At 44.2% G+C, this 72,089-nt stretch overlaps 1 long non-coding RNA gene across 1 annotated transcript; it reads right to left on the reverse strand.

Moving 5' to 3' along the window:
- Nucleotides 1–1,618: 1,618 nt before the first annotated feature.
- On the reverse strand, nucleotides 1,619–41,037 carry LOC144773237 (uncharacterized). The gene is made up of 4 exons (XR_013599933.1): nucleotides 40,971–41,037; nucleotides 40,059–40,124; nucleotides 30,618–30,709; nucleotides 1,619–2,247 (listed from the first exon to the last, which is right to left on the reverse strand). It is a non-coding gene; the product is annotated as an uncharacterized LOC144773237 (long non-coding RNA).
- Nucleotides 41,038–72,089: the final 31,052 nt, after the last annotated feature.

Here is a 72,089-nt window from a genome sequence, read left to right on the forward strand (position 1 = left end):
CCGCCGTGCCACTCTTTTCCCCGGTGCGGGTGTTGCCAGATGTCGGCAGGGGCCCCCTTGCCACAGGTCAGGGGCCATCCAGGGGGCGTCTCTGCTGTCTCCCGCGTCCCCGCTTCTGGCCCCCACGTGATGCTCTCGCAGGACGCGGGTCAGGGCCGGATCCTTTCGCCCTCTCTGTCGCGACCTACCTCAGCAGGGCTCCTGGGCCAGGCTCCGGTGCTCCCCGCTCTCCCATCCACGCAGTGCCTCCGGGGCGCACCGCCAGGGCCCGCTCCTCTATCCCACTCTCTCGGCAGGGGCACTGCCAAGCGCTCGAGTCCTCCTGTGTCGTCTGGGCTTCCGTTGGCCGCAAAGCGCGGATACCGTCTCCTCTCCGGGTCCTCCAATCTCACTCAGGCCCGGCCACTATCTTGGGCCTGTCTGCTGGTCCGGCGCTGGCTTTGGATCGGCAGAACTCCCGGAGTTTTCTTCGGGGAGCTTCGGTTCTGGGCCCCAGGCAGTGTCCAGACCTTCAGCGACCTGTCGCTCGCAAAAACGTTTTGGGTGGGTAATCAATGTCGGATTTGGATCAGCTCACCGGACTGCGGAGGTGTGCTACTTATCCATCCATGTTGTTGGCCATGCCCCCCCCTCGTTCATGGATTTTTAAGCTCTATATATTTTTTTATTTACAATGGAAAAATTGTGGTGGACGTACAATCACGAGTTGCATTTTGATTGGCTGTCAATGTTTCAAAGTAGGACGTGTTAGCAGGCATGTTTTATTTTGAAGTGTGGCTGAGGGGGCGTACATGCCCCGGGTCTGCCACCTTCCTGGGGCAGTACTCTTTGAAATAGGCTGGGCGTGAGGGCACGGACCTCCTAGCTCCGGGGGTTACCACTTTTCGAGGCTTTTTAATGTTGGGAGGGGGTAGCACTGATTCCGTCCTGAAGACCTTGATTGTTCTGGGGACCACCATGTCTCAGTGCTGACTCCTGCAGTGTCCCGGGGTGTGTACCCCCGGGACACTGCTGTCTGGTATGGTAGGGCGGCAGTGTCGCGGCTTCCACTTTAGCACAGCAAACTGTTTCCTATTTGAAAGGGAGACCAAGTTAGGCTGCTGTGTCTTTCAAGTAGGAATTAGATTGCTTTTCATTAGAGAGTAGCATATAAACTGATATCTCTGAGAAAGCAATGCCGGCTCTCGAAGGATGCGGGGATACGGCTAGGACCGTGTGGGCATTGGTGTTCCCCACACGGTTCCTAATGATATTTTTTGAATCCCGGGAAATGGGTTCATTTGCAGATCCTTAAACATTTGTATATATAGTTTTTGCAAAATTCTTTTTTGTGTTGGGGAACAGAGTATTACTCAAGTGACTTTGTTATGCATGTATGTTTTTTTCTTTTTCTTTACTTTTATTCCGTTTTATTTACAGTATGTTTCTACCTCTCTTCAGAATGAGTTCCACAGCGTAGCGTCTGTGGAAGTGTTGTTTTTTGTATGCCTCCCTCCACCCTAATTGACAACGTAATGGGGGCACTGCTGTTGTGTCTGTTTTAAGTTTGTAACACAGTAGGTAGGATAAATAAAGCACTTGACAAAATGTAGAGTGACACTTTTTATTGTATTTAATTTTCCAATGTTTTTAAAATAGAATATTCTCATGTACAAAATATTGTTTTATTTGAAAAATAAATATTTAATATAATTTTTTGGAATCACTACAGGAGCTGATATTATAGTAAAGATGAAAAGAAGTGTTTATGTACAAGGAGCTACAACAGAAGAAATTCAGTATGGAAAATCAACAACAGGATTTGAACACATTTTCGAAATTAGTAATATTGTCATAGAAGAGCTGAACATACTTTTTACAAGTAGCGAGAATGAAGAGGAAGATATAAATGCTGGAGATATTAGCTGGGATTTCCTAGATTAAAGGGTAGATGTTGATTTTGGGGAAGAATTGATAATACTAGTCAAGAAAGGCAGAAATTGTGCAATTTAAGCACTGCTTTCGACTGAGGTAGTTCATACTAATTAGAAGATAATGTCAAAAAAGTAATGTTGAGCATAGTGATGCTCCTGGTCCATGCATTTCATTAGGTCGATAGACTGTTCCCCGTAAGACAAAAGTTCATCACAATAAATGCATAGTATGTTAATTTCACCGAAATGAGGATTACTTTGTGGGTGTGGATTGCTTGCTGAATATGCTGCTGCAGTAATTGCTGTGCTTTGTGCAGCAGTAGGTGGGTTCTCTCTGTAAATGAAAAGGAAGATATTTTTCTGCGTTAGGCTCTATACGAATAATAGCCTGAAATGGATGGACACATTTAATAAGAATAGACTCATAGGTATTTAAATTCATCAGTTCAGAAGGAATCATTACATTAATATGCACAGCACTAGGAGGTATTTTGTTCTTATCTAATTTGCATTAAAAAAAGTTAGAAATATGCTGATTAGAATGCAATTCAAAACAATTCTGTGACAAATAAGTTGTTTCATCATTATTATTTACCTTTTTGAATACCGATGAACAGTACTGGTTTGATTTTTATAACGAGTTTGTTGAAAACAAATGGAAGAATAATTTGATGTTTGGATGTTAGTGCAATCACCTACAACTTTGTAATATGTTGTTCACAATAATCTACAGTACAACATTGTACATTCTCTTACACATTTTCTTCTATTAATATCTCAGTTTCTGCACGTTTTTTTCTGAGGACCAAAGTAACTAAGCTGATTTTTTTCAGAGACATTTGTTATATCTGATACAGATGCACGGAAAAGAGTACTGTTCAAATTTTTTTTAACATTAGTGTTGGAATTTTTGTGTAATACAATGTTCTGATTAATTTTCTGATTTGAATATGATGAACTGGTAACATTCTGAATTGGTGAAAAACACTTTGGCATACTTTTTTAGAAAGACAAAGCAGGGAATGACTTTGCATACCAGTATTTTCTCTCACGCTGCAAGAGTCTAGTGCGTGCCACATCTTAATCTTTGGTTTAACACTTTTGTTATTATACTTAGGTAAAAAGTTGCATTCATATTAGATTCTTAACTTGCAGTATAAATACTACTACAATTGGAAGTGTTCAGTGGAGTTTTAGAATGTGTTCCTAAAAGTTCCTCAGGTAACACTTCTTTTGCATTTCTAGGAACAATTTTGAGTTTCACAATAGCATAACAATTTCTAACCTTATAGGTACGAATACTAGTGTCATCTGTATGCAAATCATTACTCTGAAGATAACTTGTCATTAAAAAAGGCTTAGAACTTGATCTATTGTTCCATTCTCCTAAGAAAAATGTCTGAAAAATGATGTGTTAGTTTCTCTTTTCAATTTACTTTTGGCCTTCATTAAAGGGATCGATGAATGCAATTTTGTCACAGTTAACAGAATGTGTGGACACAGTACAATTGTCTGTCTTTAATAAAGCAAAGCTACATTCAATGCTGTCCTTAGTGTAGATGGAAAGGTGAATTGAAGTTGTTAATCCTCTTGTCCGTAGTGTAGGTCGAAGGCAGTAGTTGACACAGAAATGGAGGAATGCTTTTTGTCTCTTTTTTAATACAAAATCTGAAGACATACAGTAGAAACATCTATAATTTTTAGAAATGAAGGCTGAATTTCCTAATGTAAAAATTGTAAAGAAATGTGATGACATTGTGAAATTGTCTGTTTTAAATAAATCAAGATTGTATTGAATGTTTTCTGTACTGCTGGCGGTATTTGTATCTAGTTGTGAACTCTAGTGAGCGGAGACTTTATTGAATGCTCTTCTTTGTAGACATTAGAGAAATTTACATGAAAAAATGAATTGTAATGTACATTGGAGGTACTAATCGATACAAGTATTGATGAATACTATTTTGTACAGTTAACAGAATGTGAGGAAATTGGATAATCGTCTCTGCCTTAAGGTAAGTAAGGCTGAATACAATGCTGTCCTTAATGTAGAAGGAAAGCTGAATGCAAGTTGTGTACCCCGTTGTCTGCAGGTTAGTTTGAAGGCAGTTGTTGCAAAGATTGAAGAATGCTATTTAGTTGCAGATAACAGAATATGAGGTCACAGCAGAATTGTGTTTGGGCCAAAGAAAGCAAGGTTGAATACAATGCTGTCCTTAATGTAGAAGGAAAGCTCAATTGAAGTTCTGAACTGAGCTGTCCGTAGTTTAGATTGAAGGCAGTTGTTGACACAAAGGTCGATGAATGGCATTTGGTCACAGATAATAGAATCTCAGGATAAAGTATAATTGTGTGTGCCTTGTGGAAACCAAGGCTAAATGCGTTGCTGTCCTTAATGTAGAAGGAAAGTTGAATTCAATCTACACTGTGGACAGCCGAATTCATCGGCTGTCCACAGTGTAGATTGAATGTAGTTGTTGACATAAAGATCGGTCAATGCAAGTTGTGAACTCTGCTGTCTACAGTGTAGATTGAAGGCAGTTGTTGAGACAAAGATTGAAGATTGCTATTTAGTTACAGATAACAGAATCTGAGGACAGAGTAGAATTGTATTTGTGATAAGGAAAACAGTGTTGAATGTAATGCGGTCCTTAATGTAAAAGGAAAGCTCAATTGAAGTTGTGAACTCTGCTGTCTGCAGTGTAGATCGAAGGTAGTTGTTGACAGAGAGATTGGCCAATGCAAGTTGTCTACTCAGTTGTCCGCAGTGTAGATTAAAGGTAGTTGTTGACAGAAAAATTGAAGAATGCTATTGAGTTATAGATAATAGAATCTGAGGACATAGAATTGTATTTGTGATAAGGAAAACAGTGTTGAATGTAATGCGGTTCTTAATGTAGAAGGAAAGCTCAATTGAAGTTGTGAACTCTGCTGTCTGCAGTGTAGATTGAAGGCAGTTGTTGAGACAAAGATTGAAGAATGCTATTTAGTTACAGATAACAGAATCTGAGGACATAGAATTGTATTTGTGATAAGGAAAACAGTGTTGAATGTAATGCGGTTCTTAATGTAGAAGGAAAGCTCAATTGAAGTTGTGAACTCTGCTGTCTGCAGTGTAGATTGAAGGCAGTTGTTGAGACAAAGATTGAAGAATGCTATTTAGTTACAGATAACAGAATCTGAGGACATAGAATTGTATTTGTGATAAGGAAAACAGTGTTGAATGTAATGTGGTCCCGAATGTAGAAGGAACGCTCATTTGAAGTTGTGAACTCTGCTGTCTGCAGTGTAGATTGAAGGCAGCTGTTAAGACAAAGATTAAAGAATGCTATTTAGTTACAGATAACAGAATCTGAGAACATAGAATTGTATTTGTGAAAAGGAAAACAGTGTTGAATGTAATGCGGTCCTTAATGTAGAAGGAAAGCTCAATTGAAGTTGTGAACTCTGCTGTCTGCAGTGTAGATTGAAGGCAGTTGTTGAGTCAAAGATTGAAGAATGCTATTTAGTTACAGATAACAGAATCTGAGAACATAGAATTGTATTTGTGAAAAGGAAAACAGTGTTGAATGTAATGCGGGACTTAATGTAGAAGGAAAGATCAATTGAAGTTGTGAACTCTGCTGTCGGCAGTGTAGATTGAAGACAGTTGTTGAGACAAAGATTGAAGAATGCTATTTAGTTCCAGATAATAGAATCTGAGGACATAGAATAGTATTTGTAATAAGGAAAACAATGTTAAATGTAATGCTGTCCTTAAAGTAGAAGGAAAGTTGAATTCAAGTTGTGAACTCTGCTGTCTGCAGTGTAGATTGAAGGCAGTTGTTGAGTCAAAGATTGAAGAATGCTATTTAGTTACATATAACAGAATCTGAGGACAGAGAATTGTGTTTGTAATAAGGAAAACAGTGTTGAATGTAATGCGGGCCTTAATGTAGAAGGAAAGCTCAATTGAAGTTGTGAACTATGCTGTCTGCAGTGTAGATTGAAGACAGTTGTTGAGATAATGATTGAAGAATGCTATTTAGTTACAGATAATAGAATCTGAGGACATAGAATTGTATTTGTGATAAGGAAAACAGTGTTGAATGTAATGCTGTCCTGAATGTAGAAGGAAAGCTCAATTGAAGTTGTGAACTCTGCTGTCTGCAGTGTAGATTGAAGGTAGTTGTTGAGACAAAGATTAAAGAATGCTATTTAGTTACAGATAACAGAATCTGAGAACATAGAATTGTATTTGTGAAAAGGAAAACAGTGTTGAATGTAATGCGGTCCTTAATGTAGAAGGAAAGCTCAATTGAAGTTGTGAACTCTGCTGTCTGCAGTGTAGATTGAAGGCAGTTGTTGAGTCAAAGATTGAAGAATGCTATTTAGTTACAGATAACAGAATCTGAGGACAGAGAATTGTATTTGTAATAAGGAAAACAGTGTTGAATGTAATGCGGGCCTTAATGTAGAAGGAAAGCTCAATTGAAGTTGTGAACTCTGCTGTCTGCAGTGTAGATTGAAGACAGTTGTTGAGACAAAGATTGAAGAATGCTATTTAGTTCCAGATAATAGAATCTGAGGACATAGAATAGTATTTGTGATAAGGAAAACAATGTTAAATGTAATGCTGTCCTTAAAGTAGAAGGAAAGTTGAATTCAAGTTGTGAACTTGGCTGTCTACAGTGTAGATCCAAGGTAGTTGTTGACAGAAAGATCGGTCAATGCAAGTTGTGAACCCTGCTGTCTGCAGTGAAGATTGAATAATTGATAATGCCAGGCAAGAAAGGTAGGAAGTGTGCATCTAAAGCAACAAAGTTCTGTGGAGTTTGTGATGAGGAGTGGTCTAAGCAGGATGCATTGGTAACAAAGTCTTTATAATCAGGTTTTCTAATAAATATAGGTTGTTTATTTACAGAAGTAAGTTGAAGTATATCTCTGAAAAGTTTGATATATTTTTCTTCTAATTAAGTCATCTCAATCAATATGGTGATGTGGTGATTTTTGGTGCACTGAGTTAGTAATGTTTGGCGCCGAGGTTGAATGTACCCAGTGATGATGTGTGATTGGGCAGGGTACAGTGATTGAAGTAATGTGTTATGTCGATTGAATTCTGCATGAATTTCATTTAAAAGGTACAGTATGTCTCACTGTGACATAAAACTGTTCACTCTTTTTTGTGATGATTTATGGTGCAGTGAGTAAGTAGCATGTTTGGCGCTGAGCTTGTATGTTCTCTGTTCAGTGTATATTGAATGTAGTTGTTAATAGAGATAGACAAATGGTATTTGTCATTTATTTAAAGAAAATCTAAAGACATACAGTAGAAGCATCTCTAAAATAAATAAATGAAGTCTGAATTTCCTATTCTTTAAACTGTAAGGAAATGTGAGGACATTGTGAAATTGTCTATGTTTTAAATACATTAAGATTGTATTGAATTTTTCTGTAGTGCTGGTGGTGTTGGTATCTAGTTGTGAACTCTTCTGAGTACAGAATTAATTGAAGGCACTTCTGAGGACACATAGGGGCCCATTAGGATGAGGGGCGGACTTTACACCGCCGTCATCCTGTCGTGTGGAGGGACCGCCCACCATAAGGGCGGGGGTCCCATTGGGGGCATTAGGATGCGCCCGGAACAGTGGCGGGCGCATCCTGTATCTTTAGCATTGCGGCGGGTGGTGCTGAATCCACCACCCGCCGCAATGCTAAAGATACGTGTAGTGCATTACAAAGCACAACGTGACAGGCACCGCGTGGTGCCTGCCACGTTGTACTTTGCAATGCTGGGGGGTACCATAGGTACCTCCCATGTGCACCCCCCACCCCCTGGAGTCCCTGGGGGCCTGCAATTGGCCCCCGCAGGGTGTCTCCGCATGCCTTTCCATGGCGGCATTGCCGCCATGGAAAGGCATTTGAAAAAGCCCATGCTAATATGGCTGGCGGTGTCTGATAGACACCGCCACCATATTTAACCTTTTCTGACCCGGCCGCAAGGAGACCGGGGTGGAAAAGCGGCGGACGGTCTCTCCGTCCGCCACGGTCACCCCCACCATACTAATATGGCGCGGGGTGATTCCGGGTAGGATGGCGGGCGGATCGCCCCCGTCAGGCCGGCAGTGGCTACCCCCAGCCTGGCAGGGGCGATCAGCCCGCCATCCTAATGGGCCCCATAGTGAGAAGAAATGTATATGGAAAACTGAATTGAAGTTGTGAATCCTGCTGTCTGTAATGTAGATCGAAGGTACTAATCCATACAAACATTAATGTATGCTATTTTGTACAGTTAACAGAATTTGAGGTCAGAGTACAATTGTGTCTGCCTTAAGTAAAGCAAATCTGAAAAGAATGCTGTTTTTGATGTAGAAGGTAAACTGAATTAAAGTTGTGAACTGAGTTGTCTGTAGTGTAGATTGAAGGCAGTTGTTCACACAAAGATCGATGAATGCTATTTAGTCAGAGATAAAAGGAACTGAGGATGCAGTATAATTGTCTCTGCCTTAAGGAAAGGAAGGCTGAATACAATGTTGTCCTTAATGTAGAAGGAAGGTGAATTCAAGTTGTGAACCCAGCTGTTCGTAGTGTAGATTGAAGGCAGTTGTTGAGACAAAGATTGAAGAATGCTATTAAGACACAGATAAGAGAATCGGAGGACACAGCATAATTGTCTGTCTTAAATAAATTGAGAGTAATATGCCGTACTATGTTTTACGATTTTATTTGCATTTTTAAATGCACTAAGTCAAGCATTACGTTTGATACCATGCTTACGTCATCAATATCGAGAACTTTAATTTTCTTTCAGAGTCTTCACAACAAGCTTCTCCAGATAGCTTGTAGTATTGTAATTTGTTGTCATGCTCCAGAGGTATATTAAGTAGACGGTGTAATGTAGCATTGGAAATGTTAATCTTTGGTCATATTTTAAATATATGGAATTAATTACAAATATGCGACAAGTATATGATGCTAGTTATGGAAGTATTCTATAAGATATAAGAATTGGAAAAAAGACTGAACATGGCAAAGAAGTTTTACAGATATGATTACTTTGCAATTTGTTTGGAAATGAAAATATTGTTTCTGAGTTTGTAGTTATTTTTAGAATGATTGATAACCCTAGTTAAGAAACGCAGCCAGTGTGCAAATTTCGAACTGCCTTCGGCTGGGGTAGTAGGTACAACGAAAAGGCTTGATAAAGGGTCTAGACTTTGAATCAGAATATGAAATTGAAGAATAATTGATAATCCCAGCGAAAAAAGGCAACAAGTAGGTGTGTGTATGTGTGGATGATGTGTTGATTGAGTGGAAGATGAATAAAGTAAAAAATAAGAAAGGGTGGAGACGTGCAAAGTACCCACTGTTTTGTCAGAGAAGTTGTTCTTTAGATATGCAGCTCATTACACAGACTGTGCGTGGCAAGAAAGGATTAAAGTGTGGATATTAACCACTGCTATTTAAGGGGAGGTAGTTATGAAGAAGGCTGAATAAAGTGTCTGTACATTGAATTTGTATTATAAGAATAATAATTCATAACCCCTGCGAAGAAAGGCAGCAAGTGCAACATTTTCAACTGTGTTCTGTTGGGGTAGTATCTATATAAAAAAGTTCCTAGCAGAGATACTGAAGATAAATTTGGATTGAAAGCTGAACTTAAGTTGTGAACTCTGGTGTTTGCAGTGTAGATTGAAGGCAGTTGTTGACAGAAAGATTGATGAATGGTATTTTGTTACAGTTAAGTGAATCTGAGGACACAGTACAATTGTCTCGGTTATAAAAAAAAACAACGTTGAATTTAATGGTGTTCTTAGTGTAGATAGAAAGGTGAATTGAAGTTGGGAACCCTGCTATTCGTAGTGTAGATTGAAGGCTCTAGTGAGCACAGTTATAGATGAATGCTATTTGTTACATTCTTTTACAAAATCAAAGACAGAATCCATTAGTCTGTACCTTCAATAAACAAGGTTGGATTACATTTTTTCTGTAGTAGTGGTGCTACTGGTATGAAGGTTTGAAGTCTAGTGATCGTAGAATATATTGGAGGCAGCTCTTGGCACAGATAGTGAAGACAAATGTAGATTGAAAGGTTTATTGAAGTTGTGAACAGTGCTGTCTGTGGTGTAGATTGAATGAAAAATCGGTTAAATTCTGGATGAATATGGATATGTGGTGATTGTAGGAGGTAGTGGTTACCAAGACTTCATGTGTGTGTGACAGCTGGACAATATTGTTAATTTAGTGTGTGTGAATGCAGCGCTGATAAGTGGTGGAATGAGTTAGTGGCATGTGAAGCAAGTAAGTTTTGTGGAGTCTGTAATTATCCATGATTGAAGCAGGATGTGTTGGTAGCAAAGTCTTTAAAATGAAGTTTTCTAATAAATATTGGTTGTCCATTCACAGAAGTTAAGTTGAAGTATAGCTGCATAACGTAGGCTATTGTTTTTCCAAATACGTCATGCCATAATTGTTTCTGCTTTAAGGAAAGTAAGGCTGGATTCAATGCTGTCCTTAATGTAGAAGGAAGTTGAATTCAAGTTGTGAAACCAGCTGTCCGTAGTGCAGGTTGAAGGCAGTTGTTGACACAAAGATTAAAAATTCTATTTAGTCACAGATAACAGAACCTGGGGATACAGTATAATTCTGTGCCTTAAGGAAAGCAAGGCTGAATACAATGATGTCCTTAATGTAGAAGGAAAGCTGATTTCAAGTTGTGAACCCAGCTGTCCGTAGTGTAGGTTGAAGGCAGTTGTTGACAGAAAGACTGATGAAAGCTATTTAGTCACAGATAACAGAACCTAAGGAAACAATATAATTTGTTAACCGTAGATCATACTGACTCTTTTATTTTACTAAGCTTTTTATTATACATGAATGGCAGGAAGTGTGGAAATTACCCACTGCCATTGATGGGTAATAGTTACGAAGAAGGCTCAATAAAGGGCCTGCACTTTTAATTCCAATTTGAAGAAAAATAATTGATAAGCACAGCTAAGAAAGGCAGCAACTGTGCAAATTTCTCACTGCCTTCTGGCCGTGCAATACCTACATGAAAAAGGTTTGATAAAGGGACATGAGTTTGAATCAGAATATGAAATTGAAGAGTATTTGATAATGTCAGTCAAGAAAGGGAGGAAGTGTGCAAAGTTTGCACTGCCATCGTCTGGGTTAGTAGCTACAAAGATAAGGTTCGATAAAGAGCCTGTTCTTTGAATACGGATATGAAATAGAAGAATAGTTGATAACAATAGCCAAGAGAGGTTGCAAGTAGGTGTGTGTATGTGTAGATGATGTGTTGATTGAGTGGAAGATGAATAATGTGAAAAATAGGAAAGGATGCAAGTGTGGAAATTATCCACTGCAATTCATGAGTAGTAGTTACCAAGAAGGGTCAATAAAGGGTCTGTACTTTGAATTAGGATAAGAAATAGTAGATTTGATGAACATAGACCATAGTGGCTCCTTTTTAATATTAGTAGACTTTTGTTAAGCTTTTTATTATACAAGAATGGTAGGAAGTGCACAAATTACCTACTCATTGACGAGTAACAGTTACCAAAAAGGCTTAATAAAGGGCCTGCACTTTGAATTTTAAGAGGAATAATTGATAAGCCCACTTAAGAATGGTAGCAAATGTGCCAAATTCCCACTGCCTTCTGGCCGTGCAATATCTATACGAAAAAGGCTTGATAAATGGACATAAGTTTGAATGAAAATTTGAAATCCAAGAGTATTTGATAACCATAGGAAAGAAAGGCAGCAAGTGTGCACATTTCCTACTGCTTTCGGCTGGGGTAGTAGCTACAACAAAAAGACTTGAAAAAGGACTTTTAATCAGAATATGAATTTGAAGAATAATTGATAATCCCAGGCAAGAAAGGCAGTAGGTGTGCAAACTTCCCACTGTCTTTGGCCGCGGTAGTAGCTACAAAAAAAAGGGTTCGATAAACAGCCTGCATTTTGAATATGGATTTGAAATAGAATATTAGTTAACCATTTAAAAGAAAGGTAGAAAGTAGGTGTGTGTGTGTGTACATGATGTGTTGATTAAGTGGAAGATAAAACAGGTGAAAAATAAGAAAGAGAGCAGACGCACAAACTACCCACTGCTTTGTAAAGAAAGTGGGAGTTTGGTTTCCTAGTCCATTACACAGACTGTGCGTCGGATTGTGCAGTGGGAGCCTGAGAAATGGGTATCTCATTTAAGGAGTTTAGCGAGTGCACAAAGTGCACACACTGTGCGGTAGAAAGGACGCAAAAAATGATGCAAGTGTACAAATGACCCACTGTCATTCATGGGTAGAAGTTACGAAGAAGGTTCAATAAAGGGCCTGCACTTTAAATTTTAAGAGGAATAATTAATAAGCCCACTTAAGAAAGGTAGCAAGTGTGCAAATTTCCCACTTCCTTCTGGCCATGCAATATCTACACAAAAAAGGCTTGATAAAGGGACTTAAATTTGAATTAGAATTTGAAATTCAAGAGTATTTGATAACCCTAGGAAAGAAATGCAGCAAGTGTGCAAATTTCCGACTGCTTACGGCTGGGGTAGTAGCTACAACAAAAAAACTTGAAAAAGGACTTTGAATCAGAATATGAGATTGAAGAATAATTGATAATCCCAGGCAAGAAAGGCAGTAAGTGTGCAAACTTCTCACTGTCTTTGGCCGCGGTAGTAGCTGCAATAAAAAGGTTCGATAAACGGCCTGCATTTTTAATATGGGTATGAAATAGAATATGAGTTAACCATAGCAAAGAAAGGTAGAAAGTAGGTGTGTGTGAGTGTATATGATGTGTTAATTAAGTGGAAGATAAAAGAGGTGAAAAATAAGAAAGAGAGCAGACGCACAAACTACCCACTGCTCGGTAAAGAAAGTGGGTGTTTGGTTCCCCAGTCCATTACACAGACTTTGCGTCGGTTTGTGCAAAGCGAGCTTGAGAAATGGGTATCTCATGTAAGGATTTTAGCCAGTGCACAAAGTACACACACTGTGCGGTAGAAAGGATGCAAAAAAGTATGCAAGTGTACAAATTACCCACTGCCATTCATGGGTATTAGTTACGAAGAAGGTTCAATAAAGGGCCTGCACTTTTAATTTTAGGAGAAATAATTGATAAGCCCACTTAAGAAAGGTAGCAAGTGCACAAATTTCCCACTGCCTTCTGGCCGTGCGAAAAAGGCTTGATAAAGGGACATGAGTTTGAATCAGAATTTTAAATTCAAGAGTATTTGATAACCCTAGGAAAGGAAGGCAGCAAGTGTGCAAATTTCCTACTGCTTTCGGCTGCGGTAGTAGCTACAACAAAAAGACTTGAAAAAGGACTTTGAATCAGAATATAAAATTGAAGAATAATTGATAATCCCAGGTAAGAAAGGCAGTAAGTGTGCAAACTTCCCACAGTCTTTGGCCGCGGTAGTAGCTACAATAAAAAGGTTTGATAAACGGCCTGCATTTTCAATATGGATATGAAATAGAATATTAGTTAACCATAGAAAAGAAAGGTAGAAAGTAGGTGTGTGTACGTGTATATGATGTGTTAATTAAGTGGAAGATAAAAGAGGTGAAAAATAAGAAAGAGAGCAGACGCACAAACTACCCACTGCTTTGTAAAGAAAGTGGGAGTTTGGTTTCCCAGTCCATTACACAGACTGTGCGTCGAATTGTGCTGTGGGAGCCTGAGAAATGGATATCTCATCTAAGGAGTTTAGCGAGTGCACAAAGTACACACTGTGCGGTAGAAAGGACGCAAAAAAGGATGCAAGTGTACAAATTACCCACTGCCATTCATGGGTAGTAGTTACGAAGAAGGTTCAATAAAGGGCTTAAACTTTGAATTTTAAGAGGAATAATTGATAAGCCCACTTAAGAAAGGTAGCAAGTGCGCAAATTTCCCACTGCCTTCTGACCGTGCAATATCTACACGAAAAAGACTTGATAAAGGGACATGAGTTTGAATTCGAATTTGAAATTCAAGAGTATTTGATAACCCTAGGAAAGAAAGGCAGCCAGTGTGCAAATTTCCTAATGCTTTCGGCTGGGGTAGTAGCTACAACAAAAAGACTTGAAAAAGGACTTTGAATCAGAATATGAAATTGAAGAATAATTGATAATCCCAGGCAAGAAAGGCAGTAAGTGTGGAAACTTCTCACTGTCTTTGGCCGCGGAAGTAGCTACAATAAAAAGGTTTGATAAATGGCCTGCATTTTGAATATGGATATGAAATAGAATATTAGTTAACCATAGCAAAGAAAGGTAGAAAGTAGGTGTGTATGCGTGTACATGATGTGTTGATTAAGTGGAAGTTAAAAAAGGTAAAAAATAAGAAAGAGAGCAGACGCACAAACTACCCACTGCTCGGTAAAGAAAGTGGGTGTTTGGTTCCCCAGTACATTACACAGACTTTGCGTCGGATTGTGCAAAGCGAGCTTGAGAAATGGGTATCTCATGTAAGGATTTTAGCCAGTGCACAAAGTACACACACTGTGCGGTAGAAAGGATGCAAAAAAGGATGCAAGTGTACAAATTACCCACTGCCATTCATGGGTATTAGTTACGAAGAAGGTTCAATAAAGGGCCTGCACTTTTAATTTTAGGAGAAATATTTGATAAGCCCACTTAAGAAAGGTAGCAAGTGCACAAATTTCCCACTGCCTTCAGGCCGTGCAATATCTACACGAAAAAGGCTTGATAAAGGGACATGAGTTTGAATCAGAATTTTCAATTCAAGAGTATTTGATAACCCTAGGAAAGGAAGGCAGCAAGTGTGCAAATTTCCTACTGCTTTCGGCTGGGGTAGTAGCTACAACAAAAAGACTTGAAAAAGGACTTTGAATCAGAATATGAAATTGAAGAATAATTGATAATCCCAGGCAAGAAAGGCAGTAAGTGTGGAAACTTCTCACTGTCTTTGGCCGCGGAAGTAGCTACAATAAAAAGGTTTGATAAACGGCCTGCATTTTCAATATGGATATGAAATAGAATATTAGTTAACCATAGAAAAGAAAGGTAGAAAGTAGGTGTGTGTGCGTGTATATGATGTGTTAATTAAGTGGAAGATAAAAGAGGTGAAAAATAAGAAAGAGAGCAGACGTACAAACTACCCACTGTACCCACTGCTTTGTAAAGAAAGTGGGAGTTTGGTTTCCCAGTCCATTACACAGACTGTGCGTCGGATTGTGCTGTGGGAGCCTGAGAAATGGATATCTCATCTAAGGAGTTTAGCGAGTGCACAAAGTACACACTGTGCGGTAGAAAGGATGCAAGAAAGGATGCAAAAAAGGATGCAAGTGTACAAATTACCCACTGCCATTCATGGGTAGTAGTTACGAAGAAGGTTCAATAAAGGGCCTAAACTTTGAATTTTAAGAGGAATAATTGATAAGCCCACTTAAGAAAGGTAGCAAGTGCGCAAATCTCCCACTGCCTTCTGACCGTGCAATATCTACACGAAAAAGACTTGATAAAGGGACATGAGTTTGAATTCGAATTTGAAATTCAAGAGTATTTGATAACCCTAGGAAAGAAAGGCAGCGAGTGTGCAAATTTCCTACTGCTTTCGGCTGGGGTAGTAGCTACAACAAAAAGACTTGAAAAAGGACTTTGAATCAGAATATGAAATTGAAGAATAATTGATAATCCCAGGCAAGAAAGGCAGTAAGTGTGGAAACTTCTCACTGTCTTTGGCCGCGGAAGTAGCTACAATAAAAAGGTTTGATAAATGGCCTGCATTTTGAATATGGATATGAAATAGAATATTAGTTAACCATAGCAAAGAAAGGTAGAAAGTAGGTGTGTATGCGTGTACATGATGTGTTGATTAAGTGGAAGTTAAAAAAGGTAAAAGATAAGAAAGAGAGCAGACGCACAAACTACCCACTGCTCGGTAAAGAAAGTGGGTGTTTGGTTCCCCAGTCCATTACACAGACTGTGAGTCGGATTGTGCAATGCGAGCTTGAGAAATGGGTATCTCATTTAAGGAGTTTAGCAAGTGCTCAAAGTACACACATTGTGCGGTAGAAAGGATGCAAAAAAGGATGCAAGTGTACAAATTACCCACTGCCATTCATGGGTATTAGTTACGAAGAAGGTTCAATAAAGGGCCTGAACTTTAAATTACTTCAAGAATAATTGATAACCCCGGCGAAAAAAGTCTGCAGGTGTGTAAATTTCCTTCTGCTTTCGGCCGCGGAAGTAGCTAGAACAGAAAGGCTCAATAAAGGGCCTTGACTTTGAAACAGTTAATCAGGGATTTCATACACATCCATTTTCTTGTTAGCAGTATCGGAATTCATTTGTTCTAAAGTTTCATCATAATCTAATGCTTCTAGAAAGTGTGTATCCAAACTTTCGTCTTTGAAATCATAGCTCATGTCTGGAACACTAATTTCCCCTCTTCACTCATTACCTGTGATAGATACTATTAGTTCTTGTGCAAAATCTCCTCAGTATGAGGCTGTTACTTATAAGGATATTGTGTTCTTATTTTTTCTTAAATGTTGAAATCAGTCATTCTTTATGACTTTAGGAAAAGGCTCAGGCTGTAATAGCAAAATACAGTACTAAAAAAATGTAGAATATGTCTATTTATCTTACCCATTCTAAAATAGTATTGTTTCCACGTTGGTTAGAACAAAAAGGCTCGATAAAGGGCATGAGTTTGAATCAGAATATAAAATTCAAGGATAATTGATAAGCCTAGCCAAAAAAAGGCAGCAAGTTAGTGTGTGTTATGTGTAGATGATGTGTTGATTGAGACGATAAAACAGGTGAAAAATTAGGAAGGCTGCAGAGGTGCAAAGTACCCACTGCCTTGTTAGGGAAGTGGATGTTTGGTTTCACAACTCATTATACAGATAGATTGTTGAATTTCGTAGTGGAGTCTGAGAAATGACTACCACATGAAATGAAGGAATGTAAGTGTACTAAGTTACCACTGCGGCGGTAGGGGTGAAAAATTACAACACTGGGCCCATTTCAGGGACTCCATTTTGAATTACAATAATACTTGGCAAAGGCAGCAAGAAATGTAGTAGGTAGGTGTATTTGAGGTAGTGGATGTGGATGTAGAATAAGGTGAAAAGGAAGAAAGGTAGCAGAAGTGGAAAGAACTTACTGACTTGTAAAGGAAATGGGTGTTTTGTTTTCCAGTACATTTCAGAGTGTTAGTCGGATTCTGCAGTGGGAGCGTAAGAAACGGTTGTTAAACATAGGCAAGAAAGGTAGAAAGTAGGTGTGTGTGTGTGTACCTGTAGATAATGTGTTGATTGAGTGGAAGATGAATAATGTAAAAAATAAGAACCTCTGCAACGTCACAAAGTACATAAAGAGCAGCTCTCTAACCATGAAGTCGCACAAAAGGAAGGTACTCATCCTCAGACCCACCCTCTCAGCCTTGGATGACTTACGCTAGCTGAGTACATTTTGGACAGTACCAACAGCTATCAAGCATGTGCACAACCTAGGATTCATCATCAACTCCTCCCTTTGTATGTGTAAGCAAGTCTACACCGTCTCCTCATACTGCTATAACACCCTCCACATGCTCTGCAACATTTACAATTGGATTGCAAACAAAAGGAAAACAGTGACACAGTCCTTAATGAGCAGCAGACTACACAGTGGCTAAACACCGTATATAGGAATTCCAGTCAAACATGTACACCAGTTACAACAAGTCCAAAAGACCTCCACCTGAGTGATTATCAATGTCCTCTGCTGCAGGCACATCATTCACCAACTGATACACCTACACTGCCTTAATACCATGAATAGGATCATCTTCAAGCTGCTCACCCACACTTATAAAATACCAGTGTAATCTACCTTAACAGTAGTAATCCTAAAAAGGCCACATTTTGATCTTGAAATTTTGACTTTAAAAATATTAGGTAAGGTTTTGGTAACTCTTTAGGCAAACGTTGCTTATAAACGAATTGCCCATCATTGCAATGTATCCAAGCTTTCAGTGATTTTAAATAAACAGTGTAATGTCCAGATGTTGTAGAAGGTCCATTATGGAAAATAATTGCAACAGTTACAAAAGTTCTTCCTGATATTGAAACTTGATCAGCTACAACATTTTTAATAAAAATTTCCAATATTGTTATTGGCTGCAAAAGTGCAAATTACCTAGTGTTTACTTGGGGAAATAGTTACAACAAAAAGGCTCGATATCGGGATTTGTGTTTGAATTAGAATATGAAATTGAAGAATAATTGATAACCCAAGCTAAAAAAGGCAGCAAGTAAATGTGTGTACGGTGTCTAGATCGAGTAGAAGATGAATTAGCGGAAAAATAAGAAAGGCTGCAGATATGCAATCTAGTCTCTGCCTTGTCAGGGTAGTGGATCTTTCAATATCTTTTTTATTATACAGAGAGGGTGTCGTATTCCGTAGTGGGAGGCTGAGAAATGACTACCACATCTAAGGAAGCAAAGCAAGTGTACTAAGTTCCCACTGTGGACCGTAGAGTATAAAAATAAGAACACCCGACCCTTTTCAGGGTCTCTACTTTGAATTAGAATAATAGTTGGCACAGACAGTCAAGAAAGGCAGCAGATAGGTGTGTTTGTACTAGTGGATGCAGAATAAGGTGAAAATTAAGAAAGGCAGCAGACGTGCAAACTACCCACTGCTTTGTAAAGGAAGTGGGTGTTTGATTTTCCAGTCCATTACACAGACTGTGCGTCGGATTCCGCAGCGGGAGCCTGAGAAATGGGTATCACATCTAAGCAAACAGTGCAAGTGCAGAAAGTACAGTCACTGTGCGGTAGAAAGGATGGATGAAAGGACACAAGTGTGCAAATTACTCACTGGTATTCACAGTTTGTAGTTAGTATGAAGGCTGAATAAAGGGTCTTCATTTTGAATTTGAATTAATTTTAGAATAATTCATAACTCCAGACAAGAAAGGCAGCAAGGGTGCAAATTTTCCACTGCCTTTGCACGGGGTAGTTTTTATAACAAAAAAGCTTGTTAAATGTCTAAAAACTAATGTTAATGACAGCGACGCTTCTGTTTGTTGTTTTTGATGAGGTTGATAGATTTTTTGTGTAACAATCTGTGACTCCGACTATGTTCGGTATGGCAATCAATAACAGCTCTGGCATACTTAGCAGTTTCCCGCCAATCACCCAAGAACAATTTCAGGAACTGCTAACAAGAGTTAAATCCGGCGCACCATCAGACAGATGCCCCCTGTACATCCTAAAAGAGTGTTTCTCTGCTCTCCCGGCCCCTGCCCGCACTCTCCTGAATGACTCTTTGACCGCTGGCCTAGTGCCACTGGCCTTTAAGGAAGCGACGGTCATACCACTCCTAAAAAAACCTGGGGCAGATCCATCTTGCAAGGCAAACTACTGGCCCATCTACTTACTCCCCGATTTGCAAAGGTGTTAGAGGCCCACGTAGCTAAGTGCCTTTCCAACTTCCTAGAGGAATCCGGCTGCTTTGAACCCCATCAAGCCGGGTTCCGGCCTGCCCCCTCAACGGAGGCAGTGGTAACCACAGTCCTGGATACCCTTCGGGACTGTGCGGATAGGCGTTCTCCCCAGGCACTGGTGCTCCTGAACTTGTCGGCCGCATTTGACACGGTCAATCACACCATCTTGATCGACCGTGTCAGACAGGCCGGCGTCCGGGGCACTGCGGCGCGCTGGCTGATGTCCTTCCTGGAGAATCGTTCCCAGGCAGTTCGGCTTGGAGAGCTAGTCGGCACTAAACAGTCCATCACATGCGGATTTCCACAGGGTTCTTCCATGTCACCTCACCTGTTTAATCTCTACATTCTCCCATTGATTCAGGCCCTCAGAGAGGAGCAGGTGATGGCGTTTAACTACGCAGATGATTTACAGCTTCTGTTTACCATTATAATTCTGAAACCTCTATTATGAACTTTCAATCGACTATGAGGAACATCAAAGCCTGGATGGACCAAAACCATCTGAAATTAAACCCGCAAAAAACTGAGCTAGTTCTCACCGGAGACAGTGTCAAAAATTGGGGCCCCCACTACTGGCCGTCAGACTTGGGTCAAGCCCCGACCCCCTCACTGTCAGCAAAGACACTTGGGGTCACCGTGGACTGCGCTCTTTCGCTGAAGGCCCAAGTGGGCAAGGTGGTCTCTAAGTGTTTCTTTCAATTAAGGAAAATCCGGAAGGTTCGGCGCCTTCTCACATCGGAGGCCATCACCCAGGTAGTAATCGCCACCGTGTTGTCCCACCTGGACTATGCGAATTCCATTTACCTAGGCCTCCCCCTCTATCTGTCAAAACGCCTCCAGATGGTGCAGAACTATGCCGCCAGACTGATTTTGAATCAACCCAGATGGCAATCAGCTACCCCTCTACTTATGAAACTTCATTGGCTTCCGGTGATTCAGCGTTCCACTTTTAAAACAGGATGCATGATTTTTAAATCATTACACTGTAAAAGCCCCAAATTCATTGACCAACTTATCACAAAGTATGTACCGTCTCGCAACCTCCGCTCATCCCATCTTGGCCTCCTTCAGATTCCCTCTTTCAAACGCAAGCGCTCTGGTGGCCGCAGATTTGCCACACTGGCTCCTCGTCTGTGGAACACCTTCCCTCTTGAGATTCGGACCTGCCAGGACCTCTTCTCATTTCGGAAAACCTTAAAGACCTGGCTCCACAGACAAACCTATCAATAGCCCGCCACTCCATGTGCCGGTATGTTACTGTCTATGTCAGCGCCAAGAAACCAATCGGTGATAGTGCGCTTAATAAGCTTCTTATTAACATAACACTAAAGTTATTCACAATAAATGCATAGAAATTTAAGTTTACCAAATTGAAGATCAATATGTGAGTATGGACTGTTTGCTGAAGATGCTGTTGCAGCAGTTGATGTGCTTGATGGAGCAGGAAGTTGGTTGTTCTGCAATCTCTGTGTTGCAGTGAAGCTAAGTTGTTGGGATGCTAGTTGTTTAAGTGTTGCACTATATTTGCTGTGCCAAAGGAGGATTTTCTGGATTGATCACACCTTGAAAGAGTTGTTTGGTAAATTTAACAGGTTACTAATGGTTGGTGTGTTTCAGTTAGTATGTGTGTGGACTTTGCTGGAATCTTTAAGGGACACATTAGAGCTTTCAGAATACAGAAACACTTTGTACTTAGTGACGCTAAATTCTGTTTTGTGAAGAACTGTTGAATTTTAAATCCGTCTTTAGAACTAGTGGGAGGGTAGCATTTTAAAGTGTTTGATAGGTTACACTACATGTGTGCATGGAGCTAAAGAAAACTTAGCATGGTTATGCATGGGCATCGTCTCACAGAAAACGTAGCATTCAGGATTGTAAAAGCTTGAGATAGTAATATTTTTAGAGTTGGAGCAGAGTTCCAGTAACATTGATACTAAGGGGCCCATTATGATGTCGGGCGGATTGCCCCTGCCAGGCTGGCGGTAGCCACTGCCGGCCTGGCGTGGGCAATTCGCTCGACATCCTCTCCAGAATTACCCCCGCCATATTACAACATCCCACCGCTGGACACCAATTATGTTGGACCTGGGGTTACCAGTCCACATAGGGTAGCCTGGCTCAGAGTGGAAAAGACTTTCTCAAAGGCAACAGTGTCATACTTGCATCATACCTAAGTAGTAACCAAATGCCCATCCACCAAAAAGGAAACGCCACACCATGTTTAGATGGTTTCTTGTTTTGTTCTTGGTTGTAGGTCACTTTAAAAACTTATACCTTCCGCATTGCAGCGATAATGGGAGCAGTGAACACGGTGGAGTGACCCCCAATATCAAAAACAGTCTAACTGACATCGAGGGCTTCACCTTAGAAGAAATCACTCTGGCAATTTCCTCCCTGTCTGCTGGTAAGGCGCCGGGGCTAGACAGGCTCCCAGGAGATCTTTACAAGCACGAACCTAATATCTGGGCTCCCTACCTAGGGGTACTATTTAATTCCATTTTAATGGGCTTGCCGATTCCTTCCACCTGGGCAGGGGCAGAAATAGTGCCAATTTTTAAAAAGGGGTCCCCCCTCCTTCCTGCAAACTATAGGCCTATAAGCCTAATCGACGTCTCCCAGAAACTCTTTTCTAAGCTCTTGCTAAACCGCCTACATGAGTGGATCAGGGACCATAACATCCTGAGTCCATTTCAAGCAGGCTTTAGGGAGAAAGTCTCAACAGTGGACCAGGTCTTTCGCCTTGCCATGATACACTGGAAAACAGTACAACTGGAGGGTGGCAGCCTCTACACCGTATTTGTGGACCTAAGGGCAGCGTTCGACCTGGTTCCGAGAAACAAGCTGTGGTAGGTCCTTGATAATCTGGGCGTCCCTGAAGGCCTTTTGAAAATGATAACACGCCTCCACACCAGCAATTACGCCCAGGTTAGATGTGGTAGGATGGGAGAACTGTCTGAGAAGTTTCCCGTCGGCAGGGGGGTAAGGCAGGGTTGTGTGCTCGCACCAACCCTGTTCTGCCTCTACGTCAACGGGGTAATCGCCCGTTTAGCGGGCGTATCCAACTCTGACGCACCGAAATTGGCCTCCGAGAGGGTATCAGCCATCATGTTTGCCGACGATACGTTACTATTATCCAAGTCGGCAAAAGGTATCCAGCGCACCCTCGACGGCTTTGTGGACTTCTGTGACACTCATGGTTTAGAAATTAACGCCACTAAGACTAAATTCATGGTTTTTAACCCTCCACAGAAACTCCACTTCTGCCCAAGTATCTCACGTACTAAGCTGGAAAGGGTAAATACCTTCGAATACCTGGGGATCACTTTGAACGATAAATTTACTTGGAGCTCTCACTTGGAAAAAGCGGCACTGAAATTGACCCAGCAGTCGGGAGGTATAATGAAGCTGGTGGCAAACAACAAATCCTCGGTTAGGCCGATTGGCCCTCCACTACAGATCTACAGATCCCAGGCCAAGGGGGCTGTTATCTACGGATCAGAACTCTGGGGCCATGAAAATACATCTAAATTGCTAAAGGTTGAAAATAGATTTATCCGTAACCTTGTAGGGCTACCACTGAGCACCCCCCTTGTCCCGTTGAGAATGGACCTTGGCTTACGCCCGCTTGACGAGGAACTGGCTTTACGCCCACTGGCCTTCTGGCGTAGACTATGGACAACCCCTGAATTGGCCAGTTACAGGGAAGGTCTACGGGAGATCCTAGCCACCCCAGGTGCCGGAAGAATCAAATGGCTCCATTATATTAAGCGTGAATTGGTGGCTGTAGGCCTCCCAAGTATGTGGTCTGACCCTCAGAACATGTGCCACACCTTATCCAAAAAGGATCTAGCCAGGTCACACCGTGAATCTAAACTTTCCCTGATTCTCACCCACCAGCATCCTGGGTCTCTGACAGCGTCCTTTTTCTCCCATAAAGTGAACTACATCATGGAACCTACTCTAGACAAAATTTATCCTAATGAATTGAGAAAATTATACCTTCAGTGGAGACATGGCTCCCTTCCCATCAAAACTTTTACAACCAAATGGAGCCACGATTCTAGTAGTATGTGTCCTGTCTGTAGTAACTCGGATGAAAGTGAGCTCCATATCCTCCTTTTTTGTCCAGCTTACCATGGGATCCGTAGACACTGGATTCTGCCTCTATGCAGAAATCTGGGATTTAAGAAGTGTCTGCACGCTTATAGAGTCTTAAAAACCGACTTGTCAGATCATGTTGTTTTTACAATGGCCAAGTACCTGGGCGCTCTTTGGACCATCAGAAGGAAATGCCTCAAAACATAGACTGAGTATGGATCTGCTTTTACTATTTGTGAACTCCTTTCCAGTACTATTTTTATGCATTTTATATTTCATTGTACAAATCATTTAAATGTAGTGTTTTATACGATTGTCTTTTATGGTACATTGTTACCGAAATAAAGGTATAAACAAGGTTGTAGATCTAATGCCACATGTACATTTAGATTATTACATTCAAGTTACTTGCTTTTATAAACTTTCCCAGTTTCATAGAATCATGGTACTCTGGCAATTCTTGTTTAACCACACATTCTGTAGTGGAATAGCAGTGTAATTAGGCTCAATTCACTATCCCTTCCCTCCCTCCACTGGAAGAGAAACAGGCTCTAGACAGGTCTGTTATATTCTGTTACTATATCTAGACCTTTAGCATTAACAATCCTAAATTGTCTCACAATTGTGGTTCAGTTCGCGATTCCAGTCGATTACGCAACGTTCTTACTCTTTTAGAAATCCGCTCCAGGGCATAAGATTTGACAGTTAGTTGTTCACAGTACTTTTATGAAAAACCCTGGTGTTATCGACAATTCTCCCACAATGACCCCTCTAATGCTTCCCTCCTGCAGGTCTGTGTAGAATTAGTAGGGTTCCAAAGGCCTCCCTCCCCTTTCTCTGCTGTACTTCTTCGTGTCTCTCAGCAGGACTCCGCTAACTCTGGAGGTGACAACAATGCCCTTAAAGTACTTGAGGCTCCCAACCACACTTTCCCGATCTTACCAAGTGACTGCTGTGTGGTTCTGGAGCCGCTCACTCCGCTCGCTCTCCTGTTGCTTCAATTGGCCGCCAGCCCAGGGATTTTAGGCTCCCGGCAGCTGCTTGGGCCGGGAATACACAGTGGTTTGTTTTGCGTTGCTCTCGGCTTCCGATCCCGCCCTCCTCTCGCTCGTCAGAGAGGGTGGGTGTGGAATGCAGGCCGGCCTCCTCTTCCTCCCGTCCCCTTCTTCTGGCGTTTGCTTGTCAGAGCGCGCAATCTCCCACGGCGCCTCCTCAGGGGGAACCCACACTCTGCGGACCAAACCCGGGCCCCCTCCCTACCCCCCAATCTCCTCAATGAGGGGCCCGCCGACGCCGTCAGTTCTCAGCAGGGGCACCGCTCGGCGGCGGGGATCTCAGCGGCCAGCCGCCTTAAGGTAAGTTTAACTTTCCCCCTACGTTTTGTCCAGCAAAGTCCTGGGGACAGTGGCGGAGATTCGCCCGACCTTCCGCACCACGTGTACTATGTCCACAAGATAATTAGGATTATGGCCAGAGGGACTAGACCGGTCGGTCACTGGGCCCGATAACGCCGGACAGCAGTCATGTTACATGGGGCCCTGGACGGGGGTTTTAGGATCATACTCCACAACCACCCGACCACTGTTCGCCCTCCTTTCCTCCCGGGTCAGAAGTCCCTCACCGGCCTGGTTCCTTACAGGATTTCTGCTCAAGTGGTGAAAGGTGCACAAGGGGAAGTAACAGGACAGTCTCTCCCCAATTTGATGACTTTCCTGATGTAATTCCTAGATCGGCAATGTCCCGCTTTTCACCGGAAGATCAGTGACGTTGCTTCTAGGGAAGTTACTAAGGTTGGATGGTATAAAGTCAACGAACCAGTGGTATGGCTCAGTCAGTAACTAGGGGGTGACATCTACAACCAGGACAGCCGACCCTAGGGATGATCTAACCAGGATCAGTGTGCCTTCCTCCCTTTGCCACCGCTTTACTCCTAACCAGGTTCCCTCCAGACTCTTTCTGGCTACTCCCCACCAAAATGGCCGCCCTGGTTCTGTCCTTTTATAGACTGGGCCCTGGTCATTGGAATCAGCTGGACGGTTCTAGAGCCTTCCCAGTGTATTCCTATGGCACTGGTCCCTGAGGTAAAAAAATGTGGCAGTTGCCAGCCACCATTTTGTGTCTCTGTACCCACCAATTTGTATGGGCAGCTAGGTCATAATAAAAAATATTAGAGGCGCAAGGTAGCACCTAACCCCTAGGACAACACTAAAAATTCCAATTGGCAAAAAGGGGAAAAAAAAGTTAGGAGGCAAAAGGGGACAAAATAAATAAATAATAGGAAGGGACCACCCAAAGGGCTGACAGGTCTAACACGCGTCCCCCCCAGCTGAAAGTGGGGAGAGCTACCCAACCCCTTGGGAGTTCTCATCACTAAGGCGGAAATACCTAGAGAGTCCGTCTGCATTGGCGTGGTCCACTCCAGGTCGATGTTCCACCCGGAAGTCCATTCCCTGTAGGGAGATAGATCATCTCAACAGCTTGGGATTTTCTCCCTTCATTTGCATCAGCCAACGAAGGGGTCGGTGGTCTGTCTGCACCAGGAAGTGCGAGCCAAACAGGTATGGCCGCAGCTTCTTCAGAGCCCACACCACCGCAAAGGCTTCCCGCTCAGTTGCACTCCACTTCTGTTCCCGGGGAAGCAGTTTTCTGGACAGAAAGACTACAGGTTGATCCAGACCCTCTTCATTGAGTTGCGATAACACTGCCCCAATGCCATGTTCTGATGCGTCTGTTTGGACAATGAATTCCTTGGAAAAATCAGGGGCTCTTAGGACTGGAGCCTCACACATTGCTTGTTTCAAGGTGTTAAAGGCTCGCTGACAAGCGTCCGTCCAGACTACCCATCGGGGTTGCTTCTTGGAAGTGAGTTCAGTTAAGGGTGCCACAATTGTGCCATACCCTTTCACAAAGCGACGGTAGTAACCTGTGAGGCCCAGGAAAGCTTGGACCTCGGTTTGGGTCTTGGGGGGCTCCCAGGCCATGATAGCCTCAATCTTCGCCTGGAGGGTCTGCACTGTTCCCCTGCCCACCAAGTGGCCTAGGTACACCACCGACCCCTGCCTGATCTGACACCTGCTGGCCTTGATTGTGAATCCAGCCTGTTTCAGGGATTGGAGAACAGCTTGTAGGTGACACAAGTGGTCCTCCCAGCTGCTGCTGAAGACGGCAATGTCATCTAGATAAGCAGCAGAGAAGGCCTCCATCCCGGAGAGGATCTTGTTCACCAGCCGCTGAAAAGTGGCAGGAGCGTTCTTGAGCCCAAAGGGCATCACACAGAAGTGGTAGTGGCCCTCAGGCGTGGAGAAGGCTGACCTTTCCTTTGCTCCATCTGTCTTTGGGAGATCTGCCAGTACCCTACCCTGAAGTGAGGTCAAAGGTACTCAAATATTGGGCAGCTCCCAGCCGGTCAATGAGTTTATCCGCCCTAGGGATCGGATGTGCATCGGTTTTGGTTACTGAATTCAGTCCCCGGTAATCTACACAGAACCTTAGTTCTGGAGTAGTGCCCGGTGGGGCAGCCTTTGGTACCAAAACCACCGGACTGCACCAGGGGCTACTCGAAGGTTCAATTACTCCTAGCTCCAGCATCTTAGTGACTTCGCTATGAATGCTGGCCTTCACCTTATCCGACAGCCGGTAGGTCTTAGACTTCACAGGTGGGCTGTCCCCTGTGTCCACATCATGGGTACACAGGTGGGTCCTTCCCGGGATAAGGGAGAACAGCGAGGAGTACTGCTCCAGGACCTGTTGGCAGTGCCTCCGCTGTTCAGGAGTCAGGGATGGTGAGAGATTCACTCCCTCATCCTTTTCCTGGGACAAAAATAGATCAGGGAGAGGCTCACTCTCCTCTTCCTCTGCTCCATCAGTCACCATCATTAAGATGACCTCGGGCCTCTCATGGTGGGGTTTGAGGCGATTGGCATGGAGCACCCGATGGGGCTGCCGGGGGGTCTTAAGATCCACTAAATAAGTGGCCTTACCCTTCTTCTCAATCACCTCACAGGGGCCTGTCCAGCAATCCTGAAGGGCACTCAGCTCTCCAGGTTCCATCACCCACACTTTCTCGCCAGGCTCCAACTCCAAAGGGTGAGCATTGTGGTCATACCACTCTTTCATCACTGCTTGGCTGGCTTCCAAGTTGTCAGAAGCTTGCTTCCACAATTTAGCCATTTGGCTCCAGAAGGCCAGCATGTAGCTCACCACATCCTGGGGAAGCTTCCTGGGAGACTTTTCCCATCCATCTTTCACCAGACTGAGCGTTCCATGTACAGGGTGCTCATACAGAAGCTCGAAAAGGGCTGAAGCCCAATCCCTTCTGTGGCACTTCCCTGTAGGAAAACAACAGACAGGGTAGGAGGACGTCCCATTTCCTCCGCAGGCTCTCAGGCAGACTTCGGATCATGCCTTTCAAAGTTTTGTTGAACCTTTCCAGTGTGGTAAACCGATAGGTAACCCCACACTCCTTCCACATAGCCCGCATGTAAGCCGACATGAAGTTGGCCCCCCTGTCGGACACAACCTCCTTGGGGAAACCCACTCGGGTAAAGATCCCCATCAGGGCCCTAGCCGCTGCAGGTGCAGTAATGGTCCTCAGAGGAATTGCCTCTGGGTACCGTGTGGCGTGATCCACCAGAAGCAGGATAAACCTGTGACCAGTAGAAGTTGGTGGATCCAATGGCCCCACAATGTCGATGCCTACCCTTTCAAAGGGGGTGCTAACGACAGGAAGTGGTTCCAGGGGAGCTTTCAGCTTCACCCCTGTTTTCCCACTCGCTTGGCAAGACACACATGTCCGGCAGTAAGTGTCGGATGCCACCTTCATCTGAGGCCAATAAAAGTGGGGGACAAGCCGGGCAAAGGTCTTGTCCTGACCCAAGTGTCCTGCCAAGGGTATCTCATGAGCCAGTTCGAAAAGAAAGGCTCGGTAACGTTGAGGCACAACCAAGGCCCGTGACGAACCATGCACTGGTGCCTTGGGTTCACTGTAGAGGAGTCCATCCTCCCAGTAAATATGGTAGTTCCCAGTAACGTTACCTGCTGCCTGGGCTTCGGCCTGTCGCCTCAGTCCCTCAAGGGTAGGGCACTCCTTCTGACCCTTACAAAACTCCTCCCTGGTAGGCCCCCCTTCCACATCCCACTCGACAGGGATAGGTAGGTTTTCCAGGGAGGCAACATCCCCCTCCGCGGACTCCTGGTCCACCACCACAGGTGGCCTATCCGTCTCACGGGGCGTGGATGCTGAGGCAGGCTTCTCCTGTCCCCGGATCTTTCCCTTCCTGGCAGCTGGCGGTGCCTTTGTTTCAGGCTCCAGCCCTGGTGAACTCCCCCTCCAGGTAGTCGCGGACCTTGTGCTGGCACAGGCCCAGTCAGGTATACCCAGCCTCTCAGAATGAGTCTGGTATTCCACCTCCTTCCAAGCATTGTGCTCCATATCATTCCCCAACAGACTATCAACTGGCACGGCAGGGCTTACGGCAACTCGAAGTAGACCTGCAACCCCTTCCCACTCAAATGGAACCTCGGCCACCGGGTAGTGACCCATTCTGCCGTCAGCCATTGCGGCGGGGTGGAGTACATGTGGAATCACCTGCTCTGGAGACACCAGATGACTCCTTACCATAGTCATACTGGCTCCTGTGTCTCTCAGAGCTTCCCCTCTTTGGCCATTGATGGTGGAAACTGTTTTGGGGGCCTCTTGAGAACTCCCTCTTTTTATCTCCTCCCTCTTTCTTCTGGGGAGCGCCCTGTCTGGTCCTTTGGGAATCCCCTCCAGTCCCCTTTGAGGACACCCGGGTACTAGCCCAGATGTCCGCCTCCTCAGTAAGCTTCCGGGGGCTGGTCAGCTTGCTGTCCACCAGGTATTGTCGCAGCTCGGGAAAACATTTCTCGAGTAGGTGCTCCTTGAGGATAAGATCATACAACCCCTCGCAGTTCCCCACCTCGCTGCCTTGCACCCACCCCTCCAGGGCCTTCTTTGCATAGTCTAGGAAATCCACCCAATTCTGTGTGCCCAGTTTATGGCTGCTCTTAAACTTCTGTCGGTATTTTTCTGGAGTCAACCCAAACTTTTTTATCAGCGCCACTTTCATGGTGGGGTAGTGGGTCTGCTCTCCCTGCTCTAGGGCCAAAAGTGTATCCCTTCCTGCAGGAGGCATGTATTTATACAAGCCACCCCCCCCAGTGTTTTTCCAATATCCCATGGGCTCTTAAGGAGACCTCATAGGCAGCCAGCCACTTTGCAATGTCATCCCCTGCGCTGTAGCTGGGGACTACATCCTTGGACAAATAGGGTCTGAGTTCCCTGGTTAGGTCTTTGAATTTGCTGCCACCTACAGGAGTACCGGGAGTCCCTATTTGCAGGGCTTTTAGGTCTAGCTCCTTTAGACTCAATTCATGAGCCATCCTCTTTTCCTCCGTCTCCTTCTCCAACCTAGCTAGCTCCCACTTCAACTGCCTCTTCTCTCTCCGGTCAGCTAATTCGGCTTCAGTCAAGCTCCTTACAGAGACACTACTGCCCTCCCTCGAAAGTGTCCTAGGCCCTGTTAGTAGGTTCCCCCTTCGGTTTGGGACAGTACATCCACTCCGATGACAGTGTCCCAATCCCACTCTTCCTCCTCCTTCTCCCGTCTGGGTGAGCTGCCACCCATGCTCTCAAGCTGGTTTGGAGTGTTAGGAGTGCACTCATTGCAACTGGTTTTCCTACGTAATCTTGTGTCACAACTAATCTGTTAAATGTACCAGATCCTGTAATGTTCCTTGTGGTTATTAAATTAGGAAAAACTTGTTGTGAAGGACTTAAATTAGAAAGGAATCATTTCTGAAAGGCAAATTATAGTTTTCAATGTTTATTTGTTGCCTTGACCAATGCTTGTTAATTTTTGACATGAGGCTTTTACCTGATTGCGCACTTTGTTGATCGCGTGGACATTTAGAAAGGCTTTCACGCGCAGCTTGACAGAACGTTCAAGTCTGAGGGAGAAGTCTACTTAAGGAGCGAGCGCTAACGGTTCTGTGCTTCATCTCAAGTTGACGATACGAAGAGCACTTCAGTTTAGCGGCTCCGACCTTGAACTCGACCTGATTCCTGGCATTTTCCTTTTATTTAAGTTTAAGCCCAACCGCCTCCAGCCCCTTTAATTCCTGTTACTTCAACTTGATTTCCGACCCTTTCCGCTAGCCTCTTACCAGAATACTTGTTCGTCTGGGTGAAGTTTTCCGAGGAGCCACGAGGACAGATGACGACTTCTTTCCCACGACGGAAGTCAAGCCGGTGATTTCTTCGACGGACCGACCAAAAGCGAGAAAGGACAGTAAGATTAATTATTTCAAAGAAGGACTAAAAGAACATTGACTTTGGGGTTTCGTGCCAAGACAAAACAAGTTTTGAAATTAACAAATGCTGTAGGTAATCGGTAGACTGAATTGTTAAACAAACCTTGACAAAAGCAATTCAGTTATCAGTTTGAATTTTGCTGAGACTTCAATATTAATGGATGTTAAATAGTTATCAAAAGCCAAAGATAGTTTTAGAGCAATACTTAATCTCTGGGGATTTAAGTTGTTAAGTATATTTACAAACAGCCCAGAGTATAGGTTGCTTGTTGTTCTTTTAATTCTTAATTTTCAGAATCCCTTGAACTGAGAAACTACTGAGATCTTCAGGTATGTGCATGTGCATGAGTTACAAGAGTTAATTAGTCTAACAAATTAACATACTAATTAATTCATGTTTTTTAAGACAAAAGGTTCAGAATTGATTAATCTCAACTTTGTTTTTAAGGAGGCAGTCCTAAGTTAGTTTAATTGGATGTACTTGACTCCTGACTCAGTTAAGTGTGAACAAGGGCCGTTAATTTCTATGGTCAGTAAACCTTGATGTGATTTAATATTTAAGAAATCTTTAATATTAATTGGCAGAGTTGTTGACCAAGTGTACTGTGTCACAGGATTACGTGAAACCAGGATTGCATGAATTCAAAACTACGGCCTAGAACACTTTCAAGAGAAACAGCAACAGGAACCAGTGTTTGTTGTTGTTTGTTTGTTTCTCTCTCCACTTCCCCTTTCCCTTATGGAGTAGTTGACATAGTCAGAGTTTCAATCCTGATTGTGTTAGTTGATCCTTGAGGGAGTTGGGAGTTTGCGGCGTCAAGAGGAAACAACTGGAGTGACTCTCGTTACTGCTCAACATGGAGTTCCCCCTTTTTCGCACCTCGCTTGAAAAACACCCCCTTTTTCTGACAAAATTCTCTGAGTTGTGCCGCAGTATAGGTCTCCAACTCTTCCAAATCAAATTCCATTTTGCCAACAGGGTTTCAAACAGCCACCTGGAAGAAGTTAAGGAAGGGTGTAAAGTAATAGCTACCTCCACCCACCACCAGGAGTAAATTTGGAAAAGCAAAACTGTTAATTAGGGAGACCGCCAGGAGAAAACTCCAGGTGTGGGTATGTGGCGCACACTGAGCCACTACTAAGCAGATGCAAGCATAAGTTCCAATCCCACCGCTGGACACCAATTATGTTGGACCTGGGGTTACCAGTCCACATAGGGTAGCCTGGCTCAGAGTGGAAAACACTTTCGCAAAGGCAACAGTGTCATACTTGCATCATACCTAAGTAGTAACCAAATGCCCATCCACCAAAAAGGAAACGCCACACCGTGTTAAGAAAAGTAGAAAATCTTTATATTTTCTTTTTAGATGGTTTCTTGTTTTGTTCTTGGTTGTAGATCTAATGCCACATGTACATTTAGATTATTACATTCAAGTTACTTGCTTTTATAAACTTTCCCCCAGTTTCATCGAATCATGGTACTCTGGCAATTCTTGTTTAACCACACATTCTGTAGTGGAATAGCAGTGTAATTAGGCTCAATTCACTATCCCTTCCCTCCCTCCACTGAAAGAGAAACAGGCTCCAAACAGTTCTGTTATATTCTGTTACTATATCTAGACCTTTAGCATTAACAATCCGAAATTGTCTCACAATTGTGGTTCAGTTCGCGTTTCCAGTCAATTACGCAACAATCTTACTCTTTTAGAAATCCGCTCCTGGGCATAAGATTTGACAGTTAGTTGTTCAAAGTACTTTTATGAAAAACCCTGGTGTATTCGACAATTCTCACACAATGACCCCTCTACTGCTGCTTAATGCTTCCCTCCTGCAGGTCTGTGTAGAATTAGTAGGGTTCCAAAGGCCTCCCTCCCCTTTCTCTGCTGTTCTTCTTCGTGTCTCTCAGCAGGACTCCGCTAACTCTGGAGGTGGCAACAATGCCCTTAAAGTACTTGAGGCTCCCAACCACACTTTCACGACCTTACCAAGTGACTGCTGTGTGGTTCTGGAGCCGCTCACTCCGCTCGCTCTCCTGTTGCTTCAATCGGCCGCCAGCCCAGGGATTTCATGCTCCCGGCAGCTGCTTGGACTGGGAATACACAGTGGTTTGTTTTGCGTTGCTATCGGCTTCCGATCCCGCCCTCCTCTCGCTTGTCAGAGAGGGTGGGTGTGGAATGCAGGCCGGCCTCCTCTTCCTCCCCCCCCCTTCTTCTGGTGTTTGCTTGTCAGAGCGCGCAATCTCCCGCGGCGCCTCCTCAGGGGGAACCCACACTCTGCGGACCAAACCCGGGCCCCTCCCTACCTCCCAATCTCCTCAATGAGGGGCCAGCCGACGCCGTCAGTTCTCAGCAGGGGCACCGCTCGGCGGCGGGAATCTCAGCAGCCAGCCGCCTTAAGGTAAGTTTAACTTTCCCCCTACGCTTTGTCCAGCAAAGTCCTGGGGACAGTGGCGGAGATTCACCCGACCTTCCGCACCACTCGTACTATGTCCACAAGATGATTAGGATTATGGCCAGAGGGACTAGACCGGTCGGTCACTGGGCCCGATAACTCCGGACAGCCCTGGACGGGGGTTTTAGGATCATACTCCACAACCACCCGACCACTGTTCGCCCTCCTTTCCTCCCGGGTCAGACGTCCCTCACCGGCCTTGTTCCTTACAGGATTTCTGCTCAAGTGGTGAAAGGTGCAAAAGGGGAAGTAACGGGACAGTCTCTCCACAATTTGATGACATTCCTAAAGTAATTCCTAGATCGGCAATGTCCCGCTTTTCACCGGAAGATCAGTGACGTTGCTTCTAGGGAAGTTACTAAGGTTGGATGGTATAAAGTCAACGAACCAGTGGTAGGGCTCAGTCAGTAACTAGGGGGTGACATCTACAACCAGGACAGCCGACCCTAGGGATGATCTAACCAGGATCAGTGTGCCTTCCTCCCTTTGCCACCGCTTTACTCCTAACCAGGTTCCCTCCAGACTCTTTCTGGCTACTCCCCACCAAAATGGCCGCCCTGGTTCTGCCCTTTTATAGACTGGGCCCTGGCCATTGGAATCAGCTGGAAGGTTCTAGAGCCTTCCCAGTGTATTCTTATGGCACTGGTCCCTGAGGTAAAAAAAGTGGCAGTTGCCAGCCACCATTTTGTGTCTCTGTATCCACCATTTTGTATGGGCAGCTAGGTCATAATAACAAAAATTAGAGGCACAGGGTAGCACCTAACCCCTAGGACAACGCCAAAAATTCCAATGGATAAAAAGGGAAAAAAAAGTTAGGAGGCAATAGGGGACAAAATAAATAAATAATAAGAATGGACCACCTAAAGGGCTGACAGGTCTAACAGGGACCCATTATAATGTCGGGCGGATTGCCCCCGCCAGGCTGGAGGTAGCCACTGCCAGCCTGGTGTGGGCAATTTGCTCAACATCCTCTCCAGAATTCCCCCGCCATATTAGAATGGCGGGGGGACCGCGGCTGATGGAAAGACCGTCCGCCGATTTTCCGCCCCTGTTGCCTTGCGGCCGGGGCGGAAAATGTTTAATATGGTGGCGGTGTCTATTAGACTCCGCCACCCATATTGGCATCGGCTTTCAGACATGCCTGGGGGCGGAGGGGTGGGGGTTGCACACAGGAAGGGGTACCTGTGGTACCCCCCTTCATTTTCATAAACAAACCGGCAGGCACCGCGCGGTGCCTGCCGCTTTGTTTATGCAAATGCTGAAATGCATTTTTAGCAATGTGGCGGGCGGTGCCGAGAGCACCGCCCGTCACAATGCTAAAAATGCAGAATGTGCCTGCCACTGTGGCGGGCACATCCTAATACCCCCCCTGTGGGACCCCCGCCCTTATGGCGGCCGTCCCAATCCCCGCTAGGATGACGGGCGGACAAAGTCTGCCCGTCATCCTAATAGGCCCCTTAATTTTCTTTTTGTAATTCAGGAATCATTTTGTGTAGCTGTTTCAATATACATTTAACTGTTCCTCTTTGAAGGTCAAGAAGCAACACTGTTCCTCTACACAATATTGTTCGATGGTAGTATAAAAAGTAGTGGTAATTTCACTGTCACCAAGGTAGATATCTGACAATAGAATGAATGATATTTTTACAACACTATTTCATAGTCCTAATGCAAAAGGTGTGTATAGACTCAACAAAAGATTTTTTTTTACATATATAGGCAGTAACAGGTAAGTATAATTTACAATTCCTTTTATGGATTGAAGGTGGTCATAAGTTGCATTCAAAACATTGGGCCTGTTGAAAAGAAAGTGAAAAGTAAGTTGTAATTAATATTGCATGTTTTAAAGATGAATAGGTTGTTGAAATAAAAACTTTAAAGGTATTTATATGGCAAACTTAGTTCAAGGGTCAGAATATGCAGTATCATAATCTGGATATCGGCACACAAAGTAGTTTTGTTCAGTGCCAGTAACTACTGTGAAAGTTTGTGCTTTTTAAAACCAAAAATATTTTTGGGTTTTGCCAAAGTTTGTTTTAATGGTGAGGGCACAGCAGCTTCCACTGCAATAACGTTTTAGTAACACGATGCCAAAAGAAGTCACGCAATGACAAAACTAAAAAGCTGACCATCAATTTTAGAGTTACTGCCTTTGCCAATGTTTGTTTTCCATACTCTTTTTGAAACTAGTTAGAGATTTTCCATAATGACATTTTTGAGAAATAGTATGGATCAACATTTAACTAAAAGATTCTGCCAAAAAATGGTAAGTCAAATTTTATAGTAGTTTAGCAAAATGTTTTTTTTTCCTGCTTTCCCTTTTTTATTAGCATTTTAGTTTGAAAGGAAAGAATCTTCAATCTTGCTTTTAAGCTTCTGCAATTATTTGCATAAAAAAACAGAGCATTCTGGGAGCAGGAAACATATTTTTATTTATTTATTTGTTTGAATTTATATGGCGCACAGCTACCCAGCAAAGGGTTTCCCAGCGCGACAGATCCCAGTGTCAATGCGGTTACAGGAATTAGATGTTGAATAGTCATGTTTTTAGGGCTATCCTGAATTTGATGTAGCTTGGTTCAGACCGCAATGTGTGTGGCATTGAATTCCAAAGTGTGGGTCCTAGAAAAGAAAAGGACTTGCCACCCATGCGTGACAACTTGATCTTTGGGATTTCAAAATTATTTGCCATAGAGGACCGAAGAGATCTAGAAGGACGGTAGGGGCGCATCAGGCTTTGTAGGTATTTTGGATCGGTTTTGGTGGAAATCCTGTGCATGAAACATAGGGATTTGAATTTGACCCGATTTTTAATTTTTAACCAGTGTAGTTTCCTAATGTATTTGGTAGTTGGAGTAGTGATGGGAATTTTCCAGAGTAGTCTGGCTGCTGCATTCTGTACTGACTGTAACCTGCGGACAGTAGCTTTATTTGCCCCCAGGTGCAGAGCATTGCCATAATCTAATCTGGATGTGATCAGGGCGTTGACAACTGTTTTCTTGGTGTTTTCAGGTAGCATCCAGCAGATCTTTTTAAGCCATTTCAATATGGCGAAGCAGGTGGATGACGTTTTTACTGCTTGCTGGTGTAGACTGAGTGAGTCGTCAATAATGACTCCCAGGTTGCGGGCATGCGCGACAGGGGTAGGGGGGGTACCCATTTCAGATGGCCAGTGTTGGGGTCCCCAAAGATCTTTGTTTTTACCTAACACGATTAACTCGGTTTTCTCGCCGTTAAGTTTTAGAAAGTTTTTCTGCATCCAACCGGCGATTTTACTAAGTCCGAGTTGTAGGGAGGATGAATTGTCAGCGTCTGCTGCTGATAGTGAAAAAAGCAGCTGAGAGTCATCAGCGTAAGAAAACATTAAAAGCCCAGTGTCTTCCACAATCTTGGACAGGGGACTCATATAAACATTAAAAAGCAACGGGCTGAGAATGGAGCCCTGAGGTACTCCGTGTTTAAATGTCCTTGTATCAGAACAGGCAGTTTGCGAAAATACCTGAAACGTTCGATTTTCTAATAGTGATCTGATCCAATTAAGAGCTGCCCCGCGAATACCTAGAGAGTGGAGAGTCTGGGCGAGGACCGCATGCGACACGGTGTCGAATGCCGCGCTGAGGTCGAGTAGCACAAGTGCTACTGTTTCGCCCTTATCTACCATGCGACGGATGTTTTCGGTCACTCCTAGCAATGTAGACTCAGTGGAAAAACCTGCACGAAATCCCGACTGGTGAGTGGGTAACAGATCATGAGTGGTGATGAAATCTGTAAGGCAACGATGAACATGCTTCTCTAATAATTTAGCAAAGGTGGGTAGCAATGATATTGGGCGAAAGTTAGCTGGCAGGTTGGGGTCTGCGCCAGCTTTCTTTAAGAGTGGATGAATCATCACATGCTTCCATTCACTGGGTACAGTTTGTTCAAGTAACGACGTATTAAGGAGATCGGTAATTGTAGTTAGAACGTTACTGCTTAGTTGTTTTAAGATTGAACATGGCAGTGGGTCTCTAGGAGAGCCTGATTTGATGGTTTTTAGTAGCCCTTGAACCATGTCAGGATTCAGCAGGGGCCAACTATCTAGTGTGGCAAAAGATGTATCATCCAAGGAAGGGCAATCAGTAGTACCTATGGTATTACCTGACGTATGTGATGAGCAATTGGGGGTCGCTTCAGGAGTGAAGTTGTGTTCATTGGCAGCATAGTTGATGTCTTGGTGAATTTTATCAACTTTATGAATAAAAAAGTTGGCTAACATGTCACATTGCGTTTTGTTTAGCTCAGGTGGAGGTTGGGACGTATTGGATCCCGCCAGCTCTTTGACTAACTTGAAAAGTGTTTTAGAGTGGTCTAAAGCATTTGTGATTTTTGTGCAGATGAATTCTGCTTTGACTTTGTTACACTGTTTTTGGTAAGCTGTTAGCTGAATTTTATATTTTTCCTTATCTGCAAGTAAGTAAAACCTCCTCCATTGACGTTCGAGATTCTTACATTTAGTTTTTTCATTTTGTAAAATATCATTGAACCAAGGTGCAGGAGAGCGATGGGTGTTTTGTTTTAACTTTGTTTTAGGCAGAATGGAATCAATGGCTGAAAGAAGCCAGTTTTGTACTGTGGAGGAGAGCTGTTGAACAGTAGTCTTAGTGCAAGGGCGATGTTTTTCCAGTAGGGCATTGAGATTGTCAATATCAAGTTTTTTCCATTTCCTTATGAGCTGAGTGGGTAAAGGTATGTTATCGTTGTTTGATAGGTCAACCTGAAGATTAAATTTAATCAGGAAGTGATCGGACCAAGGCAAAGGCTGGGCAGACTGCGTCTCAATGTTGTTGAGGTTGGAAAAGATGGGATCCAACAGATGCCCTGCACGGTGTGTAGGACCGGAATTCTTTAAGGTTAAATTAATAGCTGCTAAGTCATTTATAAGAACTTTGGCCCAGGAGCAATCCTCATCCTCTAAGTGCAGGTTTATATCACCTAGAATAGTAAAGTTGGCAGTTCTCATAGCCAGTGGACCGATGAGTTCAGACATATTTGTGACCCATTTGGATGCTGCCGCCTCGGGAGGACGATATATAAGGATACCGGATAGGGTGAAATTAGGGGCTAGTGTAAGTTTAAAAATTGCCGCCTCAGAACCCCCGCATGAAAGCGGCTTAAAATCGCAGTGAAATAATTTTTTTAAAATTACAGCAATTCCTCTACCAGGTTTCTTATCCCTGTCCAGTCTGGTAATGGCATAGGAATCAGGAAGTGCCATAACTATATCAGGTCCTGAGCTATCTTTGAGCCATGTTTCTGTAACAAACAGTGCATCCGGTGTTTCATCTAAGAGCAAATTAAAAATTTCTGATTTATGTTTTGGTAAGGAGCGACAGTTGAGACTAATGAAGGAAAATATTTGTGATTTTTGCTGAGTTTTGAAGGTATCATTCTGCGTGGATTTGGTCCCTACTGGGTCAATATGTAGGTGGCATGTTGGACAGGAATCCTTTCCCTCCTCTAAGTGTAAGAGTCTGCAGGAAGATTTAATAGCCGTTTGTAGTGCCTTCAAATGGGCTGACGTATATTTAATATGAGGGGCTTCTAAGGGGTTTATCACATCTTTGGCTGTAGGAGATACCTGTGCTGAGTCAGGGTCCGAGTTAGATGATGAAGCCATCGCCCAGAAGCACGTCCGAGGCGCGGACGGGCGCAGACGGGCTGACTCTGGCGTGACTCCGGCGCTGAGATGGCGCGTCCACAAACGCGCCCGCTAGCGGGGAGAACAACCGATTCCTTAAGTTGAGGACACTGGAGCTCTCTCACTGCTCTCGCCCCCTCACTCAATATGGCCGCTGTACAATATGTCAATACTGCACCTCGATCTCCAGCCCTAAAATCGGCTGTGATCGTCAGGACAAGGCGAAAATAGTGCCTACTGAGTGCCAGGTGTGCTGGGTGCAAGCAGTATGGAAATTCAACAATTTAGGAATTAAAAATCGGCGTTTTTTAAAAATTCAAACACGTTGCACGCAGTAGCTCTAAATGGCTCCTAGCGTGATCTGAGCACAAACAAAGTATTTGCAAAGCGCTGGAAACATAGCCTCATAGTAGTAAACGTTGCAAATGTGTGTACACTTTTTTTACTAGAAAAGCTGCCAGTAGAGTAGTCTCAGCTTACAACATTTATTTTGAAAACTCACTCTAATATTAATGAGTTTTAATCAATGTGGTGGAAGGTCATTAACATATGGACACAAATATTACCTCGGCAGCAGACTGTTCCCATTGCTGCTCCTGAACGTCTTATTGAAAATTGGCAGCTGAAGGATTTGTGCTGCAGGGGATGGACTACTTGTTCCAAGGACAAAGTAAATGTGATTTTTTGATACCCCTGGCTCCAATAAATATATCATGGTGATCATTGAGAGGTGCAAGAGTTCCTGATAAGTATACGTGGGTCAGACGTGTTTCAGAGCTGTATGCTTTTCTATACAGTAGGCACTGACAGTAATGCAGTGAGAGCTTACAACATTTACTTAGAGTGTCCAGATGAATAATAAAGGCATTCAATTAATGAAGCATAAATACAGGTTTGAAAAGCGTTAATATATGGGCAAACATATTACGTTAACTGCAGACAGTGCTCTTCCCTGACCTATTACGTGGTATTGCTAACTGGTTGGCAAAGGGTTTGTGCTGCTGGGAGTTGGGCCTACTTGTTCCAAGGATATAATACATATGAAAACTTGTTGACGATGATCCCAACCAATATATCCAGTGCGTTGGACTATAGGAATTCCACATCCCTGACGGTGCATAGCCAGCTTTCAAACATAGTGGAGGCAACTTAGAAAAGATCCTTACCATAAAGTTTTCTGTAGAAATTGCTGAAACTTTTTCGTTGTAGATAGCACAAGACTTTTCAACAGACTGTAAATGTAAAAAAGAGGTATATAAGTGCATCATAATAGCAATGCTAACCATTGGAAAGTTAATTTGCAAATTATTGTAGATGTTGCAAGGGTTTTGAAATCAACGCAATGGGACTGTGGCAACTATTCAAAACAGCAATAATTATTTGTATTGGGGTTGAAAACCAATCATAGGTTTGATAGCAACTGTGTTAGGACCATAGTAGTGGTGAGACAAAATGATATGCAAATAGCAATATGGTTCCGACGGGCATTATAGATTAGTTTGTTAGATGTTCATAAATGTTATCCTTGAAAACCCTTTTTGCTATTTACGAGTATTTTAAAGAAGTAAACTATTAAGAAGATGAGTAACTGCCATTGGTGATAGTCGTGACGCTTCAATTGTTGTACGGAAATCTTTTAGAGAGATACGGATGATTATGTTTAATAGTTTGCTTTTTTTAATTTCATAAAGAGAAATTATATTGGCAATTTTATATTTATGCAATATAATAAATAATAAAGAGGTAAGGAACATTTTTTGTAGGGAAAAGTTACCTAAAATTTAATGAAAACTCTTGACAGGTCTGAATTTTGTTACTCCGTGAATCATGACCCATTGTCTTTGTTAAAGGTTTGGAAGTGTATAGAAAATATTGTAGAAATATGATTTTTAGTATGGAGAGTTTACATTTTACGGTACAGATGTCTACATTAGATACATTACAAAATTATTTGAAAAGATTACCATTTAAATTATTTGATAACATTTTTTTAGAAAGTTTAAACTATTACAACCAGTAATATTTTCCAAGAATAACTTTGAAAACGGACTAATAAATGTTGAAAAACTTGCACTTACCAGAAGTATCCAATGACAGGCAGTATTTGTCGGAGTAAGAAGAATGTCCATTTTCTGAAAAGGTACCTGTAAAGTTAAAATGCAATCGATATTAGGTTTACAGTACAACCCAAATACATTTGTTTAGAGTTATAAGTATTAGAAAAAGTGAATATTAATAAATATATTTTGAAAAGGAACAATGTTTTTTTGAAAAACTTTTAAAATTATCTTACATTTGTCATAGTCTTCTAAACGTTACTCGATTCTACTCATAAACATTAATTCAAATAGAGGTCTGAGAGGGCCATATGAGGTAGCAGTAACTATTGCAACCATGTACGCATCTTTTTAAAGAATACAGGTTTGAGAGTGTCACGTGACGCAGTAATAAATGTTAAAACTAATGGGTGAATTAGGAGGGGGCAAATACGATGAACCAGAAAGTATATATCCCACAAAAATAAAGGAAAACAGAGCTGGGAGGGCCACGTGACGGATTAAAAAAAATAATATTATGAACGCACAATTTATATCAATACAGGCCTAAGCACATGACAGTTTAAAAATACGAAACTGAAATTTATGCACGGAGAATTTTTAAAATTAGAGGTCTGGAGGACCTCGTGACGCAGAAAGAAACATTTATGCTATGTATATACAATTTAAAACCGTTGAGGGGTAGGAGGGTCACGTGTTGCAGAAATGTATACCATCATGTACATACAATAAAAAGAACAGATTCCAAAGCACGTGACACTCTTCAAAAATACAACACAGAAATTCATGCACGCTTACTTTATAAAAAAAGAGGCCTGGGAGTGCTCCGTGAAACAGAAGGAAATATTAGGATCAACAAAGGAAGATCAATAAGAATACAGGCCTGGGACGGCCTCGTGACGCAGAAAAAAAATACAATCATGCACGCCCAATTAATAATGGAGGCCTGAGCACGTGGCGTAGTAGAGAAATACGAAAAAGAAATTCATGCATGCTGTATTTATAAAAAAAAGAGGCTTGGAGAACTTCGTGACGTAGAAAGAAAAATGTCCATTATGTATGCACAATTTAAAACCATTGAGGGGTGGGAGGGCTACGGTATGCAGAAAGAAATAACATGATGCACGTTTAATTTATAACAGAGCCGAAAGCACGTGACACACTTCTAAAACAGGATACAAATTCATGCACGCTCAATTTATATAAAAAGAGACTTGGCAGTGTTCCGTGACACCGAAGTAAAAATATTACGATCATGACCGGAAAATGAATATGAATAGAGGCATGAGACGGGCTTGTGACGCAGAAATATATAATATCATAGACACACAATTAATATTAAAGGCCTAAGCACATGGTGTAGTAAAGTAATAGGACACAGAAATGTAACTTTAAAACCATTGAGGGGTTGGAAGGCCATGTGTTGAAGAAAAGTATACCATCATGTACATACAATAAAAAGAACAGATTCCAAAGCACGTGACATTCTTCAAAAATATGACACAGAAATGTATGCACGCACAATTTAAAAAAATCAGAGGTGTATAGGATCTCGTGGTTTATAAAGAAACATTTCAATTATGTAAGGACACTTTAAAATCATTGAGGGGTAGGAGGGTCATGTGTTGCAGAAAAGTATTTCATCATGTACATGTAATAAAAAGAACAGATTCCAAAGCACGTGACACTGTTCAAAAATATGACACAGAAATTCATGGACGTTCAATTTATTAAAAAAAGAGGCCTGGGAGTGCTTCGTGACACAGAAGGAAATATTAGGATCAACAAAGGAAGATCAATAAGAATACAGGCCTGGGACGGTCACGTGACGTAGAAAAAAAATACCATCATGCACGCACAATTAATAATAGAGGCCTAAGCACGTGGCGTAGTAGAGAAATACGAAAAAGAAATTCATGCATGCTGAATTTATAAAAAAAGAGGCTTGGAGAACTTCGTGACGTAGAAGGAAAAAATTCCATTATGTATGCACAATTTAAAACCATTGAGGGGTGGGAGGGCTATGCTATGCAGAAAAAAATACCATGATGCACGTTTAAATTATAACAGAGCGGAAAGCACGTGACACACTTCAAAAATACGACACAAATTCATGCACGCTCAATTTATATAAAAAGAGGCTTGAGAGTGTTCCGTGACACTGAAGAAAAAAATATTACGATGATGACCGGCAGATGAATATGAATAGAGGTATGGGAGGGGCTCGTGACGCAGAAATATATAATATCATGCACGCATAATTAATAATAAAGGCCTAAGCACATGGCATAGTACAGAAATATGACACAGAAATGTATGCACACACAATTTATAAAAATTAGAGGTGTATAGGACCTCGTGACTTATAAAGAAAGATTTCAATTATGTAAGCACACTTTAAAACCATTGAGGGGATAGGAGGGTCACGTGTTGCAGAAAAGTATGCCATCATGTACATACAATAAAAATAACAGATCCCAAAGCATGTGACATTCTTCTAAAATACGACACAGAAATTCATGCACGCTCACTTTACAAAAAAAGAGGCCTGGGACACAGAAGGAAATATTAGGATCAACAAAGGAAGATCAATAAGAATACAGGCCTGGGAGGGCCTCGTGACACAGAAAACAAAATACTATCATGCACGGCCAATTAAAAATGGAGGCTTGAGCACGTGGCGTCGTAGAGAAATACGAAAAAGAAATTAATGTATGCCGAATTTATAAAAAAAAAACAGGCCTTGAGGACTTCGTGATGCAGAAATAAAAATTCCCGTTATGTATGCACAATTTAAAACCATTGAAGGGTGGGAGGGCCATGTTATGCAGAAAAAAATACCATTATGCACATTTAATTAATAACAGAGCCAAAAGCACACTTCTAAAACGGGACACAAATTCATGCACGGTCAATTTATATAAAAAGAGACTTGGGAGTGTTTCGTGACACCGAAGTAAAAATATTACGATCATGACCGGAAGATGAATATGAATAGAGGCATGAGACGGGTTCGTGACGCAGAAATATATATGATATCATGCACACACAATTAATAATAAAGGCCTAAGCACATGGTGTAGTACAGAAATACGACACAGAAATGTCTGCACGCATAATTAATAAAAATTAGAGGTGTATAGGACCTCGTGACTTAAAAAGAAAGATTTAAATTATGTAAGCAAACTTTAAAACCATTGAGGGGTAGGAGGGTCATGTGTTGAAGAAAAGTATACCATCATGTACATACAATAAAAATAAAAAGAACAGATTCCAAAGCACGTGACATTCTTCAAAAATACGACACGGAAATTCATGCACGCACAATTTATAAAAATCAGAGGTGTATAGGATCTCGTGATTTATAAAGAAACATTTCAATTATGTAAGCACACTTTAAAACCATTGAGGGGTAGGAGGGTCATGTGTTGCAGAAAAGTATTTCATCGTGTACATACAATAAAAAGAACAGATTCCAAAGCACGTGACACTGTTCAAAAATATGACACAGAAATTCATGGATGCTCAATTTATAAAAAAAAGAGGCCTGGGAGTGGTGCTTGACACAGAAGGAAATATTAGGATCAACAAAGGAAGATCAATAAGAATACAGGCCTGGGAGGGTCGCGTGACGTAGAAAAATATACCATCCTGCACGCAAAATTAATAATAGAGGCCTAAGCATGTGGCGTAGTAGAGACATACGAAAAAGAAATTCATGTGTGCTGAATTTATAAAAAAAGAGGCCTGGGACGGCTTTGTGACACAGAAAAAAAATACCATCATGCACGCATAATTAATAATAGAGGCCTGAGCACGTGGTGCACTAAAGAAATACTACACAGAAATTCATTGACGAACAATTATTAAAAAAAATAGAGGTGTTGAGCAAGTCGTGACGTAGAAAGAAACTTTTAAACTATGTGCATACAATTTAAAACCATTGAGGGGTAGGAAAGCCATATGAAGGAGAAAAAAATAGCATTATGGATATATATTTTACAGTGGAGGCTGATGTTGTGACATCTTCTCTTACCTTTGCTTCTGTCTGTCTTTTGTCGTGTCTTCAAAGGCTGCGGTTTCGCTGAGTCTGGGGTGTTTTGCATGTGGGCGGCGCCGCCTCCGCGCCTATGGTATTGTGGATGGGCGGCGGCAGCAGCTGTGACACCATGTCAAGTGTCAGGAGTCCTCCTCTGTTCGAGCAATCAGTTCGTAGTAAAATCGATGACAACAGTCTGTCTGTCACCGCAGCAGAGGCAGGCAAAAGAGACCGTGCTCACGTCAGTGCCCGCATTATATGGGAACTGCAGGGGCTGACCAAATCAAGCCGAGGGCCGTGATTGGTAGCGTTTTCTTGGTCTGCAAGAATGACGGCCCTGGGGGACATCCCATTGGCTAATGTATTGGTTTCCAGGCTTAGTGATAGCAAGCATTTTAGGTGGTGGCATGTGGGGAGTGTGGGCGGACATGCACCGCGCATGTGTAAGTATGAGTGTGTGCACTAACAATTAACAACAGAGAGAGATGAGGGCGGTGTTATCATGTACGCAGAGGCAGGCCCAGAATCGGATCTGCAGTGAGTCAGCACTTCTAATCATTCTCCTTAGCGCGCCCTGAGCTGTGATTTGTCACTGGGAAGGTGATCGCACCATAGTTTGTACTGCTTATCATACTCAGCGCGTACCCGCGCATACGGTATGAATATGCTTTGACATTACGCGTCGCATTAAAGCTCCGGTGTGACGTCATGTACGGCGTTCTGTACGCAATGTTTCTACTTGGTTTAAAACATTTATTTATGTATTTAATGTACATACTAAGAGCAGACGTTTGGGATAACTGATTTTTTTTAATACTTGTAACAATCATATATTACTTTAAAAAACAATTACACAAATTGCGGTAGAACATCATGCGTACTCGTATTGATAGAGCTGCGCAAGCGCATCATAAGCGTACGCAAAGCCATGTGACTTTAAAAGTAGAGATTTGATTGGTTCATAACTTTTCCTATTGCGACTTTTTAAAGTTCCGTCCCATTATAATTATTCGACTTTGAGTTTCTAAGATGAAGCATTTCTTCTGAGAATCTTCTCAAATAGAAGGAAGATCACCATATTAAGAGCAATGTTCTCATCTTCCAGCAGTTCTTCAGAGGGAGATTTCATTCCTGAAGAACCTCCAAAGAAGAGGAAAGAAGTTCTAATTTGGAAGTTTTTTACTTTTCCAGAAGGACAAAAAAAGGTTAATGCTCCAAAAGTAACCTGTAAAATTTGCGAAACAACTCTTTCAAGGGGTGATCCATGTAAAAATTACTCCTTTGGCACATCAAATATGGTGCGACACATGAAGAACTTGCACCCCAATAACTTTGCTCCAGCTGCAATGCGCACGTTGCACGAGAACCCTCCTGCTGCTGGACCAAGCACATCAACTGCTGCAGCAGCATTTTCAGCAAGCAGTCCGCACCCACAAATTGATTCTGGCTTTGCTAAAGTTAAAATTGTATGCATTTATTGTGATAAACTTTTGTGTTATGGAGAACAGTCTATGGACCTGATAAAACGCAGGATGCAGGATCATTGGTGTTCTCGACATTAGTTATTTGTTTTTTTCATTCTTTTGTTCTGCTTGGAATTTGTTGAGAAAACACAAAAAAATAGAAAACAAAAAAAAACAAAAAAACTGTTTTTTTAGAATTACCTTCACTGGTCAAAGAAAGAACTATATTTCTATGTTAGTGTGTAAAAGTTTGTCAGAATCAATGTGTAGTTCATAAATGAATGAATGAATATATTACTAGTGTATGGAGAATGTGAAAGTGCAGAACCATAAGGAAGTGCTACAGCATAAATCTATAAGGTGTTTACCTATAGTATACTGTAGTATGTCCAAAGCACTTGAATGTAACATATGTACATAAATATGTTACATGTCTATGCTTCAATTTGCGCTGCTGGTGAAAGTGCCTGGGTGAATTTGTATGTGTTAGGGGCGGATGTACAATCCCCGTGTGCCTCTTTTACACACGGGGATGTATAACATTTCATTCAGTCACTTTTGAGCTTATGCTGCGTCAAAATCTAGATTGATACAGCATTGTAAGCATAGGGCCCCAAGAGCATTGCTGGAGCTGTGTTATACTTGCAACCGAAGTCAAGCAATAATGAATCCCAAAATTACTTTGCAATTTAGTTTTGTTATTATTTTATAATAGGAATATGAAATATAATCTAAACAATAAAATAAATATAAATATTTATATTAAAAATATAAGAAATTAGTATAAAAAGAAAAACATAGTAATTATTACATTTAAAAATTATCATTTACAAAACCTTTGAAATTCACTGAAAAAACCATAGGTTTCACACACGTTATAGTTAGGAATTAGCATTTAAAAAAACATTCAAATTCATTGAAAAAACCATAGGTTTCACACATGTTATAGTTAGCTGAACATTTCTCTCATACAAAACCTTTGAAATTCCTCCGTTATAGTTAGCTCAGCTAACTATAACTTGCGCGCCCGCAATGCACTGCTGATGATGTCACATATTACATCACTCATGACATGGTCAGTGACATCACTCATCCTTGGGATTAGTTGGGCCAAAGTGGCTGTGAATTAATTGATCTTTTGAATTGCGAGCTCTGCGGTAAGTTACCGTTGGATTGTTTCCCACAATTATTGACAATGTATTGTCAATTTTAGAATTTTTCAGTTTTTTCGCAGTATGGACATTATGGTCTTATTTCTCCCTCAGATTTTGGGTCTTCAGTTGTTTTTGGCGTTTCATTAACATTCAAACACTCTTCTTGTGTTTTTTCATTGGCCCGGGTCCAACCTTTCATGATGACATTTTTGTTGTAGTTTCTCTTTTGGAATCTCTTTTTGGCATTCTTACTCTGTTTTTCCCATTCTGTTTGTTCGCTACAGATTCTCCGAATCCGAAGAAACTCTCCGTATGGTATGATGGTCTTTAGGGATGTTTGGTGGAAACTTAAAGCCTGTAATGTTGCATTTGTTGCGTGCTTTTTCTGTGAAGGGTGGTTTTTAGCTTGTAATCCCTTATGTAAATTTCAATGTCCAGGAATGTTATCCTTTGGTTGCTCATTTCAAATGTGAATTTCAAATGTTTCAAGCTCACATTGAGGATTTCAAAATATTCCTGGAATTCTTCCCTGGTCCTATTCCATGTGATTAACAAATCATCAATGAATCTGGTCCAGCTTATTACCTTCTTCACAAATTTTAAATGTTTTTTGTCCCAGGCCACTTCCTGTTCCCACCACCCTATTAGTAGGCACTCGTAGTTTGGACTAAAAGAAATGCCCATTGCAGTGCCGCTTTTTTGCCTGAAGATTTCTTCTCCAAAGAGGAATATGTTCTCTGTCAAACAGATTCTCATCATGTCATCAAGCATTTGGTTGTCTTCGTTCAAATGAATACTGCGTTCACGCAGGAAGTAATTGTTGGCTTTCAGACCTGCATCATTTTCAATTGTCGTGTAGAGTGAGAACACATCCATCGTTTGGTATGACTCTTTCCACTCAATTAGTTTCAGTTTTTTCAAAACATGGCTTGTGTCCTTTACATAGGAGCTAAGTTGTTCCACAAATGGTCTTAAAAAATAGTCTATATAATTTGACACTGGTTCCAATAAGGAACCTCTAGCTAACAAAATTAGCCGCCCTGGTGGATTGTCCACCCCCTTATAAATTTTGGGGAGGAAGTAGACGGTGGCCATGACTGGGTGATCTACTGTCAGGTATCTGACTTCTTCTTCATCGAATAAATTGAGTCTTCTCCATTGCAGGAGTTTGGGCATGTCCCTATATCTACCACCTGGCACCAACGGTGTGTCACCGGCAATCCCCAAAACACAAGTGCGGTAGTGATAGCCATAGGGACATGCCAAAATGTCGGCTGGCATGCACCTCCACCCAAATCGTGGTGACTCATGTGAATATATGGCACCCAAATCATGGTAGCTACCACCTGGCACCAGCGGGGTGTCACCGGCAATCCCCAAAACACAAGTGCAGTAGTGATAGCCATAGTAACATGCCCAAATGACGGTTGACATGCTCCGCCGGCCAAATTGCGGTGACTCATTTGAATGTATGGCACCCAAATCATGGTAGCTACCACCTGGCACCAGCGGTGTGTCACCGCCATGGAGCATGCCCTCACAGCCAATGGGAACCTTAATCACGGTAGCATGATGCAACTTTGGAAAATTGCGGTAGGCGTGCTCCGCCACCGCGGAGCCAGTCATTGGATGCAATTGAAAGAGCCACCACCGAGGTAGCGCCTGCCTGACCCATGTGGTGTGTCACCGCCATGGACCATGCCCTTGCAGCCAATAAGAGCCTTATTCGCGGTAGCATGATGCAATTTTGAAAATCGAGGTAGGCGTGCTCCACCACAGTGGAGCCGGTCATTAGATGTATTTGAAAAAGGCAGACCTGGAACACCAATTGCTGCAGCTTAGCACCACTTAAACGACCCCAGGGGGCTATAAATGTGTGGGAGGGAGCCTCACATTTCCACTGCTCCAGGAGCCTGCTGCCTGAGAACCCTCATCTGCTGCTGCCTCCAGGGACTGCTGCCAGAGACCCCTCACCAACCACTTCCACCGCTGCTGTCTCATGTACACCGTGATTGCATGGTCTGAGAAGATCTGTGCTAGTCCCTTCACAAGCGAGGAGCTGGAGGTCCTGGTGCATGAGGTGCTCACACAGTACCCAAGGCTATATGGTGCCCCAAATGTTGTGGTAAGTTTTCAACGGTTGGGGGGATGCAGGGGGGCACACGTGTTGTTGGTCTGATGCAATATATGCCTGAGAGTGTGGGTTTGTGTCGTACACTGCCTAACAAGCTGTCTGCAGGGGGAAGGTGGGTGTACCTTATTCCACATGTTTCCCTGCCTGCACATCAATATTTGAGTGACGTGTTGTCTTGTCAGCCATACAGTGACGCAGCAAGTTGGTATTGCAGGAGTCAGGAAAGTGATTGCTTGGCTGCATGGCTGTGTGTGCCCCTGTTGTCCATCTCAGTGTGAGCCTACCTGGCCTGCACAGTCACCGCCCAGAATGACAAGGACACATCACTTAACTTGCAGAGTATTACATGTGTCTTTTCTGGATGTATGACGTTACAACGCATACTTTTACCACGCATACCTTTACAACGCGGTATTTACAACGAATACTGTTACAACGCATAGCGCTTAGAGGTGCTGGATAGTGGTAAGTATAATTTTCTATTCCAACTCCAGTCCCCGTGGACACTAGGGAAGGTGTTGGATAGAAAATTAAACGTATTACTTACCCTAGAGCGCCCCCCAGCGCAATGCGTTGTAATGGTATGCGTGGTAATACCTGCGTTGTAATGGTAGTGCGTTGTAAAAATTTCGTTGTAAACGTTGCATACCGTCTTTTCTCATTGCACTCCAGCATTGAGCCATCTCAGCCTTGTAGATTGCACACGACTGGCCTTGTGAGAATGATTTTTGATTTGTGAGAACATGTCCCTCAATGTGACATCCATGACACAGTGAGTTATTTACAGGGTAAGGACATTGAGGGCTGTGCTGTGTTGGACACAGTGAGTCTACCCCAAACACATGGTGATATGTGATGTATGTTTTGCTCAACCTAATAATGGTCAGGAGATGTGGGCAGACTGCACATGGCGTTCAGTGCTGGAATCTTGCATGTGTGTGAGATGTGCAGATACGGTGTCCCCCTCACACCTGCATGCATTTACATCTGCTTTTCCCATGCAGATGTTCCATGTGAGATGCATTCTTGTCTCTGTTAGACATATCTGTGGATTTGGTGTGAGTTGGTAACATGCTACTGTTCTGCGAGATGTATGTACATAACACTGTTTCAATGATGTTTTCCCCCTCTTGTCTCCCATGCCTGCAGCTCAAGGTACACCAGCGTAAGGCCGTGTGGAGGGCCATTGCATCCAAGGTGCGGGCTCTGGGTGTCTCAAACTGACTGCGCACCCACTGCCACAAGAGGTGAGACGACATCAGCCAGCTGGCAAAGAACGTGGCTGAGATGACCTTGGGGCTGCTCCCTCGCACTGGGTGGTTGGCACGGCGCCGCAGGACACCACTAATGGGCCACATCTTGGCCGTGACACAGCCTGAGCTGGATGCACGTTTGAAGGAGCATCAGCAGCAAGCTAGGGGTGAGTATTTTGGGAAGGGTGACTTTGGCTGTGAGTGGCTGCATGTGTACACTGCCTGTGCCAGCGCTGGCCTGTGCCAGCGCTGGCCTGAGTGATGTTGGCTGTGTGATACAGTGGCTTATAAGTGGCCGCTATGCTATGCTGGATGTATCTGTAATGCAGTTGCCCTACCTGTACTTACTAAGGTAATTTGAGTACTGAGCATTTCCATAGCATTCTGAGTCGTGGTCTTCAGATATCGTCTGCATTGGGGTAGTCTGGGAAATCCCATGGAAGGGAACGGCAGTGTACCCAATCTGAGTGTGCTTTCATCAATGCGTGCATTGCCTGACCTCAGAATTGGGAGGCTTAGACATCTAACACCAATGTGCAACAGTAGTTGTGCCCCAAAGTACAACATGGTGGATGGCATGGGCTCATGGTCATTGTGGAATGTCATGTTGTAGTCTGTATCTGTGTTGTCCCCTCCTGATCCATCCAGATCTGTCAGTGGCAACATGTTGTGTGCCCCCATCATGGCCCTAGGTGTGCTCTGAGCTATTTGTGTGTCTGGTTGAACGGAGCCACCAGCAGGATGTAGTGCTGTGTGGTCATCACCTGGCTCACTTATGCCTGTTTTTCTTGTTTACACTCACTGTTTGAGTAAAAAGAAGAGTACTTGCACAATGTTATTGCACAGGGTGGTGTGCAACATGTAGATTTAGTCATCTTCAGTGATGCGTGGCTTACATATGTTTGTTCTGTTGCTGCCACTGAACAGACCCCACTTCTCTCTCTCATGCAGCATCTCCCGTGGTCATGGAGTGACAGGGGACGGACACCAGTGGTGGGGAATCAAGCACAACAGCTGCACAGGAGCACAGCGACACAGAAGTGACCAGCGCCTCGGAGAGGGACAGGAGTCTGCTACAGGAATCACAGCCAGAGGCACAAAGCTCAACATCATCTGATGCCAGCGGTGCTGCATCCATGTTGGCGGGCACAGGGAATGGGGACTCTGCCTCATCTTCCACCACACAGTGAACAGTGCCTACCCTCCCAGCCACTTCCTCTGGTGCTGCCTGTGTTCGCACCAGTAAGAGGGAACGAGTGTCCTTCACCCCAGGCACCACTGCCCCTGCCCCTGTCCCCCCTGCTGCCATCAGTGCTGAGTCTGTTGTCCTTTTGTACTAGCTGTTTGTGAGCCAGACAGCTCTCCTCAATGCATTCATAGACCACGACAAAAAATTGGCACAGGTGGTTGCTTTCATGGAGGGCATACATTCAGACACGGGTGGGCTGCACAGGACTGTCCTGTCTTTGTCCTCCGCAGTGACGGCAGCCCTTCAGCTGGCACACACTCAGAGTCCCGCTCCAGTCCCTTTGTCCACCCCATTAGATGATAGTGACCATGCTCCACAGACCTCAAGGTCACAATACAGCACACGAAGCACACAGCAGCTGCAGCAGTCCAAGCGGTCCAGGGCATAGACACCATGCCCACAGAAGACTAAAGTCACCCCAGAGAGCAAAGACAAAAACCCATCAGGGGACACCAGGGGCCAAAAAGCAAGGAATCGGACCTCAGGCTCACATGCCTCAGAGGCATCCCCAGCCAAGGACTCTCCTGTCCCTAAATGATCCGCAAAGGCACACAGAAAGTTTCTGCGCCCACTGAGAAGGTGGTGCATGCCAAGGGTACACATAATAAGGGTTCTAAAGCAGATTCACCCACCACCTCGACTCCCATTCCAAGCCCAGTAAAGTAGGGGTAGAAGGTCACTGTAGGGGTAACACCTGGTAAACAGGTAATGGAGGGGCAAAGGCACGGACAGGCGAAGTGTACCGCTGGATCCAGCACATCCCCAGAGGGAGGGCCAGCGTATGCACCTGATGCAGCTTTGGTGGTGAGTGTGCCTGTTGTGTCCACACCACTTCAGATAGATCCCAAGTCAGGGAACCATTTAGAATCCCCAAGAAGTGGAAAGGCACCCTCTCACAATCTCCCAGCCACACTGTGTCTCACGTCAGCATGACTCCACCTCCACGTGCCACTACAGAACCTGGTCCAAGCAGCCTGCTGGCTTCCCAAGCCACTGATAGCTCTACCTCAGCTGGGCCTGGACCAGGTCAAGTGCTCCAACTATCCCCATCACACAGCCAGCTCTCAGTCCGACTGACAGCCAAGTCTGAGTGGTGGTCACCCTCACATACCTGTCTCTCACACAGCGGGCCTGCACTGCCCATTGTTCCCCCTGACTGTGTTTCTGACTATAGAAGGGTACAGTTGCACACATTCCCTGTGCAGCTTCTCATGGACTTACTCTGCACTTTGTCCTGCCCACTGGCCTTGTTGTTCACTGCTGTGTGCCCCTTGCCTGTGCAGCTTCTCATGGACATACTCAGCAACTCGGACTGGCCACTGGCCTTGCTGTTTTCCCCTTGCCTGTGCAGCTACTCATGTGCATACTCTGCATCTTGGACTGGCCACTGGCCTTGCTGTTTTCCACTTCCATGTGCAGCTTCTCATGTACATACTCTGCACCTTGGACTGGTCACTGGCCTTACTGTTTTCCCCTTGACTGAGCAGCTTCTCATGTACATACTCTGCACCTTGGACTGGCCACTGGCCTTGCTGTTTTCTCCTTGCCTGTGCAGCTTCTCATGGACATACTCTGCATTTTGTGCCTTGCTCCTCTCTACTCTTGGTGCCTATCTGTGCAATATGTGAATAAAGACAGTTGCTCCTGTTGTCTGTTTTGTTAGTGTCCTTACTGAATAAAGTTTTTTTTCTGTGTGTATATGGTTTACAGTGCCACATGCTCTGTGTGCCACTTCAACATTGCCAATGTTTTGTCTCACTTATTCTATTTTTTACAGGGGAGACAGGGACTTCAGTATTTCCTGACTCTGATACTTGTGGGTGCAATGATGTCATTTTTATATGGAATTACGTTTTCATTTTCATTTTCATGATTTGTTCATGTTGGCTATATTGTACACATGTTAGGTTGGGGGGCACTGTCAGCACATAGTGGGATTCTATCCACAGGATGGCAGGCAGGCTGACCAGAGTCATCATGTATGTGTGTTCTTAATTTATGTGTGCCCAGCAGTGTAGGTGTATGGTCATCTTGTGATGGTCAGCCATCCTAGTCACATGAGTTACTTTCAATGTGTGCACTTGGGTGGTCAAGAAGTGTGCAGTGTGAAGGAGATGACTTTGTCGGGAGTGTTGATGTGTCTGTGCACCTGCATTGTCAACTACACACATGTTTCACCCAGGAGTTGAGTGCCTGTTCTTTGGATAGTTCAGTCCTGTGGATGTGGTTGTATGCACATGTGTGAGTTGTATGTTGTGCACTGTGCAGTGTGTTGGTGTGTCCTTGCAGTTCTGGCTGTCTCCTACTTGTTATTTATGTCAATTGTGAGTATGCAGAGTGTGTGACTGGCAAGTCAGTGTTGTGTTTTGTTCATCATCCATATGTCTTGATTAAGCATGGGCGTATAATCCGCTCCGATCGCGGATTTTTCGGATTTTCGGCAAATTCGCAATCCGCGAACTCTCGCGAATTTGTCGAAAATCCGTGAATTCGCTCGCGGCGGATTTTTTGCTTGGTGATACAACATTGCGGCGCGCGGCGTGGTGCACGGCGTTCACTTTCCGTCATTAAGCGTTTGCCGAGTTGTTTTTCTCGATCATATTTTGCGAGTGCTGCGCCATTTTGGATCTTGCTGCGGGATCCCGCGGGAGTTTGGCGCCCGCGAATACGTAATCGCGGCTTGCCACCTTGCACAGCACGCCTCGCGAGAGTTCGCAATTGCGAACACGTAGTTGCGGCGGACTGGAACAATCTCGCACTCGCGAAATAGAGATTTTGCAATTCTGCACAAGAAATCCACCAGCAAACAGGATAAACCTTCAGAAAATGATGATTTTTATCAGAATCACTCCTCAGGTTGACATTTGCATGGCCTTTTTTTTTGCAAGGAGTCCATTTTTGGGGGGGGGGGGAGGAAGGAAGTGCCCCACAGTCTCCAACTTCCTGTTCCTGTCCAGCAGGCTCCTCCCAGTGCTTTCTTCATGTGCTGGTCACTTTCATTTGGACCTTGACCTGGAAGGATTACTTTTTGTGGGTGCTGCTGGATATTTGGATTTGAGGCCTTTTTGACTTTCTTTGGATCACTTTTGGATTAGAAATCAACTTTCAGGGGGGAGGAGCCTAGCTCGCGACCGAGATGGCCGCGTTTTAGCTCGGCTCCGTCCAGCCGCCTGTTTATCTTCATTTATCCTGTATTGCTCCTGCCCCGGGAAGCCCTCCTTGCTGTGTTTCGGTACTCCGGTCACTTAGCGGACACTTACCCGTTGCTCCGGTGATCCTGAGTGCTGTCGATCCTGTGCAGCGATTCCGCTCGGAGCCTCCGGGGCGGTCTGGCCGGGCCTCCTTGCGACGCTGGGCCGTGACGGAACATGATGGTCGGCCCTTGCTGGCGCTGTGGAGCTGGACGCGGAGGCTGATGTGCGAATTGGCCGGCTGTGCCCTTTGGTGAACCCGACTGGCCTGGGCCCAGAGGTACGAACGCTGCCCCTCGCAGGAGAGCCTACTCAATTGTCCGGCTGGGTCCCCCTTCTGTTCCCCGGCCCGGCCATTTTGAATTTTTCCGCCCGGGCTCGGAGAACGGGGCCGGCGGCACGGGGGGACCGACGGACGTCCTTCTTCTGGTGGCTCTCCTTCCTGCCTTGGGGCGCCCTGCCGCAGTCCGGCTGACCTCCTTTTGCTCTGGTGTTACCCCGGCCGGGGTCCCCGATGACCGAGGACTTGCTGGGCTCTTAAGATGGCGGCCGGCCCTGGGATTCTTTGCCGGGCCCGGGCGAGCACTGGGGGCCCGCCGTATGGCCCGGATGTCGGATCTTGTAAAGAGTTTCCTGCGCTTCGAGTTATCCTGGAAGTACTGAACTCCTGGCGGACTGCAGTGGCGGCGTCTGTCTCCACTGTGGGGGCGGACCCTCATTTGGAACAGTGCGGGCCCCCGTCATCGGATTTGGCCTCCTCGTTGATGATCGCGGCTGATGTGTTCCTGGACTCTGTGCCCCCGGCGGGGACCGCATCCTTGGCTCGGAGAGTCTCCGACGCCCCTCGTTGTCCTGTCTGGCTGCCTTGGCCACTGGGCTGCGGTCCGCTTGTATCCTGGCCTGGCCTCGACGATCCTTCCAGTCTTTCTTCGCGTCGACTCCCCGACCGAGAAGCATGTGCCGGCCCGGCTGGGCTTGCCTCGTTCGAACTGTCCTTGGAACTCTGTCTGCGATACGACTGTTGTACTATGTCTTTCCTGGATCTTCAATATCTTCTTTCAAGTTTCTTCTTTGGACTGCCGCGGACTTTTCTCCTGTGCCCTGTGTCCCTCACCGTTTGCTCTTTGTTTGTTCGGATGGTTACAACCTTGGACAAAAGCGGACAGGGCTGAAACGACTTTTATAAGCGGTAGTCTGGTTTCTTTTGTTATGTGACTGACAAGTGCTGTTGTTATGTTCGTATGACTTTATGGGACTCCTGAAACTTATCCTAATATCGTTAACTTCCCGTGGGCTATATTCCTCCCTTGTGGCAGGTGGCGGGATGGAAGCAGTTGATACTGATTTTTCGCCCTCCCCCGTGTGCGTTGTTCCTTCCCTTCCCCTGCCCCTTCCCTTTTGTCTTTGTTTCTACCCTGTTCCTTTTCTTCTATATTTCGGGTTCTATTTAGGGCGACAGGCACGCTGCTGGGGGGTAGGCCGTAGCCCTCTGCAGGGGTGTAGGGAGGGCTTGTGGGGTGGGTGGGAGGGTCTGTTGTTGTTTTTGGAGGGGTCTTCTCTCTCCTCCTTTTTTCTCCCTATTTGGTTCTATGGCCCTTGTGTATCCCCTTTTTCGGGGCTCTGTATCGCCGTCTGTCCCCCGGGTGTCTTTCTGGTGTATTTTTCCGGTACTACAAAGATGGTGATTTGTTATGTCTGTCTTCCTATTTTGTGGTCGAATTTGTACCGGAATTTTGTTTTTCCTGCTTTGTCACCTGGGGGCGGGTGGATGGGTTAGGGTCCCTTCCTTTTCCTTTTCCCCCCTTTTTTCCCTCCCCCCTCCCCCCTTTTGTGGGGTTTTCTTCTCTTTGGGGGTGCGTCTCGTATTGTTTTGGTATTTGGGTCCTTTATTGTGCTGATCGGTGGGACGGGTGGTGGCTGCGGTGGGCGGGCAGTGGATTGTGTGCGCAATTGCCTTTCCTTCTACCCGTTGTTTTGCCCGGTACTTATTGGTATACCTTTGTCGTCTTTGTTTCTCCTGTGTTTTTTAAGATCGCTGTGTTGCTGCCCGCCGCGACCCCGCCCCTCTGGCTTTGTTATGGCCCGCCAGGCTCCTGACCTCCCAAACCCGTTCTTTAAAAAGAAAACTACCTTTCTAATTGTTTGCTCCTGAGACTGCTCTAAGATGCTTGTTCTTTCCCCTGATTTATTGCTTTTGTATGCTGTGATACCTGATGTATGTCTCCTATTATTTTTGCTATGTGGTGGCCAGCCCTGGTGGGTTGTAGGCCCGTATTTGTGAGCTTTCTCTGTTCATTAAAGGTTTTCGAAAAAAAAAGAAAAAAAAAAAAAGAAATCAACTTTCACAAGTAAGTTTGTTTGGGGCATTACAGTTGCTGCAACTACAATTTTGGAACTTTTTCAGAACATTAAATAAAATATATTGTGGGTAGCCACAGTATCCAGTAGGACCAGGGTTGGTTATGGGTGCATGATACAACTGTTTTGTTGAATTTAAACACCATTGAGGCCATGGATGGGCTGGGATTGTGCTGATTTTTGTTGTTTTTGTCGTTTTTTTTGGGCTGCTTGTGGGGCCCTTTGCCCAGGGGTGGTGAGTGTTGCATGGGCCTAGTCTTTCTGTGGGGTGTCTTCTTGAATTTAAACATCATTGAGGCCATGGATGGGCTGGGATTGTGCTGATTTTTGTGTCTTTTGTCGTTTTTTTGGGGCTGCTGGTGTGGCCTTTTGCCCAGGGGCAGTGGTGCATGGACTGAGTGTGCCTGTGGTGTGGTCTCACTCTCTTTAATGTAAACATCCTGGATGGCATTGGATTGTGGTGATTTTTGGGTGTTTTTCTGTTTTTTTGGGGTGTACTGTTGATGTGGACTGGCCATGTGGGTGTTGGTGGTGGCCATCTTGAGTGCTGGCTGGTACAGGCAACATGTGCTTGGGGTGCAAGGGGCCATTTTGAAGAGAGGCAGTGTCTGAGGCCTGCACTTATTTTGCCTACTTTTCATCCATTATGCCCAGGGGTAGTGAGTGTTGCATGGGCCTAGTCTTTCTGTGGGGTGTCTTCTTGAATTTAAACACCATTGAGGCCACGGATGGGTTGGGATTGTGCTGAATTTTGTGGTTTTTGTTGTTTTTGGGGCTGCTGGTGGGGCCCTTTGCCCAGGGGTGGTGAGTGTTGCATGTGCCTAGTCTTTCTGTGGGGTGTCTTCTTGAATTTAAACACCATTGAGGCCATGGATGGGCTGGGATTGTGCTGAATTTTGTGGATTTCGTCGTTTTTTGGGGCTGCTGGTGGGGCCCTTTGCCCAGGGGTGGTGAGTGTTGCATGGGCCTAGTCTTTCTGTGGGGTGTCTTCTTGAATTTAAACACCATTGAGGCCATGGATGGGCTGGGATTGTGCTGTTTTTTGTGTTTTTTGTCGTTTTTTTGGGGCTGCTGGTGTGGCCTTTTGCCAAGGGGTAGTGATGCATGGACTGAGTGTGCCTGTGGGGTCTCACTCTCTTTAATGTAAACATCCTGGATGGCATTGGATTGTGGTGATTTTTGGGTGTTTTTCGTTTTTTTTGGGGTGTACTGTTGATGTGGACTGGCCATGTGGGTGGTGGTGGTGGCCATCTTGAGTGCTGGCGGGTACAGGCAACATGTGCTTGGGGTGCAAGGGGCCATTTTGAAGAGAGGCAGTGTCTGAGGCCTGCACTTATTTTGCCTACTTTTCATCCATTATCCCCAGGGGTAGTGAGTGTTGCATGGGCCTAGTCTTTCTGTGGGGTGTCTTCTTGAATTTAAACACCATTGAGGCCATGGATGGGCTGGGATTGTGCTGAATTTTGTGTTTTTTGTCGTTTTTTGGGGTTGCTGGTGGGGCCCTTTGCCCAGGGGTTGTGAGTGTTGCATGGGCCTAGTCTTTCTGTGGGGTGTCCTCTTGAATTTAAACACCATTGAGGCCAAGGATGGGCTGGGATTGTGCTGTTTTTTGTGTTTTTTGTCGTTTTTTTGGGGCTGCTGGTGTGGCCTTTTGCCCAGGGGTAGTGGTGCATGGACTGAGTGTGCCTGTGGGGTCTCACTCTCTTTAATGTAAACATCCTGGATGGCATTGGATTGTGGTGATTTTTGGGTGTTTGTCGTTTTTTTTGGGGTGTACTGTTGATGTGGACTGGCCATGTGGGTGGTGGTGGTGGCCATCATGAGTGCTGGCGGGTACAGGCAACATGTGCTTGGGGTGCAAGGGGCCATTTTGAAGAGAGGCAGTGTCTGAGGCCTGCACTTATTTTGCCTACTTTTCATCCATTATGCCCAGGGTAGTGAGTGTTGCATGGGCCTAGTCTTTCTGTTGGCTGTCCTCTTGAATTTAAACACCATTGAGGCCATGGATGGGCTGGGATTGTGCTGAATTTTGTGGTTTTTGTCGTTTTTTGGGGCTGCTGGTGGGGCCCTTTGCCCAGGGGTGGTGAGTGTTGCATGGGCCTAGTCTTTCTGTGGGGTGTCTTCTTGAATTTAAACATCATTGAGGCCATGGATGGGCTGGGATTGTGCTGATTTTTGTGTTTTTTGTCGTTTTTTTGGGGCTGCTGGTGTGGACTTTTGCCCAGGGGTAGTGGTGCATGGACTGAGTGTGCCTGTGGGGTCTCACTCTCTTTAATGTAAACATCCTGGATGGCATTGGATTGTGGTGATTTTTGGGTGTTTTTCTGTTTTTTTGGGGTGTACTATTGATGTGGACTGGCCATGTGGGTGGTGGTGGTGGCCATCTTGAGTGCGGGCGGGTACAGGCAACATGTGCTTGGGGTGCAAGGGGCCATTTTGAAGAGAGGCAGTGTCTGAGGCCTGCACTTATTTTGCCTACTTTTCATCCATTATGCCCAGGGGTAGTGAGTGTTGCATGGGCCTAGTCTTTCTGTGTGGTGTCTTGAATGTAAACATCATGGATGGCATAGGATTGTGCTGATTTTTCTGTGTTTTTTGATTTTTTGGGGTGTATAACTGAACTGATGTTCCTCTGTCTTCCATTGCTTTTAGGTGCACAAGACTCACATAACGTCACGCGACGTCACGTCTGGACACAGACAACTCTGCAACTCGTGCAACTGCTGCCTGCTGTTCTGACCTGCTCTGAAGAAGATGGCCCCAAAAAAAGTTACCCGTAGCTCCTCTAGCAAGAAAGTTGCCAGTAAGGAGCAGAAGAAGCAAGTTACCAAGGAGACTGGTGTGCCGGCCGCCCCTTTTTTTGGGAGTAAAAAAAAAAGTATGCCTGAAGCAGCAGCGGGATCTGCTGGGGACCAAGCTGGGAGCAGCACCCCCGCTCCATTGGGCTCAGTGCCACCACCACCACCACGCCAACTTAAGTCCAAGCCCTTCACTGCTGCAGAGGCACTTAGTCTAGTTGTTCAATCACCATCGACCAGTGATATTGGCTCATCGCAAGAAAGTAGCAGCAATGTCCCTCAATCAACACAGGTTGTTGTAACTCATCTGACGAGTGTTGAACAACCACAGCCGCAACAAAAACCACATGTGCAAGTACAAGCCCAAGTACATGTGGAAGGAGAGGCAGCGCAAGGAGATGCGCAAGCAGAGGTGCATGGAGGGTCACAAGTGCCCACAATAGTTGTTCCTCCCGAAGTAGGGGCACATCAGGAAATCGACAATCAAGGCGAGGTATCATTTGAGGAAGACACTCCTCCTGATGATCATTCATTGTCTTCCACACCCCTAGCAAGGAAGAGATCAAGGGTGGTGTCTACATCTTCTTCAAGCAAACCTCCTTCTGATGATACGGATCAAAATTGGGAACCAGCACCACTGCCGTCTGAGAGTGAGGCACACCATGATCTGACAAAGGTAGTTAAGCGTAAAAGGAAGCGCGTCCAAAGTCTCAGAGTTATGGAGTGTGATGATGAGGCTCAACAAGAAGTGGGGAATACTGCTGCTGATGAAGACTCTGACAACGACGACCCAGTCATCATAAAGGTCACTGCAGCCCCAGCGGGCATGCAGCAAACAGACATTTTGACCCTAGCCCGAAAAGCTGCTGAGCGTGATGATGATGATTTTGTCGACGAGGAGTCAGTGGAAACACCACAATCATTGGAGTTAAGTAGTACACCAACTCGTACCGCTTCCATATTTCTTTCTCACAAGAAGGGACCTCCATCCACCTCGACCTTAATTAGTGGCGGTGAAAGTGCACAACGTACAAAAGTTGGGCAATCCAGATCCTCCACTTCATCTGGCATTAGCAGCATGACCACCACCACCAGTATCGCCGCCTCCTCCGGCCCCGACAGACACTTCAAGTCCCCAGTTTGGGACTTCTTTACTGTTTGCCCAAAAAGGGAAAAGTTCGCCATTTGTACCATTTGTAAGCTTGCAGTTAGTCGTGGTAAGTTTGGTACCAACTATGGTACCGGAGGCCAGAGAGGTCATCTTAGGAGACAGCACACTGTCCAATGGTTTGCGCACCTAAAGGCGATCAAGGAAGCCCGAATTGGAAGTCAAGAAAACGTTGATGTTTCATCTGATGATGACGAGGAGGAAGAAGACGTGTCAAACACTTCACTTACACCCAGTACCCCTGTCAGCAGCACACCCCATGTGAGGCACACTAAAAGTGTTGGAGCGAGTGAGACACCAACGCGAAAAAGTTCACCAGCGAGCATAATTGGGTCAACGAAGTCATTATCATCCCGTAAATGCTTGGTCCAGGGCAACATTAGAACCATGTTTTCTTCAGACGCGCCATATGAACGCAACCACCCACTGACGCGTCTGTATAACACTAAGCTGGCTAAAATGCTAGCTGTGGACCTTCTCCCTTTTTCTTTTGTAGAAGCGGTAGGTTTTCTAGAATTAGTGGCAGCGCTCTGCCCTAAATGGAAGGTTCCTAGCCGGTTCTATTTTGCCAGAGTTGCGGTTCCAGCACTACATGAAGATGTGCTGGAGGTGATTGGGGCAGCTTTGCAGAAGAGTGCTGTTCACACTATACATCTGACAACAGACATGTGGACCAGTGGCGCAGGCGCTGATTACATGTGCATCACTGCACACTGGGTCTCTTTTTCAGGGGTTAAAGCAAAGCTAAACGCAGGTGTTGACCCGGACCAAGTTTTTAAAGCTGCTCGGAAACATGCAACACTAGCCATGTTTGGCTTGGAGAAAAGTCACACAGCACGAAACATTTTGGACGAGTTTAACAAAAAGGTCTTTCACTGGCTGTCCCCAAAAAAACGCCAGATTGGTTATGTTTCCACGGATAATGGCGCCAATGTAGTTAAGGCCATGGCGCTGGGTGACTATTTCAGAGTGCCGTGTTTGGCGCACTGTATCAACCTGGTAGTTCAAAAATTCTTGAGTGATAAAGAAAGTCCAGCGTGCGAGGTAATGGCCACCTGCCGAAAAATGTGCAACCATTTCAGCCATTCTTTTAAGGCCCGGAAGCATCTGAGGAGCCTGCTACATGAACGTCGAATGCCAGTGAAAGCACTCATGCAGGAGGTGGCAACACGTTGGAACTCAACCTTCTACATGCTTGAGCATCTGTATGAGCAGTATACGGTACTCGATCACTATTTCCTAAAACAGGGTACAGCTCGGAAGGACCTGAGGATGGGTGCGGCGCAATGGGACATAGTTAAAAGCCTGACAGACATGCTTCGTCCTTTTGAGGTCTTCACGCGTGCAGTCAGCAAGGAGGACTGTAATTTGGGAAAAGCTATCCCATTGTTGTGCATGCTGGAGCACCAACTGAAGGCGGTGTCTTCTGAGTTAGAAAAAGATGAAAAAAACAAAGACCCTTTTGTTTTGTCGGAGAAATTATTAGAGCGCCTACGTGGTGATGAACGTCTTAAAATGATCAACTCAGAACAGCATTACATTTGTGCTACTATTCTGGATCCACGCTACAAAAAGGCGCTGGCAGGCCAAGCATTCTTTCCTTTTGCTGATGAAGATGTTAAAAAGTACAAACGTTGGCTAGCTTGGTCAGCCAAGAGGTTTGAAAAAGAACGGCAGGATATTGAAGGAGAAGGCAGTACATCAGCATCAGCATCAGCAGGCCATCCCCAGTCAAAAGAATCAACTTCTGCACCTGTGGCTGTGGCACAAGTGACCTCTCAGCCGTTAAAGACACCGGCAACCGGATCATCTGCACCACACACAAGAGTAACATTGGCTGCTGAAGAGGATTGGCTAACTTTGCTTGGGTATGGTTCTCGAAAAAAGGTCACAAGCACAGCAAAAAGTAAGCAAAGTGGAGGAACCGTAGAGGACCTTGAGTCGATGGTGCAGGACTATCTGAATGACTCAACAGAGGTCTTTCTTAATGATGAGCCATTGCAGTATTGGCATGGGAAAAAACAATTGTGGCCACAGCTCTCCAACCTGGCTATAAACTACTTGTCTTGCCCACTCGCAAGTGTGTCTTCTGAACGTGTTTTCAGTGCTGCTGGTGGCATTGTAACTCCCAAACGGAGCCGCCTCTCGCCCAAAAATGTGGAGAGGCTAACAATGATCAAGATGAATCAGCACCTCATACCACCAGATTACAAAGTACGAGAAAGCACGCTGCATGAAGACAAGGAGGACAGCAACGTAGATGAGGGAATTTGTTCTCTGTTCGGTGACGCTGACCTCATCCTGCCTGAATTCGCAGAGTATGATGACGAACTCTTATTCTTATTCCCTGACACCGAGCCCTGAAAATGAGACAATGAATCAATAACTTTCTTTTTCGTCCTTATTCACTTTTATTCTTGTGTGTCTGTCTTTCTTTGTTTTGCACAGTTAATTTAATTCAAACTTTAATCACCTAATCAAAAAAACAAGCCCATCAGCAGAACTGTCTTCACTTGTTTGCTTATTGATTTGAAGGTGCTGCAGTCTACATTCCTCAGGTTCACAAGTTCAGAAGAACATGCTCCTCTATCCTCCTCCTCCAGACTCCTATTTCCCTCAAAGCAGAGGGCTGGATTACGCCCAATGAAGAAAGACTCAGCACTTGTGGAGGTGTTCTACTTCTTTGCGGGTGAGTTGACGGCTCTGGGCCCATTGCTGTGAATCTCTAATAACGGATAAAAGTGTTTTGGACCAAATATGAGGCGGAAATTTCTTGCCGTTTTTGCTGACTTGCTTGCCTTTGAGGTGCTCTTTGGCGGGGTTCTGGGTGTTTGTGGGTGACTTTTGGGGTCTGGGAGCACTGCTGCGACAGTCCAATCTTGATTGCATTTGCTTTTCAGGAAATCCGTGGTGGAAAACAGGAGTTATGATGATGACCTAGCTGCACAGCGCGTTTGGACCGAAGGCCGAGAGATATTGTAAGTATGCGATTTTGCTTTTTGGCTGTTTGGGGGTGTTGTCGCGTGCTTTTTTGCGGGTGGGTTGGCGGATCTTGGGGCTTTCCTGGGAAGGTCGAATACCGGATAGAAGTGGTTTGGACAAAATCCATGCAGAATTTTATTTTGCTATTTCTTCTGACATCTTGCTCAATGTAGCGTTTTCGGGGGCCTGTTTGGGGGGCTTCCTGGTGTTTGTGGGTGGGTTTTGGTGTCTCTGTCGGAGCACTGCTGCAACAGTCTAATCTTGATTGCATTTGCTTTTCAGGAAATCCGTGGTGGAAAACAGGAGTTATGATGATGACCTAGCTGCACAGCGCGTTTGGACAGAAGGCTGAGAGATATTGTAAGTATGAGATTTTGCTTTTTGGCTGTTTGGGGGTGTTGTCGCGTGCTTTTTTGCGGGTGGGTTGGCGGGTCTTGGGGCATTCCTGGGAAGGTCGAATACCGGATAGAAGTGGTTTGGACAAAATCCATGCAGAATTTTTTTTTTGCTATTTCTTCTGACATCTTGCTCAATGTAGCGTTTTCGGGGGCCTGTTTGGGGGGCTTCCTGGTGTTTGTGGGTGGGTTTTGGTGTCTCTGTCGGCGCACTGCTGCGACAGTCTAATCTTGATTGCATTTGCTTTTCAGGAAATCCGTGGTGGAAAACAGGAGTTATGATGATGACCTAGCTGCACAGCGCGTTTGGACCGAAGGCCGAGAGATATTGTAAGTATGAGATTTTGCTTTTTGGCTGTTTGGGGGTGTTGTCGCGTGCTTTTTTGCGGGTGGGTTGGTGGGTCTTGGGGCATTCCTGGGAAGGTCGAATACCGAATAGAAGTGGTTTGGACAAAATCCATAAGGAAAAGCCTTTTGGCACTTTTTGTAACTTAGGGTTCATTAGGGTTAGCCCTAGAAGCAGGATTGCATGTGTTTCGGGGTGTTCTAGATTTTTGCAACTGAGTTCTCGGGTCTTAGAGCACTCTTGGAGCGATGCTGGCTATGGATACTTTTGCTTGCTTGCAAGTGGTTTGAATACAATCCACGGTGGGTAAGGGGGTATTTGGGCTTACTTTTACTTTCAAAGTACGTTTTGTCACCATTTTTCTGCTAGGCCTAGTTTTTTTAGATCTGATTGTGGGTCTTCTACATTTTTGCGACTGGCTTTAGTAAGGGTCTTGGTGGGAGCATTGCTGGGAAGGTCTAATTTTGTTCTAAAACACAGTTTACAGTACACCTAGCTTGAGGGGAAAGATCCGCTAAATTAATTTGGCCATACTTATTTATCCTTCAAAAGGTGACTCAGACAGAGTACGCAATTTCAAAAATATTGTACTGTCTATTAGGAAAATCAAAGTGTGACTTTTTGCACCACACAGCGTACATACCTTATATTTATTTATCAGTGGTATTGTAATAGCACTTCCTGTTTTCCGTTCAATAATTACAGGCCGGGTTTCAGTCAACATCCGCCAGGCAGGCAGTGGACAGGGTGTCTTCTGTCAGTGGTCACCAACATTGATGGATGAAGCGTCAGCTGGAATGGAGGAGTGCCGCTAATAAGAGGAATTGTTTGCTGCATGCAACTTACTTACCAAATTCAATAGGACAACTCCAACAACATAAAGATACAGTATCCATTGTTTTCTTCTATGAGTGTGACTGCATTTCTTGGATCTCTCTCTGCTTCTAAATTGATCCCTACAGCCATTCTATAGGTTTTCATTCGGCTAATTTTTAAACCTAATTTAATGTAAGAAGTGTTTCTCTGAGTGCAGAGATAGGCTAGTCAAAACGCTGCAGCCCTGTACTGTCGCATTCTAGTACTACTTACTTTTCAGTAACAATGCATGCAGTAGGGCATGCACTTCCTTTATGTCACTTAAAAGATTTGTGGTTAGCTTTAGTTTGTACCCAAAGATTTCTTTATCTTCAATTATTGTTTGTCCATGCTGTGCTTTTTTTTCTTCTCTCAACAAAACCTACCCAAAAAGAAACCCCCATTCCCATCCATTTTCCAAACCCTAACCCTCTTCCCCCGGGCTGTGTGGTTTTGCTTGATGTGTGACTAAATGACATCAATAATTCCACACACTTGCTGGGGAGGATAAGGTCATAGCAACAGGCTGGTGAAGGAATCCGAGGATATATTCTAGACTTACTCAGCTTCAGTACTATTTCTTGTAGTAGTAGGAGCCAATGTCAAATAAATTCAACGCAAGTACTAGTTATACTTGCAATACTTTACCATTTGTTAGGCTACATTGTGGCACTGTTCTAGTGTACTGTCACCTGCTATATTCTCTATCGTACCGTAACCGTTGTAATGCTACAGTAAGGACAAACCAGGTTTCGTTTTCTTTTTTTCCATAGGCATGCAACTGCCACTGTGTCACACCACTAGTACCACCGCAATGAGGACATTTCATCCGCCCAGGATTGCCAACCTTAATCCCCATTTCCCGTGGAGCCAGCCCTGGGCCTAGCCCTACTTTCAAACACAAATTACAGGTAAGATAAGCGTTTGGTGGGAGGTAGTATAATGGAGTATTAGGACTAGACGAGAGATTGACGGTAGTACTACTAAAGTCCTAGGACTCTTCAGGAAAACAAACTTACTGTTAAACCCCCACCCACCAGACTCAAAAGCAGTAAAAAACAGGTATGGTCAGATAAAGTTTAAAAAAGTATATTTATGTAGCCCTAACAAAATAATCTCCCTCAAGACCCTCCCTAACCCCAACGATTGTCTTTCAAATGTCCCAAAAAGAACCCAACTCCCAAATCCCACCCCCCAAAAGTCTCTAAAAAAAGGGCAAGGGACACTACACTACTGGAGGATGCTGTTCACTGTAGCGGCCAGGGCAACATACTCCTTGCGGAGGGTGGCATGGTCGAAGCGGAGGCCCTCCACCAAGTTCTTACAGTTATGGACCTCCTGCTCCAGGTAGGACACTCTTAGGGATAAGCGGCGCTGGCGTGCCTTGCAACTCCTGTGGGGGGCATGTGATGTCCTTGCTGCTTGGCGGTGGCGGTTGGCTTTGGTAGCCCGGCTCCGTACCGCTGGAGCACTGCGCTGGCTGGCATCCCGTGGGGGCACGGAGGAGGATGCAGCTGTCCCAGTGGAGGATGTTGTGGTTCCACCGGTTGACTGCGTGTCCTCCTCCTCCAGGGCCACCAGCCGCCGATATTCGGCGACAGTGGTTGCCAGGCCATTCGAGCCTGCTCCCTCCGTGATGTCGATTTGGAAGGAGCAACTATATGAAGAAAGAAAGACATAGTCTGTAACCAATGCTCCTTAACATTAATAACACAAAGTGATTGAGCCGAAAGTTGTGTCACAGTACAAGTAGCAAATTGAAAGCACAGTACATAACTATTGAGGACAGTATCTATCTAACCTCCCACTTCTGCATCCTTGCTCTAACATTAGTGGGAGTTTAATGAACAAATTCTACGACCACTATGGACTTCCATTACAGTCGACTATGACAGTACACCAGTCTTATTCTTCTTCTTCTCTCTTGTTTAGGAAAATTGGTACGTTATCTTATGCAAGCCGGCAGAATGCCAGCGCAGTGAACTTGCACCCGAGAAAAACAGACGCACACCATGATGAGTGAGACAGACTTGCGTTACTGTACCGGTCCAGTACATGCAGGTGGTGAAGCTATTACTTTTCTATTATGGGTGGCACTGAGAATACTCTGTTACAAGGGCTACTGCTTAATTAATTACCTTTCACCCTACAGTGCAATGAGTACTAGAAAAGGAAAATGAAGAAGCTAAATAATTTGATTATCTATCACTTCACATGGGATGTATTTGATGACATATGGGATGACTTTAGGTGCTTTGCTTATTATTGAGTGAACAGTGATACACCCACACATGAATGACGTACTACTACTAAACTAAAGTTATTAAGAGAGGTACTGAGTGTCCACCGTAATAACCGGATATATGCTGTGCTTGCAGTTGCAATACAAACTACTGCTACTATTCATGGTAGTATTGGACAAATTTACAATTTCTTTTCCTTGCCTTCCCTACACTGGAACGGACGTGCGGGTGCGGTGTTACATGCTCTTCAAAGTAACACTTAGTTCATCCAGTGACCATCTACTCTCTCTAGATACACATGTGCTATCTAAGAGTCAGATAATACCATGCTCCAGGCATCCATCCATTCAAAGTATATGCACACATACAGTTTCTGTTTCACCCGCCCAGGCTGTTCTCCTTCCACCCATCCTTGCTTCATCATTGACCCAGCCATGCACCATACCATATTCTTTCCTTCCCAGCCACCTCGGGGACCAAGCAAACACATATCATTCTTCTTTGCCAGCCATCATAAAATTTCTCGTCCTTCCACACTTACTTACACCCTTCTTTCGCTTTTCGTTCATCCCATCCATCAAGTTCATCTAAGATCTTATTGGGATTCTTCTCACCAAAAACTTCACAGCTAAGTCGAAGTACATTTAGAGGAGGCTACTACCTGGTTGATTTATAATACACCCGTGCAGAAAGCACACTATGCAGTCTTCAATCTCAATAAGTAAGGAATATATAGCTTACCTCTTCCCGCCACCACCTTGTGAACCCTCACAGGAACGTCCGGCACTTGCACCGCCTCCTCCCCAGAGTCCTCGTCCAACACCACCACCTCCGCGCTGGCCCCGCCACCAGATGTTCCACCTACAAAGTACATTTAAGAATGTTAGAATACACCACTCACTACTATATAATATTTGGTCTAGGAGGAATAAAGAAATGTTAAAAAAACGAAATACAATGTCATAATTTGTAACTGTCTACTCTAAAGTAAAAATGTCCCTTTTTCCAGGGAAGGCTGTTGTCTTGCTGCACTTTTTAGCACAACTGATGAATGCTTGCTTTTTATTTTTAACACACACCACTTTTTCTCCTAACAGAAGCTTGACTTCTAAGAACACGATCAGGGTCAAGCTCAAGTTCAAACCAGGTGAGAGCTCGACCACAAGAAATGTGTCCAATTAATCGTTAGCACTAAGCACTTTTCCATTTTCCGTTAAATGTTTACTTTTATGACAAAGTTGATTTTAATAAATGTGTTTACTTTTAATAAAGCTTTTAAACTTAAATAGACTCTGTGGTTTTTGATCCTCCAGACTAGAGTGGATGAGCTAAAGGTTTTGGAATTTTTGCAAGCATGAGTGCCTCTGGCACTTCTTGACTCTGACTCCGTACTCTTGTCCTGCGTTGGATAATCTAATGATCATTGGGGATCAATCATCGGTGACTTTGGGAGCTAAATGACTCTGCCACACTATCTAGTCAGTAAGGAGATTGGGGTTCTTCAAAGTCTGATATCACTGAGGTATGTGGAAAGAAAGTCTACCTGCGCCTATTATAATTGATAAACAATGCACTATTTAGTGTTCATAGTTCGGTTTGTGCAGATTTGTCCCTGCAACAGTAGTAGAATGGATTGTCCTCCTATCCAAACCAAAAGTAAAGTAGTATCTTATTCTTTCTTGGTGGTCATTCACCTTTTTATTGTTGGCAATTGTCAAAGCATAAACATTTAGAAGACTTGAAAAGACATTATGGACAATCCCAGAGGACTGCACTCAGTGCATAGAGCTATTGCTGACTAGAATGGGAGTCCAATGGAATTGCCAAATGTGCAGTCTTAGTTAGCTACACAGACAGACTAATAAGAATAATCTAGTAATACCACAGGGAGTCATAGTCGAGGCAGGAAAAGAATTTTGATCCAGTCTACAAGAAGATCAAAGACGATTTAGAAAACATCGAATGAGGAACGCTAGGAAAAAATAGGTACTATATATAAAAATTAAAACTTACTGGGGCCAGCAAAGGAGCCCTCGCCTGCCCGATCCTGGCCTGCATCCTCCTGAACAGCACCCTCCTCCTCCTCCTGTGTCCTCTTGCCCTTGGGGGGAGCTGATGTACAACATGAAAGAAAGAAAGACCAGAAAACATGGATGAGATTTGTCAACCAAATCAAACATTTCAAAAGAACAATAACAAAATATTTTGGAGAAATAGCAAATAGATAGACAACTATTCCACGGGATATATTGACCAATCTCATGTGGTATACTACGTTATTCGTATTGCCTGATTTGCGGACCGTTGACTTTGAAAGTTCCTATGTAACTCACTAAACAGACTACTAAAAAGGTTTGCCTAGGCCTGGCAGGCAGCAGTCCGCAGCACGCAAAGTGACAGACAAAGTCCATCGTGCTTGCAGATCAGTGAATACTCAAACTATCAATCCACCGACCACCACCACTATTTCTTCTTATAGCCATGTGTCTAAAGGAAGTACTGGACTTCAGTCTGTTGGGGCTGATTTAGAAGTCCCTTGCGGCTCATTTTCCTCCATTGTTGCGTGACTTTTGTGACGCAGCGGCAGAACAAAAGAGGCGCCATGGTGCGGCGTATATAAAAAAAAAAAATGACGTATATGGGAGATGCATCACGTTGTAAAGCCCTGCGCCATCAGGGGGTGTTCCGGCCTAAGGGAGGGCGTTCCTGCGCAGGAACGAATCCTAAAAGTGGCTGAGGGAAATCTACAAGATGTCAATCAGTCACTTTTAGGACAATGATGCGTGATTGAAACCCTGCGCCTGCTTGAAGCCGACGTACGGCTTGATGCAGCATTGGGGAGATAGGGCACCCCAGAGCATTGCTGGAGCTGCGCCATCGTTGGCACGCAACTCCAGCAATGCGCCGCCTTTACGGCACAGATGCGTAAGGCTTCTGTGACGTTTTGGGCCCATGGGTGGTGGTGGTGGCATGGCGCACAATTACTGCCGCATCCCTGCTACTTTGCTGGGATGTGCCGGTAATTGAAAATATGACCCTTAGTGTCTAGCATTACGCAGTTCTTTACACTACACTCATACATAATTTCTCAGGCCAATGAAATGAACACAAAATACAAAACAAATAAGCATAGTAGCAAGCAAGGCTACTGAGAAGGAGAGCAGTGCACCTGAAATGCATAGAAGATTTTGAAATATAATTTACCTACAATGTAATCGGCAGCATTATTGCTCTTGGTAAAGAACAAAGATTTGCAAATAACAGAGCCGGATAAAACAGAGTAGTGAAGAAATAGCTAGAAATAGCTACTACTACTCACCAAGCCCGGGGACCTCTACGCCGAGCGCATCCAGCAAGTCCCGTTCCCGGTCCATGACATCCGTCCAGCGGTGGGTGGCCTGGTTATAGGTGCGCCGGACCCCAGAGAGCTTAAACATGGCCCGGCACACCTTCTCCCACCGCTTCCGGCGCTCCCGGATGCCATAGCCGGTTGCGATCTTGCCGCCTCCCAG

This window comes from Lissotriton helveticus, chromosome 1_1, assembly GCF_964261635.1.
Source record: "Lissotriton helveticus chromosome 1_1, aLisHel1.1, whole genome shotgun sequence".
In the NCBI taxonomy this organism is placed as follows: domain Eukaryota; kingdom Metazoa; phylum Chordata; class Amphibia; order Caudata; family Salamandridae; genus Lissotriton; species Lissotriton helveticus.